At 46.5% G+C, this 72,089-nt stretch overlaps 1 pseudogene; it reads left to right on the top strand.

The window, feature by feature from the left end:
- Positions 1 to 35,022: 35,022 nt before the first annotated feature.
- LOC139279506 (small ribosomal subunit protein eS25 pseudogene) lies at positions 35,023 to 35,398 on the top strand (annotated as a pseudogene).
- Positions 35,399 to 72,089: the final 36,691 nt, after the last annotated feature.

The following is a 72,089-nucleotide window of genomic DNA, read 5'->3' as shown; positions in this document are numbered from 1 at the left end:
CTCTAGGTGCAGTCTCACCAGGGCCCTATACAATTGCAGTAAGACGTCTTTACTCTTATACTCAAATCCTCTTGTAATAAAGGCCAACATACCATTTGTTTTCTAATTGCTTGCTGTACCTACATGTTAACTTTCAGTGATTCGTGTACAAGGGCACCAAGGTCCCTCTGAACATCAACATTTCCCAATCTCTCACCGTTTAACTTCTCATAGCTTTCAAGTTTGAAAAAAACTTTTACCAGTAATAAAAACTTTTATTTTTGCAAAGACATTGGGCAAAAAATTCATTATAACCTGGTTTGAGGCAGTGACACCACTTGGTTGCTAACTTTAGTGCCGGGCGATGTTTACCGCCTCTTACCAGGATTTTGAATTTTAGCCCTAAGAGGGGACTGGAATGTTATAGGAAGCATTCCACACCCCTCTTAGGGTGCTAACCCTGAGTCTTGGGGTGCTATTGCAGGAACGCAGATGAAGTTGTGGCGTTAGGAAACTGACATCTTTGCGCCTAAAGGGGAGGTCAACTGACCCACCTGAAAACAGCTTAAAAATGGAAGGGAGCTATTGTTTACATTAGCAACAGTGTTCAACAGTTAAGAGAGTTACATGAAAATAAATAAAATCCATTCTGAAGACCCACCTGCTCATCCATCGAAATATTGCCCGAGGAGCTTGTTCGGGATGGCTGCTATCCCTGTCAGCATTAGCGGTCGGCGCTACGGCAGGCAAAAACATTGAAGTTAGCAATCACAGCATTAACGAGGTATTGCACTCACTTGACATCACCTTGTGGGTGGTGCTAGAGTGCGCAGCACTAATGGTTAGCACCGCCGCTAAACCTCCACCGAAGCTCGCGGGAGGCACTAGCAGCTTAGCGCTTGGGTGGTAAGTGCTTAACATAGATACATAGAAACATAGAAAATAGGTGCAGGAGTAGGCCATGCAGCCCTTCGAGCCTGCATCACCATTCAATAAGATCATGGCTGATCATGCAACTTCAGTATCCCTTACCTGCTTTCTCTCCATACCCCTTGATCCTTTTAGCTGTAAGTTCCACATCTAACTCCCTCTTGAATATATTTAATGAACTGGCATCAACAACTCTCTGCTGCAGGGAATTCCACAGGTTAATAACTCTCCTCATGAAGAAGTTTCTCCTCATCTCAGTCCTAAATGGCCTACCCCTTATCCTAAGACTGTGTCCCCTGGTTCGGGACTTCCCCAAAATCGGGAACGTTCTTCCTGCATCTAAACTGTCCAGTCCCGGCAGAATTTTATGTGTTTCTATGAGATCCCCTCTCATCCTTCTAAAATCCAGTGAATAAAGGCCCAGTTGATCCAATCTCTCCTCATTTGTCAATCCAGCCATCCCTGGAATCAGTCTGGTGAACCTTCACTGTACTCCCTCAATAGCGAAGAACGTCCTTCCTCAGATTAGGAGACCAAAACTGAAAACGGTATTACAGGTGAGGGCTCACCAAGGCCTTGTACAACTTCAGTAAGACCTCCCTGCTTCTATACTCAAATCCCCGAGCTATGAAGGCCAACATACCATTTACCTTCTTCAGTGCCTGCTGTACCTGCATGCCAACTTTCAATGATTGATTTACCATGACACCCAGGTCTCGTTGCACCTCCCCTTTTCCTAATCTGCCACCATTCAGATAATATTCTGCATTCGTGTTTTTTCCCCCAAAGCGGATAACCTCTTATTTATCCACATTATACTGCATCTGCCATGCATTTGCCCATACAACTAACCTGTCCAAGTCACTCTGCAGCCTCTTAGCATCCTCCTCACAGCTCACACCGCCACCCAGTTTAGTGTCATCTACAAACTTGGAGATATTACACTCAATTCCTTCATCCAAATCGTTAATGTATATTGTAAATAGCTGGGGTCCCAGTACTGAGCTCTGCGGCACCCCACTAGTCACTGCCTGCCATTCTGAAATGGATCCGTTTATCCCGACTCTCTGCTTCCTGTCTGCCAACCATTTCTCTATCCACGTCAGTACATTACCACCAATACCATGTGCTTTAATTTTGCACATCACTCTCTTGTATGGGACCTTGTCAAAAGCCTTTTGAAAGTTCAAATATACCACATCCACTGGTTCTCCCTTGTCCACTCTACTAGTTACATCCTCAAAAAATTCCAGAAGATTTGTCAAGCATGATTTCCCTTTCATAAATCCATGCTGACTTGGACCGATCATGTCACTGTTTTCCAAGTGCGCTGTTACTTCATCTTTAATAATTGATTCCAACATTTTCCCCACTACTGATGTCAGGCTAACCAGTCTATAATTACCCATTTTCTCTCCCCCTCTTTTTTTTAAAAGTGGTGTTACATTAGCTACCCTCCAGTCCATAGGAACTGATCCAGAGTCCATAGACTGTTGGAAAATGATCACCAATGCATCCACGATTTCTAGGGGCACTTCCGTAAGTACTCTGGAATGCAGACTATCAGGCCCCGGGGATTTAACGGCCTTCAATCCCATCAATTTCCCCAACACAATTTCCCGGCTAATAAGGATATCCTTCAGTTCCACCTTCTCATTGGACCCTCGGTCCCCGAGAATTTCCGGAAGGTTATTTGTGTCTTCCTTTGTGAAGACAGAAACAAAGTATTTGTTCAACTGGTCTGCCATTTCTTTGTTCCCCATTATAAATTCAGCTGAATCTGACTGCAAGGGACCTACATTAGTCTTCACTAATCTTTTTCTCTTCACATATCTATAGAAGCGTTTGCAGTCAATTTTTATGTTCCCTGCAAGCTTCCTCTCATACTCTATTTTCCCCCTCCTAGTTAAACCCTTTCTCCTTCTCTGCTGAATTCTAAATTTCTCCCAGTCCTCAGGTTTACTGCTTTTTCTGGCCAATTTATATGCCTCTTCCTTGGATTTAATTTCCCTTGTTAGCCACGGTTGAGCCACCTTCCCCGTTTTATTTTTACTCCAGACAGTGATGTACAATTGTTGAAGTTCATCCATGTGATCTGTAAATGTTTGCCATTGCTTATCCACCGTCAACCCGCTAAGTATCATTTGCCAGTCTATTCTAGCCAATTCACGCCTCATACCATCGAAGTTATTTTCTTTAAGTTCAGGACACTAGTCTCTGAATTAACTGTGTCACTCTCCATCCTAATAAGCAATGCTACCATATTATGGTCACTCTTTCCCAAGGGGCCTCGCACAACAAGATTGTTAATTAGTCCTTTCTCATTACACATCACCCAGTCTAGGATGGCTAGTTCTTTAGTTGGTCCCTTGACATATTATTCCAGAAAACCATCCCTAATACACTCCAGGAAATCCTCCTCCATCGTATTGCTACCAGTTTGGTTAGCCCAATCTATATGTAGATTAAAGTTGCCCATGATAACTGCTGTACCTTTATTGCATGCATCCCTAATTTCTTGTTTGATGCTGTCCCCAACTTTACTACTGGTGTTTGGTGATCTCCCACTAGCATTTTCTGCCCTTTGGTATTCCGCAGCTCAACCCATACAGATTCCACATCATCCAAGCTAATGTCCTTCCGTACTATTGGATTAATTTCCTCTTTAACCAGCAATGCTAGCCCACCTCCTTTTCCTTTCCGTCTATCCTTACTGAATGTTGAATACCCCTGGATGTTGAGTTCCCAGCCTTGGTCACCTGGAGCCATGTCTCCGTGATGTCAATTATATCATATTCATTAATTGCTGCCTGTGCAGTTTATTCGTCCACCTTATTACGAATACTCCTTGCATTGAGGCATAGAGCCTTCAGGCTTGTCTTTTTAACACACCTTACCCTTTTAGAATTTTGCTGCAATGTGGCCCTTTTTGATTTTTACCTTGGGTTTCTCTGCCCTCCACTTTTATTTTTCTTCTTTCTATCTTTTGCTTCTGCCCCTATTTTACTTCCCCCTGTCTCCCTGCATAGGTTCCCATCCCCCTGCCATATTAGTTTAACCCCTCCCCAACATCACTAGCAAACACTCCCCCTAGGACATCAGTTCTGGTCCTGCCCAGGTGCAGACTGTCCGGTTTGTACTGGTCCCTTTTCCCCCAGAACCGGTTCCAATATCCCAGGAATTTGAATCGCTCCCTTCATCAAGCCACGTATTCATCTGAGCTATCCTGCGATTCCTACTCTGATTAGCACGTGGCACTGGTCGCAATCCTGAGATTACTACCTTTGAGGTCCTACTTTTTAATTTAACTCCTAGCTTCCTAGACATCATTAGTAACACCACTACAAATATTCTGTGAAACACTCCACACACAATAGCATTCCCCTTTTCCCCCTGGTCACACATACTTGAAATTGGTCAGAAACTTTAAATATATCAATTATTGATGTGATTGTCTCATGTCTGGAACTAGAGGCTTTCACACAATTTTCACCAACCAGAATTTCACCATGGCAATAATAAAATTCTGGTTTGAACAGATTAATTTACCTCAATAACTCCAATTTAATTCAGACCAATATCTTAAACTAACCAGTGATACTTGAAAAAGAGGAGGCGCCACAGCCGCAATGACAAAGAAACGTTCACAGATGCTTTGTAAGAATTTTAACATTCACAAAGAAAAAATAAACCTGTAGAACAGTAGAAAAAATATATGACTTTCCCTTTTTTCCATCATAACTATTTATCCTTTTTCCCCCTAAGTCACTTTTCAAATTCTGATGTTTTCCACTCAAATTCTATGTCTTCAACCAAGTCTGTTACCTCCTGCACAGTTTTTAACACATTCCTCTGGTATAGGCAGGTGTGTAACAACATAGTGTAAAGGGTGACGGAAATGCTGAATATTCAGTTGAAAGTCCCAATCCTGCTCGCAGTTCACCCTTCAGAACTGGTGTAACTGCCTCTCTCAACATTTTCAATATTCCAAGCCCTATTCCGCAAGTAAAGGTTACACAGGCAGGGGAAGGAAGGTAGTGCAGGGACCTCTGCGGCCACCTCCCTCCAGAACAGATATGCCGTTTTGGATACTGTTGAGGGAGGTGGCTCATCACGGGAAGGCAGCAGCAGCCAAGTTCATGGCACCAGGCTGACTCTGCTGCATAGGATGGCAGGCAAAAGAGTGAGAGAGCTATCTTGATAGGGGATTCTATTGTAAGTGGAATAGATAGGCGTTTCTGCGGCCGCAAACGAGACTCCAGGTAGTATGTTGCCTCCCTGGTGTAAGGGTCAGGGATGTCTCGGAGCGGCTGCAAGGCATTCTGGAGGGGAAGGATGAACAGCCAGCTGTCATGGTGCATATAGGTACCAACGATATAGGTAAAAAATGGGATGAGGTCCTACAAGCTGAATTTAGGGAGCTAGGAGTTAAATTAAAAAGTAGGACCTCAAAAGGTAGTAATCTCAGGATTGCTACCAGTGCCACGTGCTAGTCAGAGTAGAAATAGCAGGATAGTTAATACATAGTGTGAGGAATGGTGCAAGAGGGAGGGATTCAAATTCCTGGGACATTGGAACCGGTTCTGGGGGAGGTGGGTCCAGTACAAACCGGACGGTCTGCACCTGGGCAGGACCGAAACCGATGTCCTAGGCGGAGTGTTTGCTAGTGCTGTTGGGGAGGCTTTAAACTAATATGGCAGGGGGATTGGAATCTAGGCAGAGAGGCAGAGGGAAGTAAAAAGGGGGCAAAAGCAAAAGGTACGAAGGAGAAAAGTAAGAGGACAGAGAAATCAAAGGCAAAAATGAAAAAGGGCCACATTACAACATCATTTTAAAAGGACAAAGAGTGTTAAAAAAAACAAGCCTGAAGGCTCTGAGTCTCAATGCGAGGAACATTCGTAATAAGGTTGATGATTTAACTGCGCAGATAGCTGTTAACGGATATGATGCAATTGGGATTACAGAGACATGGCTTCAGGGTAACCAAGGCTGGGAACTCAACATCCAAGGGTATTCAATATTCAGGAAGGATAGATAGAAAGGAAAATGAGGTGAGGTAGCCTTACTTGTTAACGATGAGATTAACGCAATAGTAAGGAAGGACATTAGCTTCGATGATGTGGAATCTATATGGGTAGAGCTGCGAAACTCCAAACGGCAGAAAATGTTAGTGGGAGTTGTGTACAGATCACCAAACAATAGTAGTGAGGTTGGGGATGGCATCAAACAGGAAATTAGGGATGCGTGCAATAAAGGTACAGCAGTTATCATGGGTGACTTTAATCTACATATAGATTGGGCTAACCAAACTGGCAGCAAAACTGTGGAGGAGGATTTGCTGGAGTGTATAGGGATGGTTTTCTAGACCAATATGTTGAGGAACCAACTAGAGAGCAACCCATCCTAGACTGGGTCTTGTGTAATGAGAGAGGATTAATTAGCAATCTTGTCGTGCGGGGCCCCTTTGGGAAGAGTGATCATAATATGGTAGAATTCTTCATTAAGATGGAGAGTGACACAGTTAATTCAGAGACTAGGGTCCTGAAGTTAAAGAAAGGTAACTTTGATGGTATGAGATGTGAATTAGCTAGGATAGACTAGCGAATGATACTTAAAGGGTTGATGGTAGATAGGCAATGGCAGACATTTAAAGATCACATGGATGAACTACAACAATTGTACATCACTGTCTGGCGTGAAAATAAAACAGGGAATGTGGCTCAACCGTGGCTAACAAGGGAAATTAAGGATCGTGTTAAATCCAAGGAAGAGGCATATAAATTGGTCAGAAAAAGCAGCAAACCTGAGGACTGGGAGAAATTTAGAATTCAGCAGAGGAGGACAAAGGGTTTAATTAGGAGGGGGGAAATAAAGTATGAGAGTAAGCTTAAAGGGAACATAAAAACTGACTGCAAAAGCTTCTATAGATATGTGAAGAGAAAACGATTAGTGAAGACTAATGTAGGTCCCTAGCAGTCAGAATCAGGTGAATTCATAATGGGGAACAAGGAAATGGCAGACTAATTGAACAAATACTTTGGTTCTGTCTTCACTAAGGAAGACACGAATAACCTCCTGAAAATATTAGGGGACTGAGAGGCTCGTGAGAAGGGGGAACTGAGGGAATTGAGGGAAATTCTTATTAGTTAGGAAATGGTGTTAGGGAAATTGATGGGATTGAAGGCCAATAAATCCCCAGGGTCTGATAGTCTGCATCCCAGAGTACTTAAGGAAGTGGCCCTAGAAATAGTAGATGCATTGGTGATCATTTTCCAACATTCCATGGACTCTGGATCACTTCCTATGGATTGGAGGGTAGCTAATGTAACCCATTTTTTCAAAAAGGAGGGAGAGAAAAAACAGGGAATTATAGACCGGTTAGCCTAACATCGGTAGTGGGGAAAATGCTGGAATCAATTATTAAAGATGTAAAACTTGCGCATTTGGAAAGCAGTAACAAGATCGGTGCAAATCAGCATGAATTTATGAAAGGGAAATCATGCTTGACAAATCTTCTGGAATTTTTTGAGGATGTAACTAGTAGAGTGGATAAGGGAGAACCAGTGGAGGTGGTGTATTTGGTCTTTCAAAAGGCTTTTGACAATGTCCCACACAAGAGATTGGTGTGCAAAATTAAAGCACATGATATTGGGGGTAATGTATTGACAAGGATAGAGAACTGGTTGGCAGATAGGAAGCAAAGAATTATTAGTAATCTTGTAGTGCGAGGCCTCTTGGGGAAGAGTGACCATAATATGGTAGAATTCTTCATTAAGATGGAGAGTGACATAGTTAATTCAGAGACTAGGGTCCTGAACTTAAAGAAAGGTAACTTTGATGGGAATAAAGGGGTCCTTTTCAGAATGGCAGGCAGTGACTAGCGGCAGTGCTGGGACCCCAGCTATTTACAATATATTAATGATTTAGACGAAGGAATTGAATGTAATATCTCCAAGTTTGCAGATGACACTAAGCTGGGTGGCAGTGTCTGCTGTGAGGAGGATGCTAAGAGGCTGCAGCGTGACTTGGACAGGTTAGTTGAGTGGGCAAATGCATGGCAAATGCAGTATAATGTAGATAAATGTGAAGTTATCCACTTTGGTGACAAAAATAGGAAGGCAGATTATCAGCTGAATGGTGACAGATTAGCAAAAGGGCAGGTGCAATGAGACGTGGGTGTCATGGTTCATCAGTCATTGAAAGTAGGCATGCAGGTACAGCAGGCAGTAAAGAAAGCAAATGGCATGTTGGCCTTCATAGCGAGAGGATTTGTGTATAGGTGCAGGGAGGTCTTACTCTAATTGTACAGGGCCTTGGTGAGAATACACACCTTGAGTATTGTGTGCACTTTTGGTCTCCTAATCTGAGGAAGGACATTCTTGCTATTGAGGGAGTGCAGCGAAGGTTCACCAAACTGATTCCCGGGATGGCAGGACTGACATATGAGGAGAGACTGGATCGACTGGGCTTATATTCACTGGAATTTAGAAGAATGAGAGGGGATCTCATTGAAACATATAAAATTCTCATGGGATTGGACAGGTTAGATGCAGGAAGAATGTTCCCGATGTTGGGGAAGTCCAGAACCAGGGGTCACAGTCTAAGGATAAGGGGTAAACCATCTAGGCCCGAGATGAGGAGAAACTTTTTCACCCAGAGAATTGAGAACCTATGGAATTCTCTACCACAGAAAGTTGTTCAGTTAGTTGGATATATTCAAAAGGGGGTTATATATGGCCCTTACGGCTAAAGGGATCAGGGGGTATGGAGAGAAGGTAAGAGTGGGGTACTGAAGTTGCATGATCAGCCAAAGATCATATTGAATGGTGGTGCAGGCTCGAAGGGCCGAATGGCCTGCTCCTGCACCAATTTTCTATGTTTCTATGTATCCCTTTAGACCATGTTTACAACTCCCAAATTTTAGCTTTGCACCCAACATCTCATCAGTTCTGAGACAATCCATTCCTGCAGAAACTTTAAGTACTTCTGAGCAATCGCCTCCCACTGCTTTCATCTCTAACTCTTCAGTAATTGCTCCTCATGCGTCTGGGGTGATAGGGTACTGGCTCTGAGGAGAGGAGTCCCCTTCCTCGAGGACAACCTCAACCTTCATTTATCGATGGACCTTGAGTCAATCGAAAGTATTTCCCGCTGCCCTCGATAAGGGGACGGGCACCCCTATCCTGAAGTAATGATGCTAAGGGAATGACATGTGTGGTTGAGGCACGGCATCTCTTTGCAATTCCCCCTCACTTGCAGAATCTACCCCTGACCTCACCAACTGGATTGAAGTGTCAATCCGGTCTGTGCTTCTTGCTCCCTTTTCCTGATTCGTCAACTTTTCTTTTAACTTCTCCAATTCTTTAGCCAGTCTGTTCCGGTTCTCTATCAACTGATGGGTCGAGATCGAGGCACCACCTGGTCCTGCTCCTTTCATGTGACCCCCGCCCAGGATTTATCCACTCAGGCCTTCTGCCTTCCATCGCTGTGACCCTTGTCTCACTTCCAATACTGGAAGACCTGTAGCTCTCTGATACAAGCTTTCTAACCTTGCCAACCATTTATCATAAATTTCACCACCGCCCCAGGCATCTTCTTCCAGAACTACTGAGGGAGGTGGAAGAGTCAAAATAATCTCTATGTGTATCATCCCCATACTGACTGATATCAATCCAATTAATTCCCAAGTTTTTACACAACTGAAATATACATTCCCCTGATTCCCTGGTTCCTTCCCCTGGTAATAATGCAGGCTGCCTTATCAACTGTGACCTGAATGAGCACCAAAGATCACAACTATTATTCTACCAAGTAGCGACCTGTGATTAGTTTCAAAACCTACCACCTTTCCCCAGTGATTCCATAAAGCTCATATAATCTCACGAACCCTCGGTTTCTCCCCTGACTGCCACCATCCCAGAACATTACACCACCATTGGGCAAACTTATTAAGGTCCTGAATTGGTGTAGGTCCTACTTCACCAAGGATAGCTCTCATGTCCTGTAACTTTACCCCTCCTCGCTCATGCCAGGAATTCCCCAAACCACTAAAGGTAACGTTCCCTTTACGAGTTCGATACGGATTGGAAGATTCATTATCATGCTCTAGCCTTGTCCACTTGAACATGTTTTCCCCAATCTCATTACCGGAAGATCGTGTGTAATGTTGCGGGATGTGAAGCTTCTGAGGAATCTAAAAAGCATCTAACTGTTCCGCCTCAGTACCTAACATTGCCACGCGAACCACACGGGCGCGAGGCTCTGAAGTCAGAGAAAACAAAGGAAGTGCAGAAAGGAAAGATGTGCATGCTCCCTGTCACTTAATCCCCTTTTCCTTCCTCGGTTCTGCAAGTGGTTTTGCCTTGGTGGTTTCGAATCACCCCCCTTACAACAGTTCTAGACACCAGAATTATAGTAGTGAACAGAAATATACAGTTATAGCCAGATCATTCAGTCTCAACCGTCACCATGCTGTGACTCAAGTTAAAGTACACACCTGCACCCAGTAAAACACACCATGGTGATGTAAAACAAACAAACACAGAACTCTGGCCCGTCTGAACAGGCCCCTAACATGAAGTACCCACGACTAAAACACCCCTGATTGGTTCAATAGGGCACCACCGAATCTGTCCAACAGAATGTGCATATGCCTATGAGCCGTGCAGAAAACCTCCCCATTAAACTCCTAAGGCTTGGTTGGGACACACAACACCCCTTCACACAATGTGGCTGTCTTAAAGATGTGTGGGCTGGGATAAATGCTCACCAATTGTCCCTCTGGTTTACTCGCTGCTTCTCCCGATAGCCTGGATGGGTCGGAGAGGAATTTTCCCAGATTTTTTTTTCCCCAATTGGCCTGGGTTTTTGCTTCTCCCAGGAAATCACATGGCTCCTGTTGGGGTCGGGTGTAGAATGTTTCAGTGTAAGGGGTGTTGCAGTTGTGTGAGGCAGACTGATTGGGCTGGGTGCTCTTTACTTTTTCACTTTTGCTCATTGTTCATAGGTTTATATGTAACATTCAGGTCTAATGACCGAGTGCTGTGCGGCTCTTTGTCGGCTGGCACAGACACGGTGGGCCGAAGTGGCCTCCTTCTGCGCTGTAAATTTCTGTTTTTATGTTTCTAAGAAGACTTCTGAGCTTTTGATAAGTTAACTTAAAAGTCCAGGAATGGCTTGTATCTGATGTCAGGTAGGATATGATTTTGGGATATCATAGTGTCAAGTGTGTGCACAAATGTGATATGTTGCGCATGAGGCAACTAGCATGTGGAAATGTATGGTGATGATGCACTGATGAATGGGTCTCAGACATGCTCAGTTATCTGACAACAGCATGGCAGGATATGGTTAATGTGGCTCAGGAAAGTGAGACAACTTTTAATCAAGGCACTGATATACATACTCTATAGCAAAACTGATTTTTAATGAAACAATATAGAGTTAAACGTATTGGTACCTATCAGAGGGACTGAAATTAAAAATAAGGTGGGATACAGGATGTGGACTTCTAAAATTCAGGGTGGGGATCAAAATGCAATTGGGATGCCTGAAAGCTAGTTAGAAATGATACTTAGCAAGAATATCCGTAAGATGGATAATGGTAAGGAGAGTTGGAGAAATCTTTTAAGTCCATAATTACTTCATATACAGTACATTTTAGCATTACACAGATAATGCCTGGCAGGAAAGACAGAGAGAAGAATTGGGGGAATGTGGGAGTGGAAGTCCGTATTATCCGAATACCTCACTATTCGCTCTGCGCCATCTGTGAGATAGCACACGCTGGGTTAAAAGTTCAAATGGTTGGATGTATAAGAGTCATTCATATCTGAATGTGTCAACTCTGTTTAGGTTTTATTGCGGCAATAAAGCAATTTCAGGAGGGTTGAGTAGATGATTGTTGAGTTGACATTGTCATTCTGTTAGCATTTGTATGTACGTTTAATGTACCATGATTTATTGATAGTATGCATAAAATGTAGTGATCAAAGGCAAAGAAATGTAAAGAAACACTGTTTTAGTAACTCACACTGGAATCATTGTTAGTGTGTTTCTCAAAAGCAGCAGCATAAACTGGAATCATGAATAGTGTGATATCTCAGCAGCTAGCATACACTGGTTTTGTGAAGTATGCCTCAGTTGCTCTCATACTAGTTTTGTGCAGTATGAACTTTCAATAAAGACCCAATCCTGCATTACTACAACTGGGTGCGTGTGTAATCTTACGTTTAAAGCAACAAAATGAAAAAGAACAAGAAAGCAGTCCAACACCACTCACCCGCATCCTCATGCAAAGTGCTGCCTCTCCCTCATAGTTGCCTGTATCAACTGCACTCCAATCAATCGCTGAATACATGCCATTACATTCACTCATAGATCTGTTCTTTCTGTCCTTGCAGGAGAAGAGTGCAAAGAACACGAGAGGGAGGGAGAAAACTGAAGATGCATTTTGCAACTAACAATTGCAGAGAAGGAGGAAAGTTCAGTGGAGTTTCGGCGAGAAGGGGAGCTCCTAGCTCCCTGATGACACAATTAAATATAAGCCACCCACATGTCATACGACATGTTGACCTGGTTTCAACAACCACTGAAAAATGATCATCTTCATAATGAGAACTTCCAACATGTTCTTAACTTATCAGGAATATTTCATATCTATTATCTCCGACTAGGCTTGCAGCAGAAGTTGGTGGAGGTGGCCTCCAATGATTCCACAGAGGACATAAATCATGATGAGGGTGCGCCATCACAGGACTCATGCTTACCATGCTTACCAGCTCAGATATTCATGCTTCGATGGGAGCAGTTAGACAGATAGTTGAGTGAATGCCTGGTGACTCACACTTCACAAGTGTGCAACAGCAGATGATGGTGGCAGGGACAGCATCGGATGGTGTGACCCACTACAAGCTCTGCTCAGCTGGACACAGTTGCTGAACTCTGGAGGTTTTCGATGAAAAGGTTAATCATTGATCAGCAGCAAGGAGTATGTGATGTACTGACAGGTCTTCCAAGCAAACAGTACTTAAGGAAGTGCCCCTAGAAATCGTGGATGCATTGGTGATCATCTTCCAACAGTCTATCGACTCTGGATCAGTTCCTATGGACTGGAGAGAAGCTAATGTAACACCACTTTTTAAAAAAGAAGGGAGAGAGAAAATGGATAATTATAGACTGGTTAGCCCGACATCAGTAGTAGGGAAAATGTTGGAATCAATTATTAAAGATGAAACAGCAGCACATTTGGAAAGCAGTGACAGGATCGGTCCAAGTCAGCATCGATTTATGAAAGGGAAATCATGCTTGACAAATCTTCTAGATGTTTTTGAGGATGTAACTAGTAGAGTGGACAAGGGAAAACCAGTGGATGTGGTGTATTTGGACTTTCAAAAGGCTTTTGACAAGGTCCCACACAAGAGATTGTTGTGCACAATTAAAGCACATGGTATTGGGGGTAATGTATTGACATGGATAGAGAACTGGTTGACAGACAGGAAGCAGAGAGTCAGGATAAACGGGTCCTTTTCAGAATGGCAGGCAGTGACTAGTGGGGTGCCTCAGGGCTCAGTGCTGGGGCCACAGCTATTTACCAAATACATTAATGATTTAGATGAAGGAATTGAGAGTAATATCTCCAAGTTTACAGATGACACGAAGCTGGGTGGCACTGTGAGCTGTGAGGAGGAAGCTAAGAAGCTGCAGGGTGACTTGGACAGGTTAGGTGAGTGGGCAAATGTATGGCAGATGCAGTATAATGTGGATAAATATGAGGTTATACACTATGGTGGCAAAAATATGAAGGCAGAATATTATCTGAATGGCAGAAGGTTAGGAAAAGGGGAGGTGCAATGAGACCTGGGTGTCATGGTACATCAGTCATTGAAGGTTGGCATGCAGGTACAGCAGGCGATGAAGAAGGCAAATGGCATGTTGGCCTTCATAGCTAGGGGTTTTGAGTATAGGAGCAGGGAGGTATTGCTGCAGCTGTACAGGGCCTTGGTGAGGTCTCACCTGGAATATTGTGTTCAGTTTTGGTCTCCTAATCTGAGGAAGAACGTTCTTGCTATTGAGGGAGTGCAGCGAAGGTTCACCAGATTGTTTCCGGGCTTGGCAGGACTGACATATGAGGAGAGACTGGATCGACTGGGCCTGTATTCACTGGAGTTTAGAAGAATGAGAGGGGATCTCATAGAAACATATAAAATTCTGACGGGATTGGACAGGTTAGATGCAGGAAGAATGTTCCCGATGTTGGGGAAGTCCAGAACCAGGGGTCACAGTCTAAGGATAAGTGGTAAGCCATTTTGGACTGAGATGAGGAGAAACTTCTTCACTCAAAGAGTTGTTTACCTGTGGGATTCTCTTCCGCAGAAAGTTGTTGATGCCAGTTCGTTCGATATATTCAAGAGGGAGTTACATATGGCCGTTATGGCTAAAGAGATCAAGGGGTATGGAGAGAAAGCAGGAAAGGGGTACTGAGGTGCTTCTATGTTTCTATGTCCACATTGGCAGAGCAAATGGAGGAGTCCACCTCAGGCAGGGCATTGCAACAATGTCTTCTTACATGGATAGAATGGCCAACTCTGTGATATATCAGTTGCGGCAGTGAAATGAGTTCATGCATGGATATAAAAGGGGTCATAGGGTCTAGTAAGGAGGAGGAACTGAGGGAAATCCTTATTAGTCGGGAAATTGTGTTGGAGAAATTGATGGGATTGAAGGCCGCTAAATCCCCAGAGCCTGATGGACTGCTTAAGGAGGTGGCCTTGGAAATAGCGGATGCATTGACAGTCATTTTCCAACATTCCATTGACTCTGGATCAGTTCTTATCGACTGGAGGGTCGCCAATGTAACCCCACTTTTTAAAAAAGGAGGGAGAGAGAAAACAGGGAATTATAGACCGGTCAGCCTGACATCGGTAGTGGGTAAAATGATGGAATAAATTATTAAGGATGTCATAGCAGCGCATTTGAAAAGAGGTGACATGATAGGTCCAAGTCAGCATGGATTTGTGAAAGGGAAATCATGCTTGACAAATCTTCTGGAATTTTTTGAGAATGTTTCCAGTAGAGTGGACAAGGGAGAACCAGTTGATGTGGTATATTTGGACTTTCAGAAGGCTTTCGACAAGGTCCCACACAAGCGATTAATGTGCAAAGTTAAAGCACATGGGATTGGGGGTAGTGTGCTGACATGGATTGAGAACTGGTTGTCAGACAGGAAGCAAAGAGTAGGAGTAAATGGGGACTTTTCAGAATGGCAGGCAGTGACTAGTGGGGTACCGCAAGCTTCTGTGCTGGGGCCCCAGCTGTTTACACTGTACATTAATGATTTAGACAAGGGGATTAAATGTAGTATCTCCAAATTTGCGGATGACACTAAGTTGGGTGGCAGTGTGAGCTGCGAGGAGGATGCTATGAGGCTGCAGAGTGACTTGGATAGGTTAGCTGAGTGGGCAAATGCATGGCAGATGAAGTACAATGTGGATAAATGTGAGGTTATCCACTTTGGTGGTAAAAACAGAGAGACAGACTATTATCTGAATGGTGACAGATTAGGAAAAGGGGAGGTGCAACGAGACTTGGGTGTCATGGTACATCAGTCATTGAAGGTTGGCATGCACGTACAGCAGGCGGTTAAGAAAGCAAATGGCATGTTGGCCTTCATAGCGAGGGGATTTGAGTACAGGGGCAGGGAGGTGTTGCTACAGTTGTACAGGGCCTTGGTAGGCCACACCTGGAGTATTGTGTACAGTTTTGATCTCCTAACCTGAGGAAGGACATTCTTGCTATTGAGGGAGTGCAGCGAAGGTTCACCAGACTGATTCCCGGGATGGCGGGACTGACCTATCAAGACTGGATCAACTGGGCTTGTATTCACTGGAGTTCAGAAGAATGAGAGGTGACCTCATAGAAACGTTTAAAGTTCTGATGGGTTTCGACAGGTTAGATGCAGGAAGAATGTTCCCAATGTTGGGGAAGTCCAGAACCAGGGGTCACAGTCTAAGGATAAGGGGTAAGCCATTTAGGACTGAGATGAGGAGAAACTTCTTCACCCAGAGAGTGGTGAACCTGTGGAATTCTCTACCACAGAAAGTTGTTGAGGCCAATTCACTAAATATATTCAAAAAGGAGTTAGATGAAGTCCTTACTATTAGGGGGATCAAGGGGTATGGCGAGAAAGCAGGAATGGGGTACTGAAGTTGCATGTTCAGCCATGAACTCATTGAATGGCGGTGCAGGCTAGAAGGGCCGAATGGCCTACTCCTGCACCTATTTTCTATGTTTCTATGTTTCTATGTTTCTAGGCCTTGTCCATGGCTGCAGAGTCTCTGGATATCATCATGTCTGGTATCTTTAAATAGGATAACAGATACCTAGCTTTTGCCTTCCAGCATGTCACTCATCTGAACCAAACTGCTCCCCAGCAGACGGGTAGGCGTGAAGTGAGGTTAGCTCGTGAGGAAGATGATGGCGAAAGAGGACATGGAAGTGAGGATGCCACTCAAAGCACCCACCGCCTCAGTCAGTATCTAACATGCTGGTTGGGGAGTCTAGGACTATGGGGCATAGTTTAAAAATTTGTGCCAGATCTTTCAGGCGGAAAGTTAGAAAATACTTCTGCACACAAAGGACAGTAGAAGTTTGGAATTCTCTTTCGCAAATTGCAATTGATGCTAGGTTAATTGTTAATATTAAATCTGAGAATGATAGATTTTTGTTAACCAAAAGTATTAAGGGATGTAGGCCAAATGCAGGTATATGGAATTAGGTTGCAGATCAGCCGTGATCTCATTGCATGGCGGAACGTGCTCGGGGTGATAAAGGTGCAGGTGCAGCACTCTTTGGCGGAGCCTTCATAGGCTCAAAAACCCAGAGATCACCAGCCAAGAGCTACTCAGCCACCAGAGCAGGGATCTGAGCAGCCTGCCTCAACCTCTGCTTAAGCCACAAGGGTTGCACCATATAGGGGCGATAGGAAAAGGAGGAGTAAAGCTTTGTAGTTCACCAAAGGTATGCACGTGGGTGTATGAGAAATGTTATGTTGTGGAGTTTCCATTCTTTAGTAGAATGACATAAGATTTATTACTTTACACTACTCATCATGTTGCCCATTCTTGGTTGCTGGGTAGCAAGTTGTCTTTTCACTTCCTTGATGATGAATGGGAAGACATGAAATGACAGGGACCAATGGGGGAATGTGCAATGGGTGGTTGGTTGTTTGCAGGACTGATTTGTGTCAGTGGCATGGATGAGGGAAGAGTGGGCATTCTGACAGCTGTGCAGTGTTGAACCTTGCATTAATAAGGACATCCCAGGCAGCAACAGGAGCAGCTGGTGTTGCATTGGTGTCGGCACCTTCTGCAGATGATCTGTGCTCTGCACCTTGTTCCTCCTGCAGGTCCAAACTTCGCTGCTGCAGAGCATTGTGAAATGTTGTGCAGAGCGCCACACACCACAACCATGTCTAGAGATCCTAACTGGTGAGTACTGAAGTGCACATCCAAATCTGTCCAGACACCTAAAGTGCATCTTCAGCATGCTGACTGCTTGTTTAATGACACATCAGATGGTCATCAGGCTTTCATTGTAGCCCTCTTGGGCTTCATTAGTTGAGTTTCTCATGGGTGATATCAGCCAAGGGAGTAAATCTTGTCTCCTAGCAGCCATCCTTTAAGTCTGTTTGCAAGTCCAAAGGCATCAGGGAGCTTGGATTGCCGCAGGAAGAAAGCATCATTGCAGCTCCCTGGGAATCTTGCATGCACCTGCATAAATATCTTTTTGTGATTGCACACCAGCTGCACATTGATGGCATGGAAGCCCTTGCAGTTGACGAATACTCCTGGGTGACCTGGAGGTGCCTGGATTGCCACGTGTGTACAGTCGATGAAACCCTGCACCTGTGGGAAGCCAGACAGAGCCTCATACCCGACCGCCTGCTCATTCTGACTGGCATCATCACAGGTGAAGATGACAAAATTGCCAGCCCTGGCACACAAGCCATCAGTCACCAGTCCTTTGCATTTGTGGGTCGCTGATTGGGTGACCCTTGATATGTCTCCTGCAGAGTCCTGGAAGGATCTGGAGGCAAAAACATCGAGGGGGGTGGTGACTTTGACAGCTACTTGTAATGCATGGCCATCTGGTCCAACAAGGAGCAGGTCTTCTTCTAGGAGGCTGCAGATGTCTGCCACCTCCTAACGCAACAACCTGAGCCTCCTGAGACACTGCTGTTCAGATATGTCAAGAAAGCTCGACCTCTGCCTGTAGCCCCTGTTTCATGGGTAGTACCTCCTGCGTGCTGCACTCCTCTGCTGGTCCCTGTAAGAAGTCAGCAAAAACATCGACAGGGAAAGCATACATTTTTGGACTTAAACTTTTGGACTTTAAAGTTTTAGATATTTCTTTTAACTTGGCTGTTACTGCAGAAGGGCAGACAGCATGATGTGGAACAGCTCCAAACATGTCCCACAGGAATACACATCAGGTGGGCAGGAATGGATCAATAGCTGAAATAGCAGGAAGATGGGTGATGGGGGACCCTTTGTTATGTAATGGGAACCCATCAGTGAGGGATCAAGAAGATTGGTTGGTGCTCAAGACACAAAGGAAGCTTTTCGGCCCCAGACTTGTTGGAGCCTTGTCCCTAGGAACAGGACAGTTGACAAAGACACCGTCCAAAGAGGTTTTTTTTGCTCTTTCAGTTGGACTGCCTCAGATGATGGACTAACCTTTGATGCGAGAAGAAGCATTTTTGCAGGTATAAGAAAGGCAGTTTTGGCTGCCATCTCTCTCTCTCCTCTTCAATGCTTGCTTGCTTCATTCAACGCACAAGGACCGAGCACTTCATCTGGGACACAGAGAAGAAACCACCATCTAGGAGCAAAGAGAGCCTTAATACTTCGACTGGGGATCTGACCTTGAGACCGGACTTGAATACCACAGATTGCTGCAGAACCAGAAGATACACCTCATCGGGAGAAGCAGCAAGTAAGCCAGAGGGGTAATTGGTGAGCATTTATCCCAGCGCACACATCTTTAAGACCACCGCATAGTGCGAAGGGGTGTCGTGTGTCCCAACCAAGCCTTAGGGGTTTAGTGGGGAGGTTTTCTGAATGGATCATAGACGTACGCACATTCTGTTGGATGGATTCGGTGGTGTACTTCGCATTAGGGGCCTGTTCAGACGAGCCAGGGTTGTGTGTTGTACTGTATTTGTTTGTTTTACACCACCAGGGTGTGTTTTACTGGGTGCATTAACTTGAATAAAAGCATTGTGACGGTTGAGACCGAAAAATCTGGCTATACCTGTGTATTTCTGTTCACTACTATAATTCCGGTGTCAAGAACTGTGAAAGGGGGGTGATTCAAAACCACCAAGGGTAAAACCATTTACATCCACTCTCTGCTGGTGCCCTCTCTGCTGGTGCCCTCTCTGCTGTTGCCCTCTCTGCTGTTGCCCTCTCTGCTGGTCCCTTCTCTTCTGGTCCCTTCTCTTCTGGTCCCTTCTCTTCTGGTCCCTTCTCTGCTGCTCCCCTCTCTGCTGCTCCCCTCTCTGCTGGTCCCTTCTCTCCTGCTCCCCTCTCTGCTGTTCCCCTCTCAGAGACCAGGCATTTCCCACATGGAAAGCATAAGGGAAGTTCAGAATGATAATCATTCTTGTGTACATCTCCTGGGGCCCTCGATCAGGGCTAATTTTAGTAGAGGTCAGGGACCAGGCCACTTCCTTGCTAAGTGGATGGATTAGGGAAATCATGTCCTGACCTGAGTCTGGAGCGAGGTGGAGTGAGACTTGCTGGAAGGTGTAGTCTCACACCACTTCAGTTTAACGCTCTGTGGAGAGTTAATCCAGTGTGTGTCAAACATGTTTTGCAAGTGCGTGGTGGTTGCAATCTCTGGACACATTGGGGGCTTCCTTTGGACGAATGCCTCCGACCTGAAAAAAATCTACGAAAATACCTGCTGGTCCCAGAGGCCTCCATTCGCTGTGCAGCGTACGGAAACATGTCTTCCAGATTCAGATGCGTATGCTGGAATCACATGGGCCTGGACCACCAATCACTATCTAGTATTCTCATTGATAATAATGGGAGCTCTGTTTTAATGAGCTCCCACTACTATCAATGAGAATAACCCCTTAAAACAAGAAACGCAGCACAATACATTTTTAAGAAACACCTCACATATTTAAAATTAATTAAAATTGGAAAAAAAATATTTTTTGAAATGTTTTTTAATGTGTTTTATTTTTTAGGTTTAAAATAAACTTACCTTAATGGACAGGGTGTTTAATATAAAAATGTGTGATTAAATTAAAATTTTCTATGTTTAAAACTCTTATGCTGGTAAAAATAAGCTATATGTCTGTTTTTACCTGGCATAAGAGTTTGAAGGACATTCGCTGGGCAAGACTTGGGGAAATAGCGCAATCTCTGCCCCACGGCTGTCCTTCCTGCAGGGATGCATTTGATCAAAAGAAAGACATTTTGACAGATCGGAAAAGTCGGTTCTCTGCACATGCGCATTGTGTGCAAAGAACCGGCATTTGCGAGGCCTTGTCGGGTGTATGCGCACTTCGTTCACACCCAGTGAGGCCACAATTTTTGGCCCATTATAAATCTACCTGCCCTTAATTGAAACCTTTAGAGAGATTTTCCCATCGCCATTTTCTAAACCTAAGTTTTGGAGAAGTCATGGGCAGAGATGTTTCCTAAATAAGATAAAATTTCAGGCCGGAGAGGAGTTAACAAATGTAAACGGAGTTCCATCGAATTGGAACCTAACTAGTCATCTGTCTCAGACCAGTAGCTGCAGGGTAAGTGCATCCACAAATAAGATTTTATATTTTGTTTGTTTTAGATTGCATTTATGGTATAGAGGGGGAGAAATGCTTAGCCAGAAGTGAAATTTTGAAGTACATGAGTAATGTTGATAATGGTCTCATTTCTAGTTTGACTTCTGCAGCACTTAGAAAGGGAGAAGGAGAAACGAGAGCATCTTAAAATCTTTAGGAGTAAGAAATATATAGTTGAGATGACCAAGTCTGAGTGGAGACAAATGAAAGAAAATGAAACTCAGGAACATTAGGCACTTTCCACTGTTGAAATAGACCATACTAGTAGGGCTGGCACATAAAACAACATTGCTTTCGGCAATGTTAGACATTCATTTCTTCCATGAGAGAGGATTAAGGTGGAACAAAACAATTTGGGGTAATTTTCGCTGGATGCTTTAGCTGCTACAGAGCCTCTGAGGTGGCTGTGATGGAGTCTTGAGCTGCAATGCCAGTTTAGCCCATCTTTAGCGCAAGATTTGGTAAAGAAGTTGAAACGCACGCTAAGAATGGCCGTCCGGAGGACCATTAACTCTCTGATTTAAAATTAAATTGTCATTAAGGAGACTGCACGCCATTTTGCTGGCTAACGCTGCAATTAACGACCTCTCCTAATAGCAACCAGCTGAGCAGGAGTAAACAGGTCGTTGCTGAGGATTTCTAGCACTACTTCAAGCTGTGCTTAGCTTTCGCTGTTCACTTGCTGCTGGAGATGGGCTGACCACACTGTGCTTGAAGGGGATATTTGAGTCACATCGGGAAACTTTCTGGGATAGTTTGTTATGACTTCACCAATGTCCTATCAACATGTTTCCTAGAAATTCTCTGAAGTGAGTGAGTGTTGTGCTATTCTATCTTATTGGATAGCTTATAGGAATCACCAGGAGAATGGGAGTGCTTGGTGATGGAGATCTTGCTAGGGGTCCCCCTTGGTCTGGAGGAGGAATGGGAGGAGAACATGAGGCCAAGCAGAGCAGCACCTGCTGCTGCAGGAGAGAGGGACAGGAGGAACAGGAGGACGAGGTGGGTTCCTTTGCCCCTGCGGGTACAGGCCACCCCTCCTCTTCTGGACCTCCTCTACCAGGACTTCTAGTGCCAGGTCCAAGAACCTGTGCAATCTCTCCCTCAGTCCCGGAGCCATCCTGAAACTTCCCGTGTCATCCAGCGCACTCCACACCTTCAGTGGAAGTGGCTGTGTGGAAGCTACATATACTGCTGCATGAAAAATGCACCTTATCAGCGATTGGGTGCTAAATCTGCAGGTGCCTGTTTTAGCACCTGCAGGCATGTTGAGAATCACGATGATCATCAATTAGCCCCAAAATTGCAGGCTAAAACCAGACTTCTAAAATCATAGAAGTTTACAGCATGGAAGGAAGCCATTTCGGCCCATCGTGTCCATGCCGGCCAAAAACAGACTATCCAGCCCAATCCCACTTTCCAGCTCCAGGTCCGTAACCCTGCAGGTTATGGCATTTCAAGTGCACATCCAAGTACTTTTTAAATATGGTGAGGGTTTCTGTCTCTTACCACTCCTTCAGACTGTGAGTTCCAGACCCCCACAACCCTCTGGGTGAAAAAATTCCCCTCAAATTCCCTCTAAACTTTCTCCCAATTACTTTAAATTTATGGCCCCTGGTTGCTGACCCCTCTGCTAAGGAAAATAGGCCCTTTCAATCCACTATATCTAGACCCCTCATAATTTTATACACCTCAATGAGGTCTCCCCTCAGCCTCCTCTGTTCCAAGGAAAACAAACCCAGCCTATCCAATCTGTCCTCATAGCTAAGATTCTCCACTCCCAGCAAAGATTCTCCACTCCCGGCAACATTCTAAGCAGATGTGTCTTATAAGCACAGCATCCACTTAGTGCCTGTTTTCACCCTTCCCCCAAAGTAACACCCTTTCGCTCTGAAAAACATACATCAATGGTTAGAAAAGTTTAAATCAATGTTTGAAGTGAAAATAAATCATGAAATGCTTAAAATGGTGAGGAAAATAAGGTAAAATTGTTCTTTCATAAAGGGCTAGTTTTTTTTTTAATACAATATAGTTTTTATAACAACCAGCAATCTTCTGTATGTGGAATGTTAAATGGGAAGAAAGTTAAAAACAATCCATTTATAATTTATGATAAAATAATTTTATTTGGAAGAGAACACTGAGATGATGGCCCTGAATTGGTGGTCGGTCTGACAGCGTACTCTCAGAGTATGCTGTCATATCGCCGTTGAAATTGACTGCACGTTCAACAACCGCTTGCACTTAATCCCGAACTAGCAATCTGACAAGTTCTAACATCCGCATCGACTTCACTACAAGCTTCACCTACCCATTGCTGGCGAAAAGTTGAGCTAAATTCCCACCTACTGCACATTAATTACCCTGAAAAATGTTATGACTGGTGCAAGCATGTTGCACAGCGTAAGGGAAGGGGTATAAGAAACCTGTATTAATTTTGAGATAGGTTTAAAACACCTGCTACCTTGTAGTCTGGGAGGTACAGAGATTTACGGTTCTGGGGCTCTCCGGGTACCTGTGGGTTGAGGCCCACATATCCTAGGGACGCAGGAACTCCCCTAGGATCATATTGGGCCAGCCCAACAAATGACAAGGGAATCCCCATTCGTGTATATCGGGATTCCATATGTACGGAATCCCCATAAGCATGAATAGGATGTCTCCAGGCCATCTCCAGGCCAGGTGCAAGACCACCCCAACCTCTGTCGTCGAGCTACAGTATGCAGACGATGCCTGCGTCTGCGCATATTCAGAGGATGAACTCCATGACATAGTTGACGTATTTACTGAGGCGTACGAAAGCATGGATCTTATGCTAAACATCTATAAGACAAAGGTCCTCCACCAGCCTGTCCTTGCCGCATAGCACTGCCCACCAGTCATCAAGATCCACGGCGCGGCCCTGGACAACATGGACCATTTCCCATTGCTCAGGAGCCTTTTATCAACAAAAGCAGACATTGATGAGATTCAACACCGCCTCCAGTGCGCCAGCGCAGCCTTCGGCCGCCTGAGGAAAAGAGTGTTCGAAAACCAGGCCCTCAAATCTACCACCAAGCTCGTGGTCTACAGGGCTGTAGTAATACCTGCCCTCCTGTATGGCTCAGAGACATGGACCATGTACAGTAGACACATCAAGTCGCTGGAGAAATACCACCAACGATGTCTCTGCAAGATCCTACAAATCTCCTGGGAGGACAGATGCACCAACATTAGTGTCCTCGACCAGGCCAACATCCCCAGCATTGAAGCACTGACCACACTTGATCAGCTCTGCTGGGCAGGCCACATTGTCCGCATGCCAGACACGAGACTCCCAAAGCAACTCGGAAATCCTTCATGACAAACGAGCCAAAGGTGGACAGAGGAAACGTTACAAGGACACCCTCAAAGCCTCCCTGATAAAGTGCAACATCCCCACTGACACCTGGAGTCCCTGGCCAAAGAACGTCCTAAGTGGAGAAAGTGCATCCGGGAGGGCGCTGAGCGCCTCGAGTCTCATCGCCGAGTGCTTGCAGAAATCAAGCGCAGGCAGCGGAAAGAGCGTGCAGCAAACCAGTCCCACCCTCCCTTACCCTCAATGACTGTCCTACCTGTGACAGGGACCGTGGCTCTCGTATTGGACTGTTCAGCCACCGAAGGACTCATTCTAAGTGTGGAAGCAGGTTTTCCTCGATTCCGAGGGACTGCCTATGATGATGATGAATAGGAATACCCCCCAAAATACCTCTAAGCTTCAAATACATTTTTTTCAAAAACATCACATATTTAAAATGAATCAAAATGGCATTGAATTAAATATTTAAAATAAAAGTTTAATTTTTTGAAAATAAAATTACAAGTTTTAATGGGGCTACAAATAAACGTATCTTATTTCATAGGTTTTTAAATGTATAAATTATTGCTAAAATTTTTCTTTTCTGTTTTTTAAAACTCTTACGCTGGGAAAAGCGGGCCTGAAGCCTGCTTTTACCAGGTGTAAGAATTTCACGGGCATTCGCTGGGCAGAATTTGGGAAAATTGCCTAACTCTCCGTCAGCGAATGCTGTTTTCCCGGGGATGCGTTGATCTGTCAAGAGAATCCCGAGTTCCAGGTTTTAGCGCATGCGCAGCGCATGCTAAACTCTGAAATTGTGCAGCCTCTATGGGCGCATGCGCATCCCATACACGTCCATAGGGGGCGCATATTATGGCCCAACATTCTGGATTTACTATCATAGATCTCTGTAAGATCAGCTTCCAGATGATAAAAGCCAAATTGGGGGCCGAAATTCCCCTATTCTGCGCCTGCGCTAATGGGGTGCGAAGCTGTTTTTTGCACGGGGAGGGGGTGGTGCTATCGGCTCCCGAGAAATTGCGCAGCAGTTAGCGAAGGCGCACAAACGGTAGAGCCGAGCCCCCGATGGTAACGCTGCATCCTCTGCGGTAATGCCCCGGACTGCCGTGCCTCCGTGCCTCCGTGCCTCCGCCGAAGATGTCATCGCCATGCGTTACGGCCCCTTTCCGTCCTGCGGTGGAAATTGCCCAGCACCCGTCAGACCGCCGCAGGCGATGCCCGTGCCACCTCGCGGTCACAAACTGGGCCGGTCACCCATCACGGGGCGAACCTTAAAGGTGAGTTGTGCTGCGCCTTGCACCGCCATCTGTTATTTACCCTCCTTACCGGTCAGACTGTTTGTCGCACCTCTCGCAGGATCCGGGCCACGATCCTGCAGCCCAGCATTCCATCTCGATGCTGGGCTGCGGTCACGGCAACCTTTAGCACTGGTGGCCCAGTGGACACCTTTAAAGGGCCTGCAGAGTTCACAGCATCCCTCCCCTTTAACAGAAGGGCAGGGACATTGGAACGCATCACCACTACTCGGACGATGACATAGTCTAGCAGCTGCCAGTACCTGGAGCGACGGTGTTGCCGGGAGGTCTTGTACTTGTTTTTCTGACGAAACAAGGTGTTGATTATGACAATACCATGTTCTGAGCATTTCGTCAGGAGGATGATACCATTGGAGTTGGATTTCCCTACCCTTTCCCTGCCAAACTCCCCTCTCCAGAGGTTTGTGTCCTTTCCAACTCTGGCATTAAAGTCAACAAGGAGAATCATCTTGTCGCCCGTTGGGACTCGGGACAGGGATTGTTCAAGGCTGGAGCAGAATTCCTCTTTGGCCTCATCCGTAGCTTCCAGGGTTGGGGCATATGCACTGATGGCCGTAGCATACTGGTTCCGGGTGAGAGTGAGCCGAAGGTCATGAAGCGTTTGTTTATCCCATAGGGAGAATCTCAAAGACGCCAAGCTAGCTCATTCTTGATGGCGAAGCCAACCCCATGGAGGCGTTCTTCTTCTGGTTTGCCTCTCCAGAAGAAGGTGTATCCACCACCTTGTTCCTTGAGCTGACCTTCTCCTGCCCGCTGTGTCTCGCTCAGGGTAGCGATATCGATGTCAAAGTGTCTGAGTTCCCGGGCAATGATAGCAGTGTGACGTTCCGGTCTTTCACGGTCTGAAATGGCGGTACTGACTATGTGAGTTCGGGCTGTGCACTTTCCTCTCAGGTTGTGAGTTTCCTGTTCCGTGCCTTCCTCTTGCCTGCAATTATCCGTTGGCCAAGCTCTCAGCTCAGTCCTTTTCAAGTTTCCCGCTCTGGTCACAGGAAAGCAGGCCAGTATTTACCTGTACTACTTTTAGGTTCCAGTGCCATGGGGCCGCGGGTGGCGAGAAATGACAGGCGGCGAGGATCGGAGGACTGCCGGGCATTGGCAGGGGCAAGAACCCAAAGAAGGTTCAATGCGGACCAGCAGCGAGGCCAGGACCCAGGGAAGGTTCAGCACAGACCAGCAGCGAGGCCGGGACCCAGGGAAGGTTCAACACAGACCAGCAGCGAGGCCGGGACCCAGGGAAGTTTCAGCACAGACCAGCAGCGAGGCCAGGACCCAGGGAAGGTTCAGCACAGACCAGCAGCGAGGTCTGGACCCAGGGAAGGTTCAGCACAGACCAGCAGCGAGGCCAGGACCCAGGGAAGGTTCAGCACAGACCAGCAGCGAGGCCGGGACCCAGGGAAGGTTCAGCATGGACCAGCAGCGAGGCCAGGACCCAGGGAAGGTTCAGTGCGGACCAGCAGCGAGGCCGGGACCCAGGGAAGGTTCAGCACGGACCAGCAGTGAGGTCTGGACCCAGGGAAGGTTCAGCACAGACCAGCAGCGAGGCCAGGACCCAGGGAAGGTTCAGCGCGGACCAGCAGCGAGGCCGGGACCCAGGGAAGGTTCAGCATGGACCAGCAGCGAGGTCTGGACCCAGGGAAGGTTCAGCACAGACCAGCAGAGAGGCCGGGACCCAGGGAAGGTTCAGCACAGACCAGCAGCAAGGACACAACCCAGGAAAGGTTCAGCACAGACCAGCAGCGAGGCCAGGACCCAGGGAAGGTTCAGCACAGACCAGCAGCGAGGTCGCGGCCCAGGGAAGGTTCAGCACAGACCAGCAGCGAGGCCAGGACCCAGGGAAGGTTTAGCGCGGACCAGCAGGGAGGTTGGGTCACTAGTAAAGAACCAATGACCAAAGCGTGAGCGGCTGGAGAGAGAGTGGAATGGGGTTCCCGGAGTACAGTGTCAGCAGTTTATGGACAATTCGGAAGCTGCTCCAAGATTAACGTGCTCACCTACATCGCGCTCTCTGAAAACCAGGGAGAGAGGACCCGAGGGAAAGTGGGAGGGGGTCAGTAGGAGCATGTGTGTGTGTGTGTGTGTGTGCGTGCTAGGCCCATGCAGCAGAACCTGGTCACCAATAGTCTTGGATCCCCCTGCTAAGGGTTCTCTACCACTCTGCCTCCGCCACACAGTACTGCTCCCCGATTATCAAGATCCATGACAATGTGGAACACTTCACATACCTAGGGCGCCTACTATCAGCAAGGACAGACATCGATGATGAAGTCCAACATCGCCTTCATTGTGCCAGTGCAGCCTTGAGCCACCTGAGGAAAAGAGTGTTCGAAGACCAGGATCTTAAACCCGACACCAAGCTCATGGTCTACAGAGCAGTAGTGATAACCCATGTCTCTGAGGCATATAGGAGACTGGGTATTTACAGTAGGCATCTCAAAGCACTCGCTGCCTTCGCAAAGTCCTGCAACTTCATTGGCGGGATAGGCACACCAACATCAGCATTCTCTTTCAGGTCAACATCCCCAGCATCAAAGCATTGACCATGCTCGATCAGTTCTGATGGACGGGCCACATCGTCCACATGCCCGATACTAGACTCCCGAAACAAGCACTCTACTCCGAGCTACGTCACGACAGGCGAGCCCCAGGAAGGCAGAGAACATGCTTCAAGAACACCCTCAAAGCCTCCTTGAAAAAAAGAACGTCCCCCACTGACTCAGGAATCCCTGGCTCAAGACCGCTCAAAGTGGAGGAGACGCATCCGAGAAGGCGGTGAACACTTTGAGTTTCTCCGCTAGGAGCACACGGAAGCCAAGCGCAAACAGCAGAAGGAGCGTACGACAAATCAAGCACCCCATCCACCCGTCCTTCTAACCGCCGTCTGCCCCACCTGTGACAGAGATGGTAGATCCCCCATTGGTCTCATCAACCACCTTAGAACTCATTTTAGTGTGGAGGAAAGTTATCTTCGACTCCGGGGCACTGCCTAAGATGAGGCAGACTCTTGATCCATTTTCAGCTCTTTGGCAATTTTTTTTGAAGCGAACCAGAAGGCGGTCATAATGGGGGTGGAAGTGCAGCAGTAAGTACTCTAGAGGGGCGGAAGTGGGGACGGAACGGAGTCAGTCAGCGGTGGAGTGGTGCTGACGTCCGTGCACATGTGCATCACCACGTCTCTCCCCTCATTTAAAGGGGAGAGAAGCAGTGATTATTAAGGCTCAGCCACTGGGCCACCAGGGAGGGTTTCAGCCGGGACAGCAGTCTGGCACCCAAGAGGGGGTGCCAGGCTGCCCGTTGGCGGCCCGGCTGAACCCGGGGCCATAATTGTCCGGCCAATAGGGAAGTCGGCCGGCAAAAAAAAAACATGGCGTGGCAGTGTGCCTTCCCCTTGAAGGCCCACCGCGTTGCCATGGCTCACACACAAAAAACAAAGTGCACCGACAGAAAAAGCTGTTGGGGGCACCATGCAGCGGATATATGATTTTTCCATCTAAATGTTGCGGGTGCGCGGGAGAGCGGCGGTGCGTGTTTTGGTGATGTGCTCCAGACGGTCGGCCGCAGTGGGGCGGAAGTGGGGACCGTCAGAAAAATCCCTGAGATGAATTTCGATCGTGGCGGCCATTGGACCAGAAGTCAGCAGCGCTCGACTCCACCGCCTGGCTGCCGCTTTCTGGTGATAAGTGGCCTTTTTGGGAGGCTAAATTTTGGCCCCAAGGTGTTTAGCAAAGATAGGGAAGGAAAGAAAGGAGTTGGGCTGGCAGTATTGATTAAGGAGAATATTACAGTGTCAGAGAGAGAGGATGTCCTGAAGGGGTCAAAGACAGAAGCTATTTGTTTAGAGTTGAGAAACAATAGAGGTGCCATTACACTACAGGTTGAATCTCCCTTATCCGGCGCCCTCGGGACCTGGCCTATTCCGAATGAGGGATTTTGCTGGGTAAAGGGAGGTTACATGTTTGGGTGGACTGCACCTTTAAGAGCTGGCGCTAGGCTGGGCTGGGGTGCTGCTGCAGTAAGTATGTGTGTGTGCCGATCGGCTGGAACGACAGTCAGTCAGTCGGCCATTCAGTATGCAGGGGGCTAAGAAGAGTCGGCGGGCCCCGAAGAGTTGGCCCAATCCCCCCCCGGAGGGAGCGCTGTGCAGAGGAGTGTCCGGCCAGAGAAGAAGAAGAAGAAGATGAAGAATATTACCCATCTCTGCCTTTGCCTCAGCTCATCCGCTATTGAAACCCTAATCCATGCCTTTGTTACCTCTGCACTTGATTATACAAATGCACTGCTGGCTGGTCTCCCACGAGCTACCCTACATAAAATTGAGGTCATCCAAAACCTGTCTGTCGTGTCCTAACTCGCTCCAAGTCTCGTTCACCCATCAGCCCTGCAGTTCCTGACCTATATTGGCTCCCGGTTAAGCAACGCCTCAATTTCAAAAAATCAGAGATCGGACACGTCTGGGGATTAGATCTTCCCGAGATGTCGAGGATCGGACCGCCCACGGGATCGGAACCCCCTACCTCCATGCGGTCGGTGATCGAACCCACCCTGCGTTTCGGAATTCCTCCCCCGGGATCAAAGCTCCTCCGCCGCCTCCCCCGCCCCGCCCCACCATGCCCTGGCCCCGCACCGACCTGTTTGTTGTGGCCTTCTATCCAGCATCCTCCACCCACCCGACCTGAAGCCAGACTGTCAATCTCCAGCCCAGGAAGGCAGTGGGCCGGTCTGTGCGGGAGGCCACTTGGCCTGGGATAGGGGCAGGATGCATCGAGTCCCACGCTACAGCACGCACACAGAGGCTGGGGGCAGGAGCTACTGCGCATTCATGCACACTCCAGCGGCATGTGGAGAGCTGCTGGCACTGTTTCTGGCGCAGGGTCCTAGCTCCACCCCCCCAATCGACTGGCCACGCTGCGCCAAGCCCCGGAAGAGGCAACACACCGACCAGGATCGGGGGAGATTTTTTCGGCGCTGTTTTCAGCCCACAAAGTTAGCGTATCTCTGGTGAGTGCGTCGAAAAAAAGGGTGGGCCAATTTTGAGCCCATGATTTGCATGAGATTGAAGACAGACGTTGCTTTCAATTGCTTTGTCACCAGTTTTAAAATGGGCATCACCTTAAGCTGTTTCAATCTACAGGCACCTCCCCAGTATTCATCAACTCCATTATGATCACTGCAAGTGCCTCACAAATATCCTCCCTTGTCAGTCTCAGTACTCTTGGGTAAATACCATCTATTACTGGGAATGTATTTGTTTTGAGTCCGTTTAACCTTTCTAGGACTTCCATCTCATTTATATTAAACTCATTGGGGCCTAAATTCCTCAGACCTACTCTTCTATCATAATTGTGGTAGAGCGGGGTTCCTGATGCACCTCTGACTTTCGCTCCTGACCCTACCAGAATTTAAATATTTCTTACAGGCACCTTCATCATTATGGCGTCTCTCAGGTACCTGCTGGGAAAGTGAGGAAGATATGCTGCTGGCAAGCCTCTCGGGGTGCATGACCTCATCTCTCTCATCTGGAAGGAGGAGTGCATGCCTGGAGATCTCAGAGATGCCGTAATCGTGACCATCTTTAAAAAAGGGGACAAGTCCGACTGCGGCAACAACAGCGAATCTCCCTGTTGTCGGCCACTGGGAAAGTCATCGCTAGAATCCTCCTCAATCGTCTGCTCCCTGTGGCTGAAGAGCTCCTCCCGGAGTCACAGTGCGGATTCCGTCCACTATTGGGTAGAATGGACATGATCTTCATGGCACGACAACTGCAAGAGGAATGCAGGAAACAGCACCTTGTAAATGGCCTTCTTTGATCTCACAAAGGTTTTTGACACTGTTCACCGCAAGGGATTATGGAACATCCACCTCCGTTTCGGCTGCCCTTAAAAGTTTGTCACTATCCTCCGCCTGCTCCACGACGACATGCAAGCTGTGATCCTGGCCAATGGATCCACCACAGACCCAATCCACATCCGGACCAGAGTCAAGCAGGGCTGCGTCATTGCACCAACCCTCTTCTCAATCTTCCTCGCTGCAATGCTCCATCTCACCCTCAACAAACTCCCTGCTGGAGTGGAACTGAACTATAGAACCAGTGGGAACCTGTTCAACCTTTGTTGCCTCCAGGCTAGATCCAAGACCGTTCCATCCTCTGTTGTCGAACTAAAGTACGTGGACGGCACTTGCGTCAGCGTACATTCAAAGTCTGAACTCCAAGCCATCGTCAACATCTTCACCAAGGCATATGAAAGCATGTGCCTTACACTAAACAGTCGTAAGACAAAGGTCCTCCACCAAGCTGACACTGCCACACAGCATTTCCCCCCGGTCATCAAAATCCACGACGCCGCCATGGGCAACGGAGACCACTTTCCATACCTCGGGAGCCTATTATCAGCAAGGGCAGACATCCACGACGATGTCCAACACCACCTCCAGTGCGCCGGCGCAGCTTTCAGTCACCTGAGGAAGAGAGTATTTCCGAGGATCAGGCCCTCCAATCTGGCACCAAACTTATGGTCTACAGGGCTGTAGTGATACCCGCCCTTCTGTATGGCTCAGAGACATGGACCATATACAGCAGACACCTCAAATCGCTGGAGAAATACCACCAACGATGTCTCCACAAGATCCTGCAAATCCCCTGGGAGGATAGACGCATCAAGGTCAGTGTCCTCGATCAGGCCAACATCCCCAGCTTCGAAGCACTGACCACACTCGATCAGCTCCATTGGGCAGGCCACATAGTCTGTATGCCTGACATAAGACTCCCAAAGCAAGCACTCTACTTGGAACTACTACACGGCAAGCGAGCCCCAGGTGGGCAGAGGAAATGTTTCAAGGACACCTTCAAAGCCTCGTTGATAAAGTGCAACATCCCCACCGACACCTGGGAATCCCTAGCCAAAGACCGCCCTAAGTAGAAGAAGAGCCGCTGAGCACCTCGAGTCTCGTCGCCGAGAGCATGCAGAAAACAAATGCAGGCAGCGGAAGGAGCGTGCGGCAAACCAGACTCCCCACTCACCCTTTCCTTCAACCACTGTCTGGCCCACCTGTGACAGAGACTGTAATTCCCGTTTGGACTGTACAGCCACCTGAGAACTCACTTTTGGAGTGGAAGCAAGTCTTCCTCGATTTCGAGGGACTGCCTATGATGATTAAACTCACTGGGGCCTAAATTCCTCAGATCTACTGTTCTACCATAATTGTGGCAGAGTGGGGCCCCTGATGCGCCTCTGACTTTTGTTCATGACCCCACCAGAATTTAAATATTTCTAACAGGCATCTTCATCATTATGGCGTCTCTCAGGTACCCGCTGGGGAAGTGAGGAAGATGTGGTGCTGGCAAGCCTCTCGGTGTGACAACTTTTTTTTTTAATAGTTGAAGCCCTTCATAAGAGCACTAATTCAATTTCTGTAATGGCCCAAGTCCTGACCTTCCGTTGGGGTATCCAGAACAGCCTAACAGAATGCAGACTCCCAAAGTCTGGATATTCCATGTCCCATTTCTTTGGGGGACCTTGCATAACATCGGTGGCAGTACACCCGGTATACCGACCAGCTGATTGGTGGTAATGGGGCCTACGTCTGGGTCCAGGCTGGGACTGTGGCCAGGATATCATCCGAAGCTAAATCAATTTTTTTTTAAATATTTAAAAGTGGGCCTCTTACAAAATGGATCATTTGGAATGCATTTATGTTCCTTGCAGAAGGACCCGACACCACCCCAATGAGCCACAACACTTTGCTTCAATCAGGCACTTCCCTTTAACTGTTATTTTTCAGTTCCCTAGCTTTTCAAACTTCTGTCTAATGCTGCCGTTTTATTTTTCCTTAGTCTGGTGCTCACATTTTTATTTCTTCTGCTCCCCTTTTAAAGTACCAGATCTTCACTGCTACCTCACATCAATCCAAGGGTTTTGGAGATTTGGAGACTAGAGTGTGCATTGCACATTTTTATTTTAAATTTAAATGTTATTACCTGGCCTTCAAAATACCAACAACTCCCGCTGGAGTCTTTCCCCCTCCTTTGTTCTTTAGTTTTTATTATCTGTTCTTCAGCATCTGTACACCATGATGTAGTTGTATTTCTTTAGATTATGGAAGGCCTCTGGAGATGTGCTCCTGCTTGTTTTTTAAGCGCAACAAAATTCATGAGGAATTTTACACACTTTGGAGATATGAGGCCTGAACTGTCGGCTTTTCCCCATCTTACGATTCTGCAAATATTAATATTTGGTGATATGGAAGTATGCAGAAGCAGGGAAATTATATTGTACTGGTTTTCGTACTCCTGTTAGTCAAAAGATCTTCTGATCTTTTTTTGTTTCAACACATTTGTCAAATTTGTGCATGTCCTCCCCTTTCTACAGTGGTTGCACTGGTGAATAACCTATCAGAATGTCTCATTTTCTAAAATAAAATTGCATATTTTTGTAGTGTGATGGTATATTTTATTTTATAGAAAGAACAAAGAACTTGCATTAATATATCACCGTTCATATCCCTGGAATGTCCAAAAATGCTTTGCAGCCAATTAATTATTCTAGAATGCCGTCTCATTGGTGTTTTGTAAGTAAACCCAGCAGCTAATTTGTATACAGAATGGTCCCACAAACAACAGATAAATGATATGTTTTAGTAGTGTTAGTTGAGGGATCAATATTGCCCAGTACACCAAGAGCAATCCCTTGCTCTTCTTTGAATAATGGTGTGGGATTTTTTTTACAGCCACCTGAACAGGGCTTTGGTTTAATGTCTCATCGAAAGATGGTACATCCGACAATGCAGCAGTGCATTGATGTGTCAGCCATGATTATATGCTCAAATCCGAACATGGGACTTGAATCAATAACTTTCTGACTCAGAGGACCCGAGTTTGGTGAAAGCTAAGTTCTGCCTAAGTACCATCCAAAGGACCGCTGAGATCCTGGCGGTACTTTGGGCGGAAGTTTCATGAAAAATGTGGGAAAAACCGCCCGGCGGCAAAATTGGGCCTTGCACACTGATTCTGGCAGTGGTCAACAGGTCACATTCTGGACGGCAATTGCAATCCTTGGCAAAGTAACGCCGAGGATAGAGTTGGGACCAGGGAGAGGGGAAACAGTGAAATTAAAAATGTTTCAAAACAATTTTAAAAAAATACCAGAAATCCTTCAGAGGACCCATCGACCAAAATCCCTTAAAAAGAAATAAAGAAAACACGTGCACTAACCTTTTCTAACAGGTCTTCATACTTACCGTTCAGGTAATACCTCCCTCCACGCGGTGGTCTCTTCTGCTGCTGGAGCGAAGGACCACCCGGACCAATCTCGGGAGGAAGCGGGCGGGAGGACTTTTGTCGGTGTTGCACGCCGGCGGATATTCCCCAGCGGTCTTCTCTCTCCGCTGGCAGGAGGACTTCACCAAACTCGCTCGGAGGGGAGAGCGCCCAGAAAACATCGAGACCGCCGAGAAAACTCAGCGGCAGCCGATAGTATGTCGACCAAATGCGGGCCCAGAGACTTTTATGTTATGAAGTGATGGAAAATGAGTTTGCAGTCATGATCCTGCAAATTAGTGGCCAGCCTCATGCATGCTGTTAAGAGGCGACATCTTGGAATGGCAATATGCCTCGTAATGATGACAAAAAGAAGAAAAATGGGGGCAAAGGAGACAAAATGGATAAAGATCCAGTAAACAAGACTACAGGCAAGGCCAAGAAGAAGAAGTGGTCAAAAGGAAGAGTAAGAGACAAACTGAACAACTTGGTCCGGTTTGACAAACCTGTTTGATAAACTGTTGAAAGAGATGCCCAACTACAAGCTCATCACATCTGCAGTCATCTCTGAAAGACTAAAGATCCGACGTTCCCTAGCCAGGGCTGCCCTCCAGGAGCCGCTTTCAAAAGGTATGATCAAGCTGGTGTGCAAACACAGAGCACAGGTTATCCACACAGGAAACACCATAGGAGGGGATGCACCTGCTGCTGGCGATGACGCATAAACAGGTTCTGGGATGGATTCCAAGTGAAGATATTTAGCTACAACTGTAAAAATGAAAAAGAAAAATAAAGCCGTCATTACCAGGAAAAAAAATAGGCATGAAGCAGAAACTAGCCACTTTCCCTTCCCTATCCTTGTAGCGTATGAAAAATTTAAATTCGAGTCACCCTGGCTGTTGTCCCACACTCTTGCAGCTGGCTCATATGTGCATTGGCAGATGCCTGTGAACTTGCCTACAATCTCAAACCTGGAATAAAGTCGGCCATAAGAGTGCAATTGATGCTTATAGAGAGAGAATAATTTAACTTTGAATTTGGACACAACTGTTTCTGTAAATAGAAAAAGAAAACGCTGGAAATACTCAGCAGCTCAGGTGGCATCTGTGGAGAGAGAAACAGAGTTAACGTTTCAGGTTGATGACCCTTCGTCAGAACGGGAAAAAGTTAGCAATGTAATAGATTTTGAGCAAGTGTAGGGGCAGGGCATGAGGGAGGGGAGGAAATAACAAAGGGGAGGGTCTGTGATAGGGTGGAAAGCAGAAGAGATTAAGAGGCGAAAGGAATGATGCTACGAGGCAAAAGGAGATGGTAGTGGGACAAGTTAAGAAACAAAAGATGAGTTTAGATAGGGTGTAAATGGAAGCATCACCAACAGCTGCCATGAGAAACAGAAAAAAAATCGAAAAACAGAAGAAAAAAATAGGGGCGGGGGTTATGGTCTGAAATTGTTGAACTCAATGTTTCTACAAATGTTTGCATCAGTGTGGCTCCTTTAAGGAAAAATAAGCTCTTTAGCAGCTTGGAAACCACGAGCAAAATAAAACAGCCAATGGGAGCTGATCACAAGAATAGAGTTCAGTTAATACTACCGATAAAGAGAACAAAAACTGTCATGTATGTAACCATCATGCAACAGTAATCTTCATGCAACTGTAACCTTCATGGAACTCCTGTACACTGTACTTATACCATAGAAATGCACACCGTGACCACAGGGGGTGAACTTGTGGGAGACACTCCTCACCTGGGTTTCCAGGTATAAAAGGGGAGGTCCCACCCAGGTTCAGCACTCCTTGGTCCTGGGAATAAAGGTTAAGGTCATGTAGTGACTGTGTCTGCAGTACATGCCTCGTGTGAGTTTGTAGTACGGTGCAGGGACACCACATTTGGCGACAAGGATAGGATCCAAACCCACGCGTGCAAAGCAAAATGGATGTTAAGGGACTTTTTCATTGAGGGCATTAATCATGCCGGGATTTTCAGGAAGCTCAGAGAGGCCAAGGACTTGACTTTAGAAGGGGCGGCGTTGATAGTTCAAACCTTCATGGCAGGGGAAGAGGAGACCAAGCTAATTTACGCGCGCAGCCCTGGTCCCAACGCAGGCAGGCAAGGGCATTTCGAAACTGCCCAGGCAGCAACAGACTCAAGGGTGGGCCGGCAACAGGGACAATAGAAAGGGATCGGCAATTCACGCCATCATGAGGAACAATGCGTCCCGCGATGGGACCATTAACACCCAGCATCAGATGCTGAGAAACAACCAAATGGGCAATCAGAGAGGAAAGCCTGGTAACAGTCCCTTTGTTAACAACAATCTCAGCTCATGCTGGAGAGGCAGGGATAGACATACTGCGAAAAGCTGCAGGTTCCATCAATATACCTGCAGGATTTGTAACGTCAGTGGACACTTGGCCAGGATGTGCAAAAAGGCTGTGGCAATGCAGGATGATGCCTGGGGAAAAGCCATAGATGCTGAAGTTCAGCAGGTTCACGTGGCTGACATCCACAGCTCATACACTAAAACGCCACCCATGATGATGAAAGTTTAATTGAATGGCATCCCGGTGTGCATCGAGCTGGATACGGGAGCTAGCCAGTCACTTATGAGCGCCCAACAATTTGAGAGACTATGGCCACACAGAGCTAGCAGGCCCAAACTGGAATCATTGACATGCAGCTACGGACGTACACCAAAGAGATCATCCCGATGCTAGGCAGTGCAAACTTGGTGGTAATACATAATGGATCACAGAACCGACTGCCACTCTGGATCGTCCCGGGAAATGGCTAGCCGAGATGAATTGGAAATGGGGGGATCTGCACGCCATTTCATCTGTGGAGTGAAGTTCATGCTCACAGGTCCTACAAAAATTCAGGTCACCGTTTCAACCCGGTGTCAGAATGTTCAAGGGCACTAAAGTAGTGATACGCATCACTCCGGACCCCAGACCAGTGCACCACAAAGCCAGAGCGGTGCCGTATGTATTGCGTAAGAAATTGAAAGTGAATTGGACAGGCTGCTCAGAGAGGGTATAATTTCGGTCGTTGAATTCAGTGACTGGGCAAGTCCCATCGTTCCTGTCCTTAAAGCAGGTGGCTCGGTCAGGATTTGTGGCGACGACAAAGCCACCATCAACCGAGTGTCGCGAGAAGACCAATACCCGCTCCCGAGAGCGGGCAGGTGGCAAGCTGTTCACAAAGCTGGACCTCACTTCGGCCTATATGACTCAGGAACTGGCTGAAGAATCCAAGCTTCTGACCACCATCATGACGCACAAGGGATTACTTATCTACAACAGGTGGTGTTCGTTCGGCGGCAGCTATCTTTCAGCGGAACATGGAAAGCTTGCTCAAATCCATTCCTGGAACAATCGTATTCCAAGACGATATCCTTATAACGGGTCGAGACACTGAAGAACACTTCCACAACCTGGAGGAGGTGCTATGCCGACTGGACCGGGTAGGCTTGTGGCTGAAAAAGGCCAAGTGTGTGTTTTTGGCCCCAGAGGTCGAGTTTTTGGGCAGGAGGGTCGCCGCAGACGGGATCCGGCCCACTGAAATAAAAACGGAGGCGATCCCCCGGGCACTCAGGCCCGGTAACACGTCAGAGTTGCCATCATTCCTGGGACTTTTGAACTATTTCTGGAACTTTCTGCCGAACTTAAGCACATTGTTGGAGCCGTTACACATGCTCCTGCGTAAAGGTTGTGAATGGCTTTGGGGGGACTGTCAAGACCTTTCAATAAGGCGAGGAACCTGCTGTGTTCTAACAAACTGTTGATTTTTGTAAGACCCCTGTAAAAAACTGGTTTTAATGTGCGATGCATTGTCCTACAGGGTTGGGTGTGTGTTGCAGCAGGGTAATGACGATGGCCGACTCCAACCGATGGCTTACGCCTCCAGGTCACTCTCCCAGGCAGAGCGTGGATACGGCATGGTCGAAAAGGAAGCACTCGCTTGAGTTTACGGTGTGAAAAAGATGCACCAGTACCTTTTCGGTAGACGGTTCAAGCTAGAGACGGACCACAAACCGCTAACATCCCTGTTGCCCGACAGCAAGGCTGTCAATGCCAATGCGTCAGTTTGCATACTCACGCTGGCTGCATATGACTACACCATACGGCACCGGCCAGGCACTGAAAATTGCACTGACGGGCTCAGCAGGCTCCCACTGGCCATCACCAAGGGGGCAGCGGAGCAAAGCGTTGAGATGGTCATGATCGTTTAGGCTTTTGACACCGTAGGCTCCCCCATCACAGCCCACCAGATCAAACTCTGGACCAACAGAGACCCCCTCCTATCCATGATAAAGAAATATGTCCTGACTGGGGATTGGGCACCCGCACACAGGGCGTGCCCCGAGGAGATCAGACCGTTTCAGAGACGGATGGATGAGCTCTCCATCCAAGCCGACTGCCTGCTATGGGGCAGCCGAGTAGTCATGCCCCAGAAAGGCAAGGCAGGGAAGCGTTCATCAGGGAACTCCACAGCGAGCACTCTGGCATCATGTTAATGAAGGCCATTGCCCGGTCACATGTATGGTGGCCGAGGATTGACTCAGACCTAGAACACTGGGTTCGCAGGTGCACGACGTGTGCCCAGCTGAGCAATGCCCCAGGGAGGCCCCACTCATCTTGTGGCCCTTGCCCACCAGGCCATGGTCACGTATTCATGTAGACTATGTGGGTCCATTCATGGGGAAAATGTTCCTGATCGATGTCGATGCATACTCGAAATGGATCAAGTGCATCATATTAAACTCGTGCACGACATCCATCACTGTGGAGAGTCTGGTATGGTTTTCGTGACTCACGGCTTGCCGGACATCCTGGTCAGCAACAATGGCCCGTGTTTCACCAGCCATAAATTCCAGGAGTTTATGTTGGTCAATGGTATCAAACACGTCCGGACAGCGCCGTTCAAGCCGGCTTCCAATGGCCAGGCGGAACATGCGGTCCAAGTCATAAAACAGGGCATACTACGCACCCAATGACCCTCCCTCCAGTACTGCCTATCGCGCCTCCTGCTGGCCTACAGGTCCCGCCCGCACTCGCTCATGGGAGTCCTGCCAGCGGAACTCCTCATGAAACGCACGCTTAAAACGTGGCTGTCCCTCATTCACCCAGCCCTGGCAGACATTGTTGAGGGCAAGCGCCAGTCCCAAACCGAGTTCCATGATTGAAACTCAAGGGGGAGGTGTACAGAAATGGATGACCCGGTATTTGTTCTTAATCATGCTTTGGGACCCAAGTGGCTTGAGGGCACAGTAATTGGCAAAGAAGGGAATAGGGTCAGAGTGGTCAGACTAAACAATGGGCAGATATGCTGCAAACACTTGGACCAAGTAAAGAAAAGATTCAGCATAGTCACGGAGGAACCCGAAGAAGAGCATGAGATGTCACCCACACCACTGCCAGTGGACGAGCAATGAGGACAATCCACAGCATGCACAGTCCCTGCGGCCAGCACGGACATGCCGGAATCACCTCAAGTGACCTAGACTAACACCGAGGCATGTCCACCAGAGCCACAACTGCGGCGCTCCACGAAAGAGTGCCGACCACCTGAAAGACTTAACCTTTGACACAAGAAGGCATAAGGGGGGAGGTGATATCATGTATGTAACCATCATGCAATGGTAATCTTCATGTAACTGTAACCTTCATGCAACTCCTGTACACTGTACTTATACCCTATAAATGCACATCCTGACCACAGGGGGTGAACTTGTGGAAGACACTCCTCACCTGGGTTTCCAGGTATAAAAGGGGAGGTCCCACCCAGGGTCAGCACTCCTTGGTCCTGGGAATAAAGGTTAAGGTCACGTAGGGACTGTGTCTGCAGTACATGCCTCCTGTGAGTTTGTAGTACGGTGCAGGGCATCACAAAAACTACTCAGGAAAGTTTCAGTCACCTTTCCTCTAACAGACTGTAAATGGAAGAGTATTCTTGAAGGAAAGTGTTCTAATCGTGAGATTGATATTTTTTTCTTTGGATGTTCTTGTTAAGGAGCTATTATTCCATTGTAAAACATATTGAGGGCCAATGACATGCCTGACAAAAAGACTAATGCGGCTCCATAGCCTTGCGTACTCTATTACTTACATTGCTCTTGGAAAAAGAATCATCTTTAAGCTACAAATCCGTGCTGTCAAGTCTCAAAAGGTTGTCTGGTTATGTTAGAATGAAGGTGACCTATCTATAACCTTCTAATGGAACATGTAGTCAGTCCTACTAAAACATACACTTCGGTGTTGAAATTACAATGGAAGATATTAGGTACAAACACATTAATGAGGTTGTATAAAATTACTTTGCTATTTTAACAAAGGTATTAACCCATTTATTTTAAACCACTTCAACCCCTTTGTTAAAATAGCAGACAGATGAATTTCATCCAAACATGTTCTTAACTAATATGGCATAGTGCATTTTCAGCCTCCAAGAATAATTTAAGGTCTTTCCTCCTTTAAGAAGCTCCTAAAAACTGACTTCTTCATCTGCCCTAATATCCCCTTATCTGGCTCGGTGGCAAATTTTGTTTGATAATGCTCCTGTGAAGTGCCTTACTATGTTAACATAGAAACATAGAAACACAGAAAATAGGAGCAGTAGTAGGCCATTCAGCCCTTCGAGTCTGCACCGCCATTCAATATGATCATGGCTGATCCTCCATCTCAATACCATATTCACGCGTTTCCCCCATACTCCTTGATGCCTTTTGTTTCTAGAAATCTATCTCCCCCTTAAATATATTCAGTGACTTAGCCTCCACAGCCTTCTATGGTAGAGAATTCCACAGGTTCACCACCCTCTAAGTGAAAACATTTCTCCTCATCTCGGTCCAAAATTTCCTACCCCATATCCTGACACTGTGACCTTTTGTTCTAGACTTCCCAGCCAGGGGAAACATCCTCCCCGCATCCAGTCTATCCAACCCAGTCGGAATTTTATATGTTTCATTCTTCTAAACTCTAGTGAATACAGGCCTAGTCGACCAAATCTCTCCTCGTACGACAGTCCTGCCATCCCAGGAATCAGTCTGGTGAACCTTCGCTGCACTCCCTCTATGGCAAGTATAGCCTTTCTTAGGTAAGGAGACCAAAACTGCACACAATAGACTATGAAAGTAAACTAGCGCAAAATATAAAAAGGAAAAGGGTGGCTAAAGTAAATGTTGGTCGCTTAGAGGACGAGACCAGGAATTAGTAATGGGGAACATGGAGATGGCAGAACTCTGAACAAATATTTTGTTTCAGTCTTTACGGTAGAGAATACTAAAAAATATTCCAACAGTGAATCGTCTAGGGGCTATAGGTGGGGAGGAACTTAACAGAATAACAATCAGAAAGGAGGTGGTACTCAGTAAGATAATGGGACTAAAGGCAGATAAATCCCCTGGACTGATGGCTTGCATCCTAGGGTCTCAAGAGAAATAGCGGCAGGCATTGTACCAAATTTCCCTGGATTCTGGGGAGGCCCCAGCAGATTGGAAAACTGCAAATGTAATGCCCCTATTTAAAAAAAGGAGGCAGACAAAAAGCAGGAAACTATAGATCAGTTAGCCTAACATCTGCGGTTGGGAAAATGTTGGAGTTGTAGGGGAGGACGAAAACCCATCATTTTACCCAGAAGAAAAGGAGCTGTGGGATCTGCCTGTGCTGCAATAAAACAGAAGGCCAACGTCCTGGAAGGAACAGAGAACCCAGATCCAGGCGTGGGTTGTGACCGAGATGATGTGGCCTTGGCAGAGCAGTGATTGGATGAGGGAGGACACCGGAGGGCCAATGGTGGGACAGAGTTAGCCCAAAGCAAAGGGCTTCAAGCCAATGGGAGAGCACTTGCTTGAAAACTGTGGGACTGACTCATCACCATTATCGGGCTATTGTCTTCCCCATGTTTACACCATTATCGGGAAATTATGCAGACCTTCAGAAAACTAGGGAACCCAAAACAAACCAAGGGCCTACTCAATGGCTACAGGAGGCCCACACTGTGCCAACCCAATCAACATCTACTCAACCTTTGAGTAGGTTAACATCTGAATGGTCAGTGGAAAAAACCCGCGAAATCTAACACTGCTGCATTTTTCAAAATCACAAAGCCCACCAATGGGAAGGATCGATTTCAGCACAAGAGGCAGACTGGATATCTGGCTATCAGAAGGGGGTTCTGACACAGTGTGTGTGGGTGTTCTGCTCTCGTGATCCAGCAACCAGCAAGCCTCTCGACACAGAAGGAAGCCCAGTGTCCGAAGACACAGAAGACAGAAGAAACAAACCACCAGACTGCAAAAGGCACAGTAGTGAATACTACCTCTGGTCCCCAGAATTCCCAACTCAGTTAGGTCAGGAAAGGTGGAAGGTTGGGCATTGTACTGCTAATACTTGTGTAAAAATTTTCGTTGTATCCGTTTAGTGGAATTTAGGGGGATTGTTTTGTTGGTGTATTGCTGTTTGTTGAGATACACCTTGTCAAATAAAATGGAAGCTGAAAGTTCCTCTTGGAATCGCCTCGTCTCAGTTCTGTTGTATTACACCTCCTGATCGTGAGTCTTGTGTCAGAACAGTATAAGGGAAGCCAGGAGCGCCTCGAAAACGCTCAACTGTGTGCCACAGGCTAGGGAAGAAAGGGGTTAGAAGTGTTTGACACTCACAGGTGCCTCACAGGCAAGTCATAAGCTGTGGGGACGCACGAGTCTCAAAACCCCCTTCATAAGCTGTGGACACAGTCTCTCCAGGAGTGCTCTTGCAGCACTCAGGGTACCTCACAGGCCAGGCATAAGCTGTGAGGGCAGAAGCCCAGATAGAGACACCCAAGGCACAACACCTGCCAGAACCCCTTACAGAATCCATTATTAAAGAAGCAGTAGCAGGACATTTGGAAAATTCGGTCAGGCAAAGTCAGCATGGATTTATGAGGGGGAAGTCATGTTTGACAAATTTGCGGGAGTTATTTGAGGATGTAACGAACAGGGTGGATAAAGGGGAACCAGGGGATGTGGTGTAATTGGACTTCCAGAAGGCATTTGACAAGGTGCCACATAAAAGGTTACTGCACAAAATAAAAGTTCACGGGTTGGGGGTAATATATTAGCATGGATAGAGGATTGGCTAACTAACAGAGAACAGAGAGTCAGGAAAAATGGTTCTCTGATTGGCAACCAGTAACTAGTTGGGTGCCGCAGGGATCTGTGCTGGGACCCTAACTATTTACAATCTATATTAATGACTTGGAAGAAGGGACTGAGTGTAATGTAGCCAAGTTTGCTGACGATACAAAGATGGGAGGAAAAGCAATGAGTGAGGAGGACACAAAAAATCTGCAAAAGGACATAGTGAGCAAGGGCTAAGTGAGCGGGCACAAATTTGGCAGATGGAGTATAATGTTGGAAAGTGGGAGGTCATGCACTTTGGCAGCAAAAAATCAAAGAGCAAGTTATTATTTAAATGGAGAAAGATTGCAAAGTGCCGCAGTACAACGGGACCTGGGGGTACATGTGCATGAAACACAAAAGGATAGTATGCAGGTACAGCAAGTGATCAGGAAGGCCAATCGTATCTTGGCCTTTATTGCAAAGGGGATGGAGTATAAAAGCAGGGAAGTCTTGCTACAGCTATATAAGGTATTGGTGAGGGCACACCTGGAATATTGCGTGCAGTTTTGGTTTCCATATTTCCGAAAGGATATACTTGCTTTGGAGGCATTTCAGAGAAGGTTCACTAGGTTGATTCCGGTGATGAGGGGGTTTATTTATGAGGAATGGTTGAGTAGGTTGGGCCTCTACTCATTCGAATTCAGAAAAATGAGAGGTGATCTAATCGAGACATATAAGATCATGAGGGGACTTGACAGGGTGGATGCAGAGAGGATGTTTCCACTGATGGGGGAGACTCAAACTAGAGGGCACAATCTTAGAATAAGGAGCCGCCCATTTAACATAGAGATGAGGAGAAATTTCTTCTCTTAGAGGTTGTGAATCTGTGGAATTCACTGCCTCAGAGAGCTGTGGAAGCTGGGACATTGAATAAATTTAAGACAGAAATAGACGGTTTCTTAATCAATAAGGGGATATGGAGAGCGGGCAGGGAAGTGGACCTGAGTCCATGATCAGATCAGCCATGATATTATTGAATGGCAGAGCAGGCTCGAGGAGCCGTATGGCCTACTCCTGTTCCTATTTCTTATGTTCTTATGTTCTTACCATACTCCAGGTGCGGTCTCACAAGGCCCTGTATAACTGTAATAAGACATCCTTGCTCCTGTACTCAAATCCTCTTGCAATGAAGGCCAACATTCCATTTGCCTTCCTAACTGCTTGCTGCACCTGCAGGTTTGTTTTCAATGACTGGTCTACAAGGACTCCCAGGCCCCTCTGTACTTCGACACTTCCCAAGCCATCATCATTTAAATAATATTTTGTCCTTATGTTTTTCCTACCAAAGTGGATAACTTCACATTTATCCATATTATACTGCATCTGCCATGTGCTTGCCCACTCACTCAACCTATCTAAATCACCTTGCAGCATCTTTGCATCCTCTTCACAACTCACAGTCCCATCTAGTTTTGTGTTGTCAGCAAACTTGGAAATATTACATTTGGTTCCCTCATCCAAATCATTTATATATATTGTGAATAGCTGGGGCCCAAGCACTGATCCCTGTGGTACCCCACTAGTCACTGCCCGCCACCCCGAAAAAGACCCGTTTATTCCTACTCTCTGTTTCCTGTCAGTTAACCCATTTTCAATCCATGCCAGTATATTACCCCCAATCCTATGTGCTTTAATTTTGAACACTAACCTCTTTTATGGGACTTTATCAAAGGCCAACTGAAAATCCAAATACACTACATCCACTGGTTCTCCCTTATCTATTCTATTAGTTACTTCCTCAAAAAACTCCAGTAGGTTTGTCAAACATGATTTTCCTTTTATAAATCCATGTTGACTTTGTTTTACCCTGTTGATATTATCTAAGTGTGCCATTATCACATCCTTTATAAAAGGCTCCAGCATTTTCCCTACTACTGATGTCAGGCTAACTGGTCTATAGTTCTCCGTTTTCTCTCTCCCTCCTGTTTTAACTAGTGGGGTTACATTTGCCACCCTCCAATCTGCAGGAACTGTTCCATAATCTATAGAATTTTGGAAGATGACAACTAATGCATCTGCTATTTCCATGGCTACCCCTTTTAGTACTCTGGGATGCAGATCATCAGGCCCCGGAGATTTATCTGCCTTCAGTCTCATTAGTTTCTCCAGCACTATTTTCTTACTAATAATCACTGCTTTTAATTCCTCTTGTTCACTAGACCCTTGGGGCTAGATTTTCCACTTTTGTGCTTATCGCCCAAAAATGGGTGTTATTTCCGGCATGGACAGTAAAAAAGGGTTTTCAGATCACCGGCTTCTCGCCCATTCTCAAAGTACCTTGTCTCCATTTTTTAAAATGGGCATAACTGTGAGCGATATGAAATGGGCGGTAGCATTAAATCTCGCTGACCTTCTGCCGTAAAGTGTCGCCGTCCTTAGCAATGGCATGGCACTGCTCGATTCCCGTGATTCAGGAGGTCAAGGATCATCATGACATGCGCAAAAGAGGAGACAGAGAGAGAGGGAGCTGAGAGGCTCTGAAAGCGTGAGTGGCTGTGGTGTGTGCTTGTTTGGCTGTTGTGGGAGGCACGAGGGAGATTCACCAGCAGCAAAAAGCCTACTATGCACCAAGAACATAGTTGGCACCGAGTTTTTGTCCAACAAATAAGATATATCATGGAAGGGATGGAGGAGGCCCTGGAGCTGGTAGCCAGGAACACTGGTGGCAGAGGGCTCCCAGGGGTCCCGGATCGCCACACTACACCTCAAGGTGCCGCACCCCCATTGCCAACCACACATGAGAGCCAGCAGCAACATCTTGCTCCTGGCTCCGAGCACATTCTCACCTTGGGATCGTCCTCTCCCGTATCCGTCCAAGCTGCGTTTTAGCCGTCATCCCCCCACCCCACCCCCCCCCCCCCAATGAAGCATCGCCTGAGGAGCTCTTCAGCCAGGTGGCTTGGAGTCAGGAGGGGAAGGTGAAGGGGTAGAGGTGGGGAGGAGTACCAGGGTAGGGGGGGAAGTCTTGGTTTTTACAGAAATACTGATTATTTCAGGCAAATATTTGGTTTAAATGTTTTTTATTTAACAAAACCTTGTTACGCATTGGCTCAGATAGCTACACCGTTACACGCTGGTGATTCCTTAACATCAAAGGGTATAATGACACTTAACTTCAATCAACTTAAACTTTAACTGTCACCAAGGTGATGCCCACCATTGATGTGTCATCTGCACACCCAGCAGTGTGTCAGCCTTGTAAATAACACAAACGTTCTTTCAGGCAAAGTGATCATTGATAAGCTCCTGACATAAAGCTCTTGCAGCTATCATGCCACCATTTGCCCTTTCATGCAGTCTACAGGGAGCAGGGGCATGGCTTCAAGGTCAGCCTGATTGCCTGGGCCTCCTTGTCCTCCTCTTCCTCTCTCTGGTGAGGTGGACTGTCAGATTCATTAGGCAATTCTTGTCCCCTCCTGATAGCCAAGTTGTGTAGCATGGAGCACCCCACCACGAATTTAGCTACCTGCTCAGGGTAGTATTGGAGGTCGCCTCCTGAGTGGTCCAGGCATCTAATGCGCTGCTTAAGCACTCCAATGGTTTTCTCCACGATATTGCGAGTGGCTCTGTGGCTCTCGTTGTATCGCCTCTCGGCTTTGGTGTGGGTGTCATGCAGGAGGGTCATCAGCCAGGTGGTGAGGCCATGTCCTTTGTCACCAAGCATCGAGCATCGACCTTGTGGCTAATTGTTAAACAAGTCAGATACAGTGCTCTCACGCAGGGTGTGAGCATCATGGATGCTGCCCGGAAACTGAGAATTCACTGCCATTATAAATTGCTGGTGGTCGACAACCAATTGGATATTTAGGGGGTGGTATCCCTTGCCGTTCCTGAAAACCTCTACATCCTGAAAAGGTGCCCGCATCGCAATGTGCATACAGTCTATTGCTCCTTGCACCTTGGGGAAGTTTGCAATTCTGGAGAATCATAGAGCCCTCTCACTCTGTGCCTCCCTGGTGATAGGGAAGCAGATCAAGTCCCTCCTGCGTGCGTACAGGGCTTCAGTGACCTGTGTAATGTAGCAATGTGTGGCATGCTGAGAAAGTCCGCAAATGTCGCCAGCTGTAGCCTGAAAAGAACCCGAGGCGTAAAACGTCAGTGCCGCGGTGACTTTGACCTAGACAGACATTGCGGTCCTGATGATGCTGGCAGGCTGCAGATCTGCCCTTATCAGCTGGCATATCTCATTGAGAACCGCTTTGTGGAAGCGCAGTCTCCGAAGGCAGGTGGTGTTGGGCAAGTCGAGGTAAGACTGCTTCTCCCTGTACTTGTGGGGGTGTAACGTCTGGTCCTCCTCATCAGTCTGGCACATCTTACATTGGGCACATAATGCTGTGGAGCATACTGAAGGGTTGCAAAATTCGTGGGAGAACTCCCCTCAGTGTTTGGATTCATTGGAAAGGAAATTTAATTTGGAACCACCTACCATAAAGTTTGAGATCCTAAAGTGCAAATGGAAGAAACTACGAACTGTAATCAAAATTGGGATTTTACAAGGCAGATTGGGTCGTGTGAGCATTGCTAAGAGCTAAAGGAACTATCCTTCAAAGAAGCCAGTTTGAGTATTGAAGCTGTCTGGGATATTGAAGCTAAAGCAAATTGTCTGGAGAATTGTGGATACTTGAAAACCCTTCTCCCCAGGAGGCATTAGCATAGCAACAATTAACCCAGAGATAGCTAACCATCATCCTGACATGGAAAACCATTCCAGCACATATATATTAACAATGGCACATCCAGCCTGCATGAAAAACCCAAGCACAGACAGACACTGCAAATAGCAGAGCCAATATTTCCATCAAGAAAACAGATTTAGCAGATCGACACTTCTGAGACAGGAGGGTTAACATTTAAAGAACCCGCCAAAATATAACAAAGAAATATCAAGCCAGCCAAAATTAAACAAAGACTCAGGGTTGATTTGGCGCAAAGATTAGAACAGCTCCAAAGGTATAACTGGGCCCTGCTTTAACAAAGGGTATGTGATGCTTATTCCATGCTTAACAGAAGGTATGAGCATAGCATCATAGAGCATCAAGAAGGGAGAAAGATCACCGCAGCAGTTTTAACTAGCTTCTCCAGCCTCGATGTATTGAAATCGGAAAAAGGAAGGAAGGACATCACCATTGCGGCAGCAACTGACCACAGCCAACGTGGTACCACCAAAAACACCGCGATTGACCAATTTTGAAACAAAACTCCGCAAGGACGAAACCAAAGAATCGAAAGTTTCCACTTTACAACCTAGACCTGACTACCAACAGGTGAAAACATTACCTAAAGAGACGTTGAACCTATTTCTAACGAAAGAAAGTGGGTACTTACCCCATAAGTCCAAAACGCACCCTACCGCATCAGCGGACACCATCCAACTGAAGATTGCGCAGTAAGAAGTCTTCTACATTGTTCGGGATATATCAAGCAGAAGCTACAGAATCCAGCGAACCCCGAAATCGTGAACCACCGCCAACTACCAGTAAAGGATTGGTGAGCATAATCCCTGTTTGCCCTGGAGTTTAACCTAGTCAGTGTTAGGCATTGGGAGGTTGGAGGTGTATTATTCACTGTAACCCCTTTGAATGTGTGATGTACTGTTCTTTACTTGAGTAATTATAAGTGTGACATTGTATTTTCTTGCTTTTAATAAAATCGAAGTTCTTTTGCACCAAACCAGTTGTCTCTTGCACTTTATCACATCCCCCAAATAAATCCAGAGTCTAGAACCTAGGGAGTGGGCGCGATTCAAACCGTTCAGAAGGTCAGAGGTGAACCTGACTCCACACACCACCCCCAACAATATTTTTGGTGATCTCGAGTCTGTTGCATGTAATTGGTCATCATGAGAAAGAACAGGCCCCATTGCTGTAGTTCTCTGTTTTCCACCGACTGGTCACAAACAATGAATGCCCCGACAAAGACACCTATTCAATTCCAGTCGGTCACAGTATGGTCAAGATGTTTGTACAGATGTTCACATCAACTTTAACGCTCTCCACAAAACATCCGAACTCCGCCGAAGTTGAAACAGCGCAGCCTTTTAAAAGATACATGTGATGTAGAACATGGCGTCCATAATGCTGTGATTAGTTCCGGTTAGTTCCACTTTATCTGGGTGGTTTTTTGGGTGAGCGATATACTGGGTGATATGTGTGCAAGGTGGTGAAAATGACGCAGGGTGATCTCATGGCCGCTAGTTTTACTAAATATGATCTTTATGACAAAAAAAAATGGGTGGGCGGTATTATTGAATCTCGGCAGAAATTAACGCTGGGCGATATTATGGGTGTTGATTTTACCCATTCTGATGATTGCACCCACAAAAAGTCGGCAGCCAGTAATATATTTTCTAGGCATTAAGCACATGGGGAAAGTAACGCTCAGCAATAAGTTTCTGAAAAACGCCCGTCAGTTTCCATTTTGTGGCTAAATGGGCGATGTCTGGGCATTATACATCATTCCAGTGATAAAATGGGCGTTAAGTGGCCGTTAAGCATGCAAAAATAGTGGCGGTTCTAGCCCTTGGTTCCCTAGCATTTACGGGACGTTACTTTTGTCCTCTTTCGTTAAAGGTGCTATATAAATGCAAGTTGTTGTTGTTGTCGACTATGTCTCAGCTGCACACAAGAAAACAAAATAGGTTGTTGTCCTAGAGAGAAGAAGGTTTGTTTGGCCCAGGGCACAGTTGATGTTAACAACATTCAAACTCGCACGTCGCCAGCTCATGATGGCCAGGTTCTTCTAAATGGAGGTAACTGAGGGATGGAACTAATACTGGACACCTATGTGCTCCCATAAAGGTACATCTCTGGTGAACGTTGGAATGATACACAAGACACCAATGGCAAAGGATCAAACAGACATTTTACTACAACAATGTAACAAAAATACACCCCACCAAAAGAAAACCATACAATAGACAACAGTATGTTGCAGGGCACTGAACAACAATGAAGTACATTAAATCAAAGAAACTATTTGCAAGCGTAATCAACAAAAATCAGGGCATCTGCAAAATCTTGTGCTGCACATTATACTGACTTATTTAACACTGCAATTTTCAGCTGGGGTGCAAAAACTTCCTTGTGTAACGCCTGATTTTGCGCCCCCAATCATGGAACCTAATTTTTTGCTGAATTTTGCAGACGAGGACGCAAACTTTTTCCAGGTGGTATCAGGACCACCCCACCATTATTACCGCCTGGAAATCTCAAAAGCCAAAAATCCTGCCCAAGGTACCAGTGGCCCTGGCAAGAGGTTTTGAAATGATCAAACCTGTTTGCCAAGCCCCTACTTACAGATGACATCAGGAAGAAGTTCAACAGCTTATGTAAAAGTGAAGCTTTAAAAAGAGTTGCAAAAGTGAAGCAACACTAATATATAAGAAAATATTCAATGGACTGAAAAAGGTTTGTGGGCCATCTTCAACAAGAGTAGTACAAGAGTTCCATTTTGACATGATGCAAATATGATGTGATGGTCAAAATTAATATATGTCAGTATACTACAAATAGTTCAGTCTCCCACATATGGGAAAAAATTAATCTAGCTGCTATGGCAACTTCATGTTTGTAAAGAAAGCACAGACTATCTGGCAAAGGCAGATGACTGTAAATGGAGAAAGCAGGTACTATCTAGGTAAGAAATATGGACATTTTATTATATTTGAAATAACATGAATGAATTTGCAAGGTCGACACTAGTCTTGGGACAGCAGAGCAGGTATGTTATATATTGTCACTAGATTTGAAAGTATTACTTGTGACTCACTGATACAGGTAATATAACCATATCTCTGCACTTTCCTGTAACAGTCCCATTTGTTAAATCGGAATATTTTGCCAAACTGCCTTACAATACCAGAGCTGGAAGTGATACCAGAGAGAGTATTATTGGTCTGGGGGGCTTAGCAATGCCGTATAAACCGTGAGCTGTCATTACCTAAACTGCTACATGGAAGGCAGTAGTGACTGAAAACGGGCATTGCAGGTAACTCCGGATGATAAGCAGTTTTCCAAGTAGCTCTGCCTTTTTATATACTGCTTCCTTGTTAGAGGCAGAAAACTGTATATTGGGCCTATACACACAATGAAAGAGGAAGGGGAGTGTCACATTTCTGGACTTTTTGAGTATGTTCCCACGGAAATTGAAGAAACACACATGCAAAAGCCATAGATATCGAGTGCAGGTCACAATTGCTGTTGTACAATTAGATATATGGCAGGGCATGTCAACAAAAAGATGCTGCACAGACTGCTCACAGGTGCAACTAATGCCACTGAATTTGCAAAGTTAGGAAGACCTAGGAATTTGTGACAGGGTAATTAGTGGGAGTTGTTGTTTAAGTCCTCACTGCCAGTGTGCCCTCTGTATCCTGCGGTGACGTAGTATAGCATACATTATAGATTTGTGGGAGGACTGAATGGAAAACAGCTGCTTTCCTCAACTGACATTATTAAGCACTGAGAATAAAATAGTAACAGAATGCTAGTGCTAATTACACACTAAAACCGACAGTAGATATTGCTCCACTTGTGCCATTACCAGCTCCTTTTGCTTTGTGTTATCATACCTTTTGTCATTGAATCTCTCCTGCCTTCCACCCTATCACAGACCTTCCCTTTTGTTCTTTTCTCGCTTCCCCCATTTCCCTGCTCCTGCACTTGCTTAAAACCTGTTACATCTTTAAGTTTTTCCAGTTCTTGACGAAAAGTCATCGACCTGAAACATTAACTCTGTTTCGCTTTCCACAGATGCTGCCTGACTGCTGAATATTTCCAGTTTTTATTTCAGATTTCCAGCATTTTCTTTTGCTGTTGCTAGCACATTTTGCCAGTTTTCTGCCTCACGGAAGAAGATGCAAGAAACCTCCCGGAAATAATGGGGAACCAAAGATCTAGCAAGAATGAGGAACTGAAAGAAATTAGTATTCGTAAAAAAATATGACTGGAGAAATTAATAGGACTGAAAGCCGACAAATCCCTTGGACCTGATGGCCTGCATCTTAGGCTTTTGAAAGAAGTTTCTATAGAGACAGTGAATGCATTGGTTGTCATCTTCCAAAATTCCATAGATTCTAGAAAGGTTCCCGCGGATTGGAAGGTAGCAAATGTAACCCCGCTAATTAAGAAAGAAGGGAGAGACAAAAAGGGAACTATAGATCAGTTAGCCTGACATCAGTGGTAGGGAAAATGCTGGAATCTATTATTAAGGACATGGTAACAAGGCACTTAGAAAATAATATTAAGATTGGGCAGAGTCAACACGGAATTATGAAAGGGAAATTATGTTTGACAAATCTGTTAGAGTTTTTTGAGGTTGTAACTAGCAGAATAGATAAGGGGGAATCAGTAGATGTGGTGTATTTGGATTTTAAGAAGGTATTCGATGAAGTGTCACACAAGCGGTTATTGAACAAAATTAGGGCTCATGTAATTAGGGTGTAATAGACTAGCACGGATTGAGTGGACGGAAAACAGAGAGTAGGAATAAACGGGTCATTTTTGGGTTGGCAAACTGTAACTAGTGGGGTACCGCAAGGATCAGTGCTTGGGCCTCAGCTATTTATAATCTGTATCAATGATTTAGATGAGAGGAACAAATGTAATATACGCAAGTTTGCTGATGATACAAAGTTAGGTGGGAATGTAAGTTGTGAGGAGGATGCAAAGAGACTTGAAGGGGATATAGACAGGCTAAGTGAATGGGCAAGAACATGGCTAATGGAATATAATGTGGAGAAATGTGAAGTTATCCACTTTGGTGGGAAAAATAGAAAAGCAGAGTATTTTTTAAACAGTGAGAGATTGGGAAATGTTGGTATTGGGACTCCTTGTACATGAAACTCAGAAAGTTAACATGCAGGTACGGCAAGCAATTAAGAGCACAAATGGTATGTTAGCCTTTATCACAAAAGGATTGGAGTATAAGAGTAGTTTTACTGCAATTAAAAAGCACCTTGGTTAGACCACACCTGGAGTATTGTGTGCAGTTTTGGTCCCCTTACCTAAGGAAGGATATACTATCCATAGAAGGAATACAACAAAGGTTCACCAGATGGATTCCTGGGATGGGGGGATTGTCCTATGAGTAGAAGTTGAGTAGACTGGGCCTATATTCTCTAGAGTTTAGAAGAATGAGAGGTGATCTCATTGAAACATACACAATTATTACAGAGCTTGACGGGGTAGATGCAGGGAGGATATTTCCCCTGGCTAGGGAGACTAGAACCAGGAGTCACAGTCTCAGAATAAGGGGTCGGCCATTTAGGACTGAGATGAGGAAAAATTTCTTCACTCAGATGGTTGTGAATCTTTGAAATTCTCTACCCCAGAGGGCTGTGGAGGCTCAGTCATTGAGTATATTCAAGACAATATTGATAGGTATTTGAATATTAAGGGAATCAAGAAATATGGGGATAGTGCAGGAATGTGGAATTGAGGCAGATGATCAGCCATGATCTTATTGAATGGCGGAGCATGTTCTCATGAACCTCCAATAGTACTCGGGAGAAAAACCTATCTGAGGGTGCCAAGAAACAACAGTTGCACAGGAGTGATACTTGGAATTCACAAAGCAATGTTTACAGCACTGCCTATATAAACGAACCTGAATTATGAAATGATTATCCAGAAGATTAATGAAAACATTTTATCATGTGAGCTGTCAGCAGGGAATTTTTACGTGTAAGAATCATATAACTTTGAAACAAATTTCTGTATTTTTAACATTTTTTTCCATTCTTTTTGTCTTAGATGTTGGTGTGATATTCAAACTTCCTTAAGAGCATGTCAGAGGTCAATCAATATTTAACTATTTGTAGATCGTTAAATATATAGGATAATGAAAATCTATAGTGGCTCTTGTTAATCATGAAGAGGTCTTTTGTTCAACATTTGCAGCAAAATCTTATAAATGCAAATATAAAAACACATTTACAATTTTGCCACGAACTGAGGAAATCTTTCCCAATGGAGCCAGACCTGCTTAACTATCAGACTTTCATTGTGTCTGAGTGATAGTGACATATTATACACTACTGCTATCCATATCATCATCGGTTGTTTCCATTGTAAACAGTGAGGTCAGATGCTCGAGCCAGAGCAGAGATCTTGGAATCCAATAAAGTGTGAATGATTAATATGGGTTTGACATTCAACAGACAGGGCAAATAATTGCCGTGATCATTTTTTATAGTGACTTCATGAACACAGTTCTTTTGGAATGCATTTATGCTGTGACTACACATAGTGATCAGAGCAATCCTGTCCCCATTTGTTCCTGTTTTGAATTGTTATTATTATTATAAGATAAAAATTCCACTGTGCAGCTCCTGGTACACTGAGAGCACATATCATAAATATGGACACTGCCAGTCTGCGGTTTTGCGCACATTTAAATGAATGAACTGGGAGTGCGCAATTTTCGATATATGTTCCCAGCATGCCAGGTGTGGCTCAGAGTTTTTGCCCTTAAATGCGCAAATAAGCTTAACTAATCATGTCCCTTCTTTGTGGCAGCACCAGCCGACATATTATCAATCCTCAGAGGTTTTCATTCTTCTTTAATGTTATGGCATTATGGGATACTAATGAGGTCACAAAAGATCCTCTATAATGAGCATGAAGGGAAGCAATGCCAAAAGATTCACTAATTCCCTTTCTCCACGAATATTACATACCTCCTTCAAGATTTTAATGAAGATGGATAGTGTATATAAATAGATGTACAGTTTGGTCTCAGAAAGCCACTAGCCTGAGACATGCTTCCTTGCCTTGTCTCACTAGAATGATATAGTGTGACTTTTTAACCTGAAAGCTGGTCTTCCTACTGTCAAAGTAAACAAGACTGGCCCTCATTACTTTCAGTGGGTCTTTGTGCAGAAAATAGGTGAGAAATGGTGAAGCTTGTTGATAGGAAGAGGTTGCGGTTTATAATAGAGAGGCATATTTGTGCACTGTGTATAGTGCCTGTATAAATATAAATGCTGTGGAAACGTCCATAAGCCAGACTCATCCCACTGAAGATGGACTTAAAACAGCTGTGGAAGTGAATACAGAACTGAAGAGAAAAAATGCCTCCAACAAAAGACTAATAAGGTGCAGTGTGCTAACAAATTGGGAGTTCATATGACCTTCTTCCCCATTAAAACATCTATATAGTAGGGAAGCAAGTCTTTGAAATATTAATGTATAATTAGAACATAACAGTTGAACTTAACTTTTCAGATTGCAGCCCCTTCTTTTACCTCCTCACATTTCTTATTACAGGAGAAGTAGAGAAGCCCTTTACATGATTTCAGATATTGAATCTTATGATGATATATTACAAATCTAATTAGTAATAAGTAACTGATGACTTTGCATAATTCTACAAAGGAGCCCCACTGAAGGGCCAGACCATTCTCAGCCTTCCAATTTCTCTTTTATCTGTTCCATACCTCTGCCATTCCCCATGCCAGCTGAACCCCAATCGCTCCACGTCTCCCTCTGTCCATCCCACTGGACTGCCACAGCACTGCGTTGTCTCTATTTCAAATTCCCTTCTCCTGTCACATGATATCATATCGAATTCCTGCTTCCATATCCATGTTTTAGTGTCGCCTTTCCCTCCACTGCTGTCCTCTATTCATACTTCTAGCCCTCTCAATCCCTGTTATTCTGCAGAAGTTTCTCTATTTCTCTGCTTGCCTGATGTCATCTTCAAATCCGTCCTCTAGTGAAACAACAATTGATATAATGGTGGAGCTATCCCTGTAATCTCAGCAATAATCAAACCATCAGCAGCTACTGAAATCGATTATGTCCTCAAAAACTGAAATATTTCCTGAGAAAGATTACCTAATGGATGCAAATGAATGAGTTCATGCTGTTTGCCGAAAATGGATAAAAAAATCGCAGGCAGCATGCACGTAATTTCTCAATGTGCGGTGTTAGTGGTTGAGCCTTCCTGCTGGCAGTGCAAACTTCATAAATCGGACTTCATATCTATTCCCTGCATGAGTGCTGAGATTGCTCGGATGGCCTGATCACACAGCACTTTGGGAACATAGGTAGAAAGGAGCTCCAGCAGCGCAGAGCCATTTAAGGAAAAGAAACAGACAGCCAAGAGTGGAATTTAAGATGTACATTGGGCAGGTGAGGAAGAAATCAATAAAGCCAGCCAGATAGGAGCAGAATCAGATATCAGCAGGTTCAATCTTGAGTGTCAAACATAATCAGGTACGACTCAGATAATGGCACAACCTAAAATACTAAATTAGAGAGAAGTATTTGTGAAAGGGGTTTCCTAATATTAGTAATTGTGTGCTGGCCTTTTTAATTTCTTCTTGTTCATATTCTAATCTAACTTGCGCATTCAAAGTATTTGAATATAATAAGATTAGCTGAACGATTCACTAAAACATTGGTGTTCTCAAACATTAATTCATTTGGCCAAAAATTGCGCTCAGCGGGTGCCTCTGGAGTATGCTGCCAACCTGCAAAAGAATACACACCTACCTGATGATGGACCTCCTGCGTAAACATGTACTCTGACGCTGTGAGGAGGAGGGCAGTGTAATGACCCATGGGCATGCGGGACGCAACCTCTGTGGAAACGTACCTGACAAAATTTGGCAGATGGAGTATAATGTTGGAAAGTGTGAGGTCATGCACTTTGGCAGAAAAAAAAATCAAAGAGCAAGTTATTATTTAAATGGAGAAAGATTGCAAAGTGCTGCAGTACAGCGGGACCTGGAGGTACCTGTGCATGAAATACAAAAGGATAGCATGCAGGGACAGCAAGTGATCAGGAAGACCAATGATATCTTGGCCTTTATTGCAAAGGGGATGCAGTATAAAGGCAGGAAAGTCTTACTACAGCTAGATAAGGTATTGGTAAAGCCACAGCTGGAATACTGCGTGGTTTGATTCCCATATTTACGAAAGGATATACTTGCTTTGGAGGCAGTTCAGAGAAGGTTCACTAGGTTGATTCCGGGGATGAGGGGGTTGACTTATGAGGAAAGGTTGAGTAGGTTGGGCCTCTACTCATTGGAATTCAGAAAAATGAGAGGTGATCTTATCGAGACGTTTAAGATTATGAGGGGGTTTGACAGGATGGATGCAGAGAGGCTGTTTCCACTGATGGGAGAGACTCAAACTAGAGGGCACAATTTTAGAATAAGGGGCCACCCATTTAAAACAGAGATGAGGAGAAATGTATTTTCTCAGAGGGTTGTGAATCTGTGGAATTCACTGCCTCAGAGAGCTGTGGAAGCTGGGACATTGAATAAATTTAAGACAGAAATAGATGGTTTCTTAATCGATAAGGGGATAAGAGGGTTTGGAGAGCGGGCAAGGAAGTGGACCCGCTGAGTGCATGATCAGATCAGCCATGATCTTATTAACTGGCGGAGCAGGCTCGAGGGGTCGTATGGCCTACTGCTGCTCCTATTTCTTATGTTCTTATGCTCTTATCACGTGGGCTCGGTCCTCCAATCAGAGAACAGTTTGTCTTTCATTCATTTAAATGATTACATTACTTCATTACTACAGGTTTCAAAATACTATTCAAAATTTTATCCTGGGAATCCAATTCATTACCAATAATTCCCACTTCTGAACAAATACTGCGCACTGTGCAGAAGGTTAGGAAATATGTTTTAAAAACCTGCAGCTTTAATATACACTCGAACAGAGGGAGAGCGAGGCCAAAAAAATGGCGGCAGTCAGGAGAGCAGCTCGACAGAGGGAGAGCGAGGCCCATAAAAGGGCGGCAGTCGGGACAGCAGCTCAACAGAGGGAGAGCGCGGCCCATAAAAGGGCGGCAGTCGGGAGAGCAGCTCAACCGAGGAAGAGCAGGTTCAGGTTCAAAAGGCAAAAAAGTAGAAAGAAATCGAGTGTGACATCACAGCCAAGCGGATAAGTGATTGATTGGTTGATTGGTGAGTAGTTTTCCTTTTTCTTTATCTTTTTCTTTTCTTATCAATAAAAAACCTTTGGCATTGTTACCAATTAGGTGAATTTAAGTGTTAAGTCATGGCAGGAGAGCCCAGACCCCTGTCATGCTCCTCCTGTGCTATGTGGGAAATCAGGGACACTTCCAGTGTCCCTGACAACTACTTGTGCAGGAAGTGTATCCAGCTGCAGCCCTGACAGACCGCATTGCGGCACTGGAGCTGTGGATGGATTCACTGCGGAGCATCCGCAATGCTGAGGGTGTCGTGAATAACATGTTAAGTGAGTTGGTCACCTCGCAGGTAAAGGTTACACAGCCAGATAGGGAATAGGTGAACATCAGGCAGAGCAGTGGAAGGAAGGTAGTGCAGAGGTCTCCTGCGGTCATCTCCCTCCAAAACAGATACAGCACCTTGCGTACTGTTGGGGGAGATGGCTCATCAGGGGAAGGCAGAAGCAGCCAACTCCATGGCACCAGGGGTGGCTCTGCTGCACAGGAGGGCAGGAAAAAGAATGGGAGAGCTACAGTGATAGGGGATTCTATTGTAAGGGGAATAGATAGGCATTTTGAGGCCACAAACGAGATTCTGCATGGGGAGGATGAACAACCAGCTGTCGTGGTACATATATTACCAACGATATAGGTACAAAATGGGATGAGGTCCTACAAGCTGAATTTAGGGAGCTAGGAGTTAAATTAAAAAGTAGGACCTCAAAGGTAGTAATCTCAGGATTGCTACCATTGTCACATGCTAGTCAGAGTAGGAATTGTAGGATAGCTCAGATGAATACGTGGCTTGAGGAATGGTACAAGGGGGAGGGATTCAAATTCCTGGGACATTGGAACCGGTTCTGGGGGAGGTGGGACCCGTACAAACCAGACGGTCTGCACCTGGGCAGGACTGGAACCTATGTCCTAGGTGGAGTGTTTGCTCATGTTGTTGGGGAGGGTTTAAACTAAAATAGCAGAGGGATGGGAATCTATGCAGGGAGGCAGAGGGAAGTAAAAAGAGGGCAGAAGCAAAAGGTTAGAAGGAGAAAAGCAAAATGGAGGGCAGAGAAATCAAGAGCAAAAATCAAAAAGGGCCACATTACAACATAATTCTAAAAGGACAAAGAGTGTTAAAAAAGCAAGCCTGAAGTCTCTGAGTCTCAATGCGAGGAGCATTCGTAATAAGGTGGATGAATTGACTGCGTAGATAGCTGTTAATGGATAGGATTTAATTGGGATTACGGAGACATGGTTCCAGAGTAACCAGGGCTGGGAACTCAACATCCAGGGGTATTCAATGTTCAGGGTGACAGACAGGAAGGAAAAGGAGGTGTGGTAGCGTTACTGGTTAAAGAGGAGATTAACACAATAGTAAAGAAGGACATTAGCGTGGATGATGTGGAATCTATATGGGTAGAGCTGTGAAACACCAAAGGGCTGAAAACATTAGTGGGGGTTGCGTACAGACCACCAAACAGTAGTAGGGATGTTGGGGATGGCATCAAACAGGAAATTAGTGATGCGTGCAATAAGGGTACAGCAGTTATCATGGGTGACTTTAATCTAGATATTGATTGAGCTAACCAAACTGGTAGCAATACTGTGGAGGAAGATTTCCTGGAGTGTACAAGGGATGGTTTTCTAGACCAATATGTCGAGGAACCAACTAGAGAGCAGGCCATCCTAAACTTGGTCTTGTGTAATGAGAGAGGAGTAATTAACAATCTGGTCTTGCGGGGCCCCTTGGGGAAGAGTAACAATAATATGGTAGAATTCTTCATTACGATGGAGAGTGACACAGTTAATTCAGAGACTAGGGTCTTGAACTTAAAGAAAGGAAACTTCGATGGTATGAGACGTGAATTGGCTAAGATAGACTGGAGAATGATACTTAAAGGGTTGACGGTGGATAGGCAATGGCAGACATTTAAATATCACATGGATGAACTACAACAATTGTACATCCCTGTGTGGCGTAAGAATAAAAAAGGGAAGGTGGCTCAACCGTGGCTAACAAGGGAAATTAGGAAAAGTGTTAAATCCAAGGAAGAGGCATATAAATTGGCCAGAAAAAGCAGCAAACCTGAGAACTGGGAGAAATTTAGAATTCAGCAGAGGAGGACTAAGGGTTTAATTAGGAGGGGGAAAATAGAGTATGAGAGTAAGCTTGCAGGGAACATAAAAACTGATTGCAAAAGCTTCTATAGATATGTGAAGAGAAAACGATTAGTGAAGACTAATGTAGGTCCCTTGCAGTCAGAATCAGGTGAATTCATAATGGGGAACAAGGAAATGGCAGACCAATTGAACAAATACTTTGGTTCTGTCTTCAATAAGGAAGACACGAATATCCTCCCGAAAATACTAGCGGACCAAGGGTCTAGGGAGAAGGGGGAACTGAGGGAAATCCTTATTAGTCAGGAAATGGTGTTAGGGAAATTGAAGGAACTGAAGGCCGATAAATTCCCAGGGCCTGATAGTCTGCATCCAGAGTACTTAAGGAAGTGGCCCTAGAAATATTAGATGCATCGGTGGTCATTTTCCAACATTCCATGTACTCTGGTTCAGTTCCTATGGATTGGAGGATAGGTAATGTAACCCCACTTTTTAAAAAAGGAGAAAGAGAGAAAACAGGGAATTATAGACCGGTTAGCCTGACATCGGTGGTGGGGAAAATGTTGGAATCAATTATTAAAGGTGTAACTGCAGTGCATTTGGAAAGCAGTGACAGGATCGGTCCAAGTCAGGATGGATTTATGAAAGGGAATTCATGCTTGGCAAATCTTCTCGAGTTTTTTGAGGATGTAACTAGTCAAGTGGATAAGGGAGAACCAGTGGATGTGGTGTATTTGGACTTTCAAAAGCCTTTTGACAAGGTCCTACACAAGAGATTGGTGTGCAAAATCCAGGCACATGGTATTGGGGGTAATGTATTGATGTGGATAGAGAACTGGTGGGCAGACAGGAAGCAAAGAGTGGGAATAAATGGGTCATTTTCAGAATGGCAGGCAGTGAGTTGTGGGGTGCTGCAAGGTTCAGTGCTGGGACCCCAGCTATTTACAATATGCATTAATGATTTAGACAAAAGTATTGAATGTAATATCTCCAAGTCTGCAGATGACATTAAGCTGGGTGGCAGTGTGAACTGCAAGAAGGATGCCGAGAGACTGCAGGGGGACTTGGACAGATTAGGTGTGTAAGGGAAGCTTGGGGTTTGGGTTCGAATCCACACTCCCCTGGGGTTCTGTACGTGCGATTTATGAGGATGGGTGAGTAATGAGGCATCAGACAGCGGGTAAGAGTACAACATGGCTAATGTTGTTTATTTAGAATAGTAAACACCAAGATAGAGGGCATAGGAAGAGGTCATAAATAGCAGTAATGGCACAATCTCACTCAACAACACGAAAAATCTCACAACAGGGAAGGGGAAAATAAGAGGTTAAAACATTCCACTCACACACAACCACACCTCCCACTCCCACCCCTCCTACCAATTCCTATCCTAAACTGAGTCTGTGAGGGGGTTTGGGCTACACTCACAATCCTATCAACTCCGGGGTTCTGGGGGGCACTTATTTCAGCTCAGGGTCCCCTCTGGGGTGGGTTTTACGTTGTTGGTCGTTTCGGTTTTCCTCCTCGATGTTGCGTCGGTTTCTTCTCTTCGCCTTTCGGTTGGCTCCTAAGCAAAAAGCTGCCGGAGTTAAACACACCTTCCCCAGAGCGAGGGCCCTGTGAAAAGCTGACTCAACTCCCAAAAGCTGACTCCAACCTCCAACCTCTGGTTGGTTTCCTTGTTCAGCTCAGCTGTGGGAAGTCACTGCCACTACCTGCTGGTTTTCAGTCTCGGTGGCTTTGTCTGCGGAACTGCTGCTTCTTCCTCTAGTGGAGCGAGAGCGAGAGGGAGAGAGAGCTCTTTCTCGATACAAGCTGCAAGCTGCTAGCTGCAACCTCCACACCTTGCTGCTTCTAAACCCCGGTGGTTCTGTGGGTCCTATAACCAATTTAATTCTGACCTTTATGCGCTCAAACTCAGTTGGTGGTCCATTGTGTAAGTTTGGGCGGAGAGATAGCTTTGAATATTTAATCAGAAGATGTCACAGGTACAGATAGGTGTGAGGACAGGGGTATTGTTTCAGTGCACATTGGTGCCTCAACGTCTGCTGGTCCATTGTTCACTGGCCATATTAATTAGGTAGATGATGGTCCACATTCATTATTTGATTAGAGGTGTCATATTTTCAAACTGGGCCGGGCAGCCCCTATTGGTTGAGGATTTCCCCGCTTCAGGCCCGACTCGACCCCTGATTGGTCTGCCAGAATGCACTTTTCCCCCATTGGCCAGTGCCTCTGTCTCGCTTGTGAGCCAGACTCCACACATTTCCCAGCCTGCCTGGTCTGAGGTTTTGGTGACCAAAAAAAATGTTCATTTAAAATGAATAGAACGATACCATGTTCGTTTTCTTGTCCTTCGGGTGTTTCAATAAAATGCGGCCATGGATTTTCGAACCTTACACTCCCTCATTAAAACATTCTGTCTCAGGGTGTTTTCAAAATGTGAAGCAAAACCTTTTCCCTCTCACAGAGCCAATCTTCCCCAAATCGTACCTCAACCCACGATAAAACATTAAAATACACCAATGGTATTCATACATTTGGAATCAATACAATACTGAAAATGTAAAAATGCTTCTCAACCAATCCCCTCCACCAAAATCATAATAGTACATAGTATCACACATCATAGTATTACAGGTAAGGAGGTACGGACCTTTTACAAGGTACAGACTTTTCTTTACAGTGCAATATATTCGGCTCTTACAATCAGTCCCGTCATACTGCATAGACTTTGTTAGCCCTCCCTTTTCGTTTGGCCTTTGACTTGGCCTCCCGGATAGCTTTCGCAACTTTTTAAACGACGGCCCTTTATCCTAACCTGGCAGCGGATCACCAGCAAATAGGCTACAATGATCAGCTGTGCCACTACCAGGGCATGAGAGAGGATGCGGTCCCAGGCCGGGACATCTACGTCCAACCCCCAATCCCACCAGGGCCTTGAATTTAAGTCAGCTATCTGGGCTCCCAATTTTACTGTTTTTCTTGTTGTAGGGTGAAATAATGTTTCTGGGATTTTTGTATTGCTTTGAACAGATCTGTCACGTGCTCTGGTAAAAATGGAATGTGGTATCCGAAATTGTCCATGCTGTCATTGATGCCCCGGTGTTGAAACTGGTAAAAACATCATTCCAGATCCCTCTTCTGTGTCTTTTCGGTTTGACGTTGTCTTTGGGTTGTAGACTGTACAGCAAAGTCTTATTCAAGTAGCCAAAAATCGAGCCCGTAGAATATCCTGAACATTTCTCGAAGGAGAGCCAGATAGAGGCGTTCTATCTCTTTTGGGCACCACTCAGGTAGGTGCACCTCGGTAAGGTTTAGGATGACGGAGGCCACGGCGTAGTGGACCCCCTGGTATAGCAGCTTGTCCGTGGGAACCAAAACCAAACCGTTCTCTGGTCCCTGGGTGGTGGTAGGGCATCTGTCCGTGTCAGTTGGTTTGGTCGGGGCTGTGGGCAGGGGCTGTCTGGGTGTGCGCTTAACTCAGTGGCGTGGATGGAGCTGGGGTGGCTTACTATGCATGCGACCATGCTCCGGTACCATTCCATCCCCTTCCCTTCATCCCGCTACTGTCAGGAGAATGCTATGAAGATGCCTGCTGGGCATATCTTCTCTGATCCCCACATGCACACACACACTCCTAACTCCACCTCTCGCCATTTATCCCAACACACACTCGCTCCCCCCTGGGTGCCCGTGATGGTCAGGTCGGTGCTGTTGTCCAGTCTCTCCCAATCTGCTGTTGGGTTTTCCATGTCCTTGCTCAGCTTCCTGAGCCACCACCACCTTCCCACCGGGATGTGCCCCTTACAGGTCAGGCGAACCCTTTTCCCAACCACTACCCTAACCTGGGATGCGGTCACCTCAATGCTAGGGCAGGAGACTGATGCTTCCCCATACGTGACCCCGGGGTGGCTGGAGTATCTAGTGGAATTGGACCCCAACCACCCTGGCCACCTTCCCCTGTGGGTATATATTGCGGTCCCCTCTACCCCTGGTGTCCCTTCTCCGGTGGTGACAATTGGCGCCTGCCCCCCCGAGCATCCAAAAATGATGGCTTCTTCAGTCTCTCCCCGGTAGCCGATGCACATTCTGATGTAGGTGCACAGGAGCAGGATTTTCCTCATCTCTGGTTTCTCTTCTGAAAGACAAAACCTCATTTGGTTCAAAACCCTGAGCCCCCTGGCTCATTCCTCCCCCATTTTCCACTCTGTCTACACCTCACAGTACCCCTGCACGGGTTTAATCTGTGCCTATTTTACTGTGGAAGTCAAGGGGTTTCAATTAATAAACACTTGAAACAACAAACAAACCTTGCACAAAAGAGGAAGTGAGAGAAAGAAAGAAGTCCAGGCTCCCTATCCTATTGGCTCAAAAGCCTCACTGTTATACTCCCTATATTGCAGAGGCCACCTGAGCCCCACTACACTAGAGAAAACTTTATACATATATGTACACACCTACTGCTCTCTTTTTTAATCTGCTTGCCACCCTTCCCGGCTGGCTGTGCTAATCCCTGGAACGCTCCTTGGTTTTCCTTTTATGCGGGGGAATGTAGGGGGGAGACCACCTCTCCTTTGACCTCTTGGGCCGGACCGACCTCTGCGGCCCCTCTGTCTCCCCTGCCAAGGTGTCCCCCGAGCTTCGGGTGGTGCTTACTGGGCTGGTACAGCCCCTCACCCCCTCCAGGGATGGCTCACTGCCCTCGGGAGCAACGAAAATTCCCCGGCAGGCTCCTCACTGCCGGGGACTCCTATATCCTCTGGGAGCTTTGGGTTGTACAAGGGTTCCACCCGAAACCACTCGCAGCTGATACTCTCACAGTGTTTCCTCTGTTCTTCTTGGGACCACTCACTACTGGGATCCGCCGCCACCCTTTCTCCTGTAGGATCTGGGCTGTCTGCGGCAAAAGCTGGGTTATCTCCGACAGGCTCCTCACTGTCGGCGGCCCCTGTCTCTGGTACAACCCCTTCCCCTTCAGGAGACCTTGGCTGCGGGGTCACGTCCAGTGACTGGCTGCCTGCCCTGTGCGGCCCTTTTCCCCTAGTGCCTCTCGGGAAAGTAAAACAGGCTGCTAGGGACAGTGGCACCCTTGGCTGCAGAGTTCGAGCGGATCTCCTAACAGGTGGAGGTGAGTCCTCGTCCCATATGTAAGGTGGGAATCCTCCTTCCTGTCGGTCTCAAATCTGTGGGTAGTTTGTACCTGTGAAGCAACTCACTGCTCCTTGTGGTGGGATCGTTGGGGCTGCAGTGGTGGGCTGAGGGCTTGGGCTTCCCGTCGGGATTATCCCTCCGGGCTGCCCTTTCCCACGTGATTTTGCCTTGTTGGGGTTAAACAGTTTACATTGGTTGATGTGAAACCATTTAACCCGGCGGGGCATCCTGACCGCGTATACCATGGGGCTTGCCTTGTCGACAATGCTGTAAGGCCCCATGTATAGTGGCTCAAAGACTCCCACCCTGGCAAAGTTGCGGACCATGACCTGGTTCCCCACCTGCCACTCGTGGTGTTTGCTCGGTTCCAGCAGCAATCGGTTGGTCTGATGCTGCTTCCCCATGTTAGTGGCCGCCTGTCAGTGAATCTGCTTGAGGTGCTCCAACAGACTCTTGGTAAAGCGGTCCCTATTCACCTCGATTACCTGAGCTTCCGTCAGGACCAGGGCAAGTACATGGGTGGGGGTTCGCATGGCTCTTCCTGTCATGAGCTCGTATGGGGAATACCCCGTGCTTTTCGACTGGCTGGCCCCGATCCCCATCAAAACCAGGGGCAACCTCTCCACCCAGCTCTGCGGGGAATCCCCAGTCTCCTTCCTGAGTTTTTCTTTCAAGGTCCTATTCATACGCTCCACTAGCCCCGAGGACTGGGGGTTGTAGGCGACATGCCACTTCCCCTCAATCCCCAGCACCTTAAGGGTTGCCTGCATGACCTGTCCCGTGAAGTGACTCCCCAGGTCGGACTCCACGTACTGTGAAAGTCCCCACTTGGAGAACACCTCCATAACGAATATCCTGGCAGCCCCCGCTGCTGTGGCTGTTCGGCAAGGGAAGGCTTCAACCCACTTTGTGAAAGTGTCCACCAAAACCAGGAAGTACCGGTACCCTCCCTTAGCCACAGGTAGGGGCCCTATGTAATCGATTTGTATCGATCGCCATGGTCCCTCTACCCTCTTTGCGTGTCCTAGAGACACCTTTCTTTTCTGGGGATTTGGATTATTGGTTGCACAGACGAGACAGTTCGCGCAAAATTCACAAGTGTCTTCCCGGAGCTGGGGCCACCACCCGACCTGTTCCACCCATGGCCAGGTGACCTCCGATCCGGGGTGTCCAGCTCCAGAGCCTGTGTGGGCCAGCTGAAGGAACTCCCTCTGATGCTGCTGGTGCACTATCCACTGCTCTCCTTTAAACATCATCTTCTCTCTAACATGGATGCCTGTGCCTCCGTACGGTCCTTCGACCTTTTCTCCCGCAGTCAGCTTATCCATGACGGGCTTGAGGATGGGATCTCGCGCCTGTACCTGCTGGAGGTCTGGGGCCAATGCCACCCCTGCGCTCCCTTGTGTCCCCTGTCCGCCCCGGATAGCTGCTATGATGCTTGCTCAAGTGGGTTCCACTTGGTTCCCGGTCGGGCTCCATCTTTGGCCAGTTGATCTGCCTTTTGGTTCCCTGCAGCCCTGGGCTCATGTTTGTTATGGGCCTTTACTTTGTGAATGCAAATATCTGCCCCGGTCCCTACTGCCTGCATGATGTGCTGCAGTAGGGGTTTTATGGCCAGGGGCTTACCGTCTGCAGATGTGTACCCGCGACGGGACCAGATGGCTAGGTACTCCGTGCAGGCATTGTAGGTGAACATACTATCTGAAAAGATAGTATAGGGCCGTGGGACTTCGTCGGGGTGGGTGACTACATACATGACTGCCGACAGTTCAGCATGCTGGGCGCTCATGGTGGTTGGGAGCTTTATGGCCCTGGCAATGTCTGCCTGGGGATCATAAATCCCGCACCCTGTGAGCCTTTCTCCCACCACCACCGTGCTGGATCCGTCAACATAGATCTCCCGGCCATGGGGATGGATCCCCGCCCGGAGCCCTATGTCCACGTCCCAGACCCCCTCAACGGAGCAACAGTGGGCTTTCCCGGGGTACAGCATGTTGGCTGCCATTCGGGGCTCACACATCCCTTTTACTCTCAAATCCATCGGTGAGAGCAGGAGGGTCCAGCGAGCAATGCGTGCGCTGCTCACTGTCCCATCCTTAATTCTGCCATCCAGCAGCATCTGAGTGGGGGTGTGATGAGTGAGGAGGGTGATTGGGGACACTCCTGTAAACACCTGCGACCGCTTCACAGCCCAGTGGGTGACCAGCAGATGCCTTTCACAGTTTGAGTAACCCCTCTCAACCTCAGTGAGGACCCTGGAGGAGTAGACCACCGGCCTCAGCTGGCCGTGCCACTGTTACATCAGCACAGCACTTAAGAACATAGAACATAAGAATTAGGAACAGGAGTAGGCCATCTAGCCCCTCGAGCCTGCTCCGCCATTCAATAAGATCGTGGCTGATCTGGTCGTGGACTCAGCTCCACTTACCCGCCCTCTCCCCGTAACCCTTAATTCCCTAATTGCTTAAAAATCTATCTATCTTTGACTTGAAAACATTCAATGAGCTAGCCTCAACTGCTTCCTTGGGCAGAGAATTCCACAGATTCACAACCCTCTGGGAGAAGAAATTCTTTCTCAACTGGGTTTTAAATTGGCTCCCCCGTATTTTGAGGCTGTGCCCCCTAGTTCTAGTCTCCCCCACCAATGGAAACAACCTCTCTGCCTCTATCTTGTCTATCCCTTTCATGATTTTAAACGTTTCTATAAGATCACCCCTCATCCTTCTGAACTCCAAGGAGTAAAGACCCAGTCTACTCAATCTATTATCATAAGGTAACCCCCTCATTTCTCGAATCAGCCCAGTGAATCGCCCATTCCAAAGCTAGTATATCCTTCCTTAAGTAAGGTGACCAAAACTGCATGCAGTACTCCAGGTGCGGCCTTACCAATACCTTATACAGTTGCAGCAACACCTCACTGCTTTTGTATTCCATCCCTTTCGCAATGAAGGCCAACATTCCATTTGCCTTCCTGATTACCTGCTGCACCTGCAAACTAACCTTTTGGGATTCATGCTAAAAAGAGTTTCATGCACAAGGACCCCCAGGTCCCTCTGCACCACAGCATGTTGTAATTTCTCCCCATTCAAATAATATTCCCTTTTACTGTTTTTTTTCCCAAGTTGGATGACCTCACACTTTCTGACATTGCATTCCATCTGCCAAACCTTAGCCCATTTGCTTAACCTATCCAAATCTCCTTGCAGCCTCTCTGAGTCCTCGACACAACCCGCTTTCCCACTAATCTTAGTGTCATCTGCAAATTTTGTTGCACTGCACTCTGTCCCCTCTTCTAGGTCATCTATGTATATTGTAAACAGTTGTGGTCCCAGTACTGATCCCTGTGGCACACCACTAACCACTGATTTCCAACCAGAAAAGGACCCATTTATCCCGACTCTCTGCTTTCTGTTCGCCAGCCAATTCTCTATCTATGCTAATACATTTCCTCTGACTCCGCGTACCTTTATCTTCTGCAGTAACCTTTTGTGTGGCACCTTATCGAATGCCTTTTGGAAATCTAAATACACCACATCCATCGGTACACCTCTATCCACCATGCTCATTATATCCTCAAAGAATTCCAGTAAGTTAGTTAAACATGATTTCCCCTTCATGAATCCATGTTGCGTCTGCTTGATTGCACTATTCCTATCCAGATGTCCCGCTATTTCTTCCTTAATGATAGTTTCAAGCATTTTCCCCACTACAGATGTTAAACTAACCGGCCTATAGTTACCTGCCTTTTTCCTCGCCCTCATCTACCGCTTCCAGGGCTGGAGCTTTCTGCAGCTCTCCCTTGAGGCGGGTAAACGCTGCATCACAGTCCTCATCCCACTCCCACTCCATGCCTTTGCGCAGGAGCCGGAGTAGGGGGGCTGCAATGGCTGTTTAATCCTCAATGAAGTCCCTACAGCAACCGGTCAGACCCAGGAACGACCTCACCCCTGTAACTGTAGTCGATGTCATATATGTAACCAGCATACTACTGTAACCCTTATACAATTGTAACCCTCAGGTAACCACTACATACTGTACGTACTTACTAGAAATGCACACCTTGACTACAGGGGGTGTACTTGTGGAGATTCAGATATATAAGGGGAGGTTCCTCGCAGGGCCAGCACTCCTTGGTCCAGGTAATAAAGGTGAAGGTCACAGAGTGACTGTGTCTGCAGTACGTGCCTCGTGTGATTATATTTAAGAGTTAAAGATTCAACACCTGGCGACGGGAAACGGGAATCACTGAACCCAGAGGATGGCCACCGGTAGCTCAGAGGAACGTTACTGTGTGGGTGAAGACTGGGACGATTTTGTGGAGAGACTCCAGCAGACCTTTGTTACGAAGGATTGGCTAGGAGAGGATGCGGCGGACAAGCAGAGGGCACATCTACTAGCAAGCTGCGGGACAAAAACGTATGCGCTGTTGTAGGATCTGCTCGCACCCCACAAACCGGCCGACGAGTCTTTTGAAGAGCTCAGCCAGCTGATCAGCGAACACTTAAAACTGGCGAGCAGCATACACATGGCCCAGCACTGGTTCTACACACAACAACGTCGGGAAGGGCAAAACATCTCGGACTTCGTGGCAGACTTGCGGCGCTTGGCCAGCCTCTGTAAGTTCTCAGATGCCTGCAGGGGGGAGATGTTAAGGGATTTTTTCATTGAGGGCATTAGCCATGCCGGGATCTTCAGGAAGCTCATAGAGACCAAGGACTTAACTCTAGAAGGGGCAGCATTGATAGCTCAAACTTTCATAGCCGGGGAAGAAGAGACGAAGTCCTGGGTCCAACGTGGCGACGGACCAAGAAATTAACGTGATAAATGTGGCTCAAGATCTCGCAGTCAGACAAAGGCATTTTGAAACTGTAGCAGTCAGACAAAGGCATTTTGTAACTGCCCAAGCTGAAACCGACTCTAAGGTGGGCCCCCGACAGGGACAATGGAGAGGGGAGCGGCAATTCATGCCATCAAGGGGACCATTAACACCCACCATCAGAGTGTTCAAAAACAACCAAGGGAACAATCAGAGAGGAATGCCTGCTAACAGTCCTTTTGTGAACAATGATCTCAGCCAATGTTGGAGATGCGGGGGCAGTCATTATGTGAAAAGCTGCAAATTTCAGCGGTTCGTCTGTAGGAATTGTAATGCCAGAGGACATTTGGCTAGGGTTTGCAAACAGCCGGTAGCGAGGCTAATCTATGAAACAAAGGAATCAGGCGAGGGGCTTGCAGTGCAGGACAATGTCTGGGGTAAAGCCATGGATGCTGAAGTTCAGCAGGTTCATGTGGCTGACGTCCACAGCTCATAAACCAAAACGCCACCCATGATGATGAAAGTTTTATTGAATGGCATCCCAGTGCGCATGGAGCTGGACACGGGAGCTAGCCAGTCCCTCATGAGTGCACAACAATTTGAGAAACTGTGGCCACACAGAGCTAGCAGGCCCAAACTGGAACAAATTAAATTGGTGGCAACACACAATGGGTCACAGAACCGGCTGCCACTCTGGACTGTTCCAGGAAATGGCCCCGTGCTTTTGGGAAGGAGCTAACGAGCTGAGATGAACTGGAAATGGGGGGATGTGCACAACATTTCATCTGTGGAGCGAAGCTCATGCTCACAGGTACTACAAAAATTCGGTTTCAACCCAGTGTCGGAACGTTCAAGGGCACAAAAGTAGTTATACGCATCACCCCGGACGCCAGACCAGTGCACCACAAAGCCAGAGCGGTGCCGTATGTGATGCTTGAGAAAATTGAAAGTGAACTGGACAGGCTGCTCAGAGAGGGCATAATTTCACCCGTTGAATTCAGTGACTGGGCAAGTCCCATTGTTCCTGTCCTTAAAGCAGACGGCTCGGTTAGAATCTGCGGTGACTACAAAGCCACCATCAACCGGGTGTCCCTGCAGGACCAATACCCACTCCCGAGGGCGGAGGACCTCTTTGCCACGTTGGCAGGTGGCAAGCTGTTCACTCAATTGAACCTCACTTCGGCCCATATGACTCAGGAACTGGCTGAAGAATCCAAGCTTCTGACCACCATCACGACGCACA

The sequence above is a fragment of the Pristiophorus japonicus genome, chromosome 14 (genome assembly GCF_044704955.1).
Source record: "Pristiophorus japonicus isolate sPriJap1 chromosome 14, sPriJap1.hap1, whole genome shotgun sequence".
NCBI lineage: Eukaryota > Metazoa > Chordata > Chondrichthyes > Pristiophoridae > Pristiophorus > Pristiophorus japonicus.
The sequence above is the reverse complement of the archived record's forward strand: the minus strand, read 5'-3'. Positions and strand labels throughout refer to the sequence as shown.